The sequence below is a fragment of the Salvia miltiorrhiza genome, chromosome 4 (genome assembly GCF_028751815.1).
Source record: "Salvia miltiorrhiza cultivar Shanhuang (shh) chromosome 4, IMPLAD_Smil_shh, whole genome shotgun sequence".
NCBI lineage: Eukaryota > Viridiplantae > Streptophyta > Magnoliopsida > Lamiales > Lamiaceae > Salvia > Salvia miltiorrhiza.
This window is the reverse complement of record NC_080390.1, coordinates 29837215-29909303: the sequence shown is the minus strand read 5'-3', so window position 1 is coordinate 29909303 and position 72089 is coordinate 29837215. Positions and strand designations below refer to the sequence as shown.

Sequence of the window (72089 nt, the reverse complement as noted above, 5' to 3'; positions counted from 1 at the left end):
CGACGTTAAAAATAGCGCTTATTGGGAGGCAACCCAATTTCTGGTTAGTTTGTTCCTTTTCGTTGGTTTGTTTAGTTGTTTTTTTGTGCCCCACAAATCCTTTTCAAACTTATTCTCCTTAGTGGTGAATAAGTTTGGAGGGATGTGTCTTTGTGGGTGCACTTTTCTTTTTGTTTTTCTTGTTTGTTTTGTCGTTGAGTTCCGTAGTCTTGCTTTGGTGGTTTCTTCGCGATGTACCTTGATGATGATGCGAGTTGTGTAGAGTTTTGTTGGATAACTGGCTTATGATGATTTCTGTTTAAAACTTGTGAAAGTGCATGCGTTTGTGTTGATATCGTTGTGATTGAGCATGAATGATGAATGATAAGCATGGTTTCTATGTGTTTGCAATCAATGAAATAAGCTGTGAGTTTTGAGCCTTGACTGTCATTATTCTTACAGTCTTATTTCTTATTCTTGAGTGTTTGTTTGAGTATGCTTGTGTCTCACTAGAACTTGTCTTGGTTTCTCCCTCGAGGTCACATAGTGTGCTTAATAACTTTGAGATGATAGAAGGCCATCTTTGCTAGCCTATTTATCCCATATTTGTCCTATATCTTTATATGATCCTAGTTCACCCCCTTTGAGCCTTATTTTTCCATATTCTTTTATTTAGCTATGGGTGGGAAATTGTTAATATGGAATAGTTGGTTTGTGGAGATGAATGATCATGAGTTATGTTTTGTGGTTTCAAATTGAAAATCCTAGTACCCTACAAGTTGTTGAAAAAAAAAAAAGAATGGTGGAAAAAAGAAAAAAAGAAAAGAAAAGAGAGAGCAAAAGAATTGAAAAAATGGGTACATAGGATGCATTAGAGAGACATAATGTTATGAGAAATAATTGTTGAGTTGTGATGATTTCTCGCATTGAAAAATCTGGTTTTGTGAGAGGTGGAAGATGGTATGGTTTAAGAATGTTATAAGGTTGGTGATCGAGCTACATTGAGGAGTATCTTTTAGTCACTCAGCCAAATTTATCCTACCTTACCAAAGAGCCTACATTACAACCTTCAATAAAGACCTTTTTGATCTTGGTTATAGGAGCACACATTTAGTGGTGGAGAGGTGAGACGATTGACAAGCTTATGGATGAGTACTTGTTTAGCTTGAACTGAGCGTATACACGTCCTTTTTGAATTGATACACTTGAGAGTTGAGAGTTCTTATATTCTTTATCTTTTTGGTGAGGATTGCAATTCATTGAGACCATAATTTGAGTTTGTCATGATTGTGATATTGTGATGATAGGAGATACAAATGCATGTTGATATTTTGTTGACAAATCTGAAGCCATAATGTTATCCACTTTTCTCGGCGCTCTTGTTGATTCATTCTTGGTTCATCTTTGTTTTGTCCGAGGACGGACAATAGTTCAAGTTTGGGGGGTTGATAAACATGCATTTTTACCTCTTAGTGTGTCATATTTGATGGTTAGTTATGAGGTTTTTGTGTGTTTGATGGTTTATTTTGAGCTTATATTGGTTTTTGGTCAAGAACTTGTCACTCGCTTGTGTTTGAACGTATTTTCAGAAATAAAGAAGAAGAATTTGGAAGATTTGGCTGAAATACAAGTTGTAGTTCATCTCGAGAGGAGTTCGTGAGCACAAACGGTTCGTAAATCGGAGTTCGGACGAGGGAGAACGAGCCAAAACAAAATCACTGCGCAAGACCGCGTGAGGTCGCGCGGTCCAGGCGCGCGGCCGCGCGACCCGACCGCGCGACGATGGCAGAAGTTGCTGGACTGCTCACGCGGGCACAGCGCGCGGGCGCGCGAGAAGGCCGCGCGAGCTCGCGCGGTCCAGCCATGCGGCCGCGCTACCCGGCCGCGCGAAACGCCGAGTTCCGCCCAGTTTTTCCGATTTTTCACTAAAAGCACGTTTTTGGAGTATTTTCGGGCTTAGACGACCTAGGGCTCATAAATTCCATCTTTTAGCTTATCCCAGACACTTTTTATCACCTTTTATCATATTCTGACTTTTCCTGAGAGCTGTGAGACACGGAGAACACCATTGGAGCAAGAACTGAAGACTCTCGAATTCTACTACGGTTTCATTGTTGAATGTTTATTTGTGTATTTGAGATATTGATTTTTAGTCATATGTCTATGTGTGGCTAGAATCCTTTTTCCCAGGGTTTAGGGAGTAGACATGATTTGAATTTCTGACTGTTTGATTCAATTAATTGAGATTGTTTTTCCTTTTTATGTTCTTGTTACAATTGTTTGCTTTATTGATTGGCCACCAATTTAGCATAATCATAGGTTTTAATTTGAGATCGGGAGATGATAATTATTACCTGAACTAAGAACATAGAACACATATATTTAATTCTAAAGGGAATTGATATTTGTGAGGGCGTTAATCCTATGAGCTTTTAGGAGTTGCATGTTAGAAGTGCGATCCGGGGACGGTAGCCTTGCATGTAATCAACGGTTTGTATGCCACGGGAGTGGGTATAGACTAGTTTTGAGATTGCCTTAGGAATCATCTTATTAATTGAACTGAACATGTTAGTTAGGAGAATCTGTTGCAACCTTTGCCTTGGGAAATCTTCTCTTATCTGTTTATCTGTTTCGCAGCTTGATTTATTTTCTTTCCTGCTGTTTATTTATTTTGTTCTTTACAACAAAAACTCTTAATTTCGTTTGTCCAGATAGAGTAGAATAATTTAGGATAGGAATTGATTAAATCAGTCTCTGTGGAATACGACCTTGCTTGCTACTGTACACAATTGCACCCGTACACTTGCGGCGTGTTAAATAAAATAGCGAACAACCCTAATCCCTAATTTGCTCTTCCTGGTTTGCTGATATATGGCCGATTGACCACTGATTGTGGTGATATTGATATGTGGTCGATTGATTTGTTGGATTAATGACCTTGTTGGCTATTGCATGTGGGATTTGCAGTGTTTATTGGTGTGGCATGGGTGTTATGTGGGTCTGAAATGATGAATTACTTGTCAAATGTTAGGTCCCTGTTGGTTTTTAAAACTATGATCTTTTTAACTTTCAATGAGTTTAAAGTTGCTTGATCTTTATTGGTTCCCTTGTGCTTAATGGTTTGGTTTCCTTATTGTAAGCCTATGTGATTGGGGGTTGTTGCTGTTTGATGTTGTTGGCTGGTGTTTGAATGTTTGGTTAACCACTGATTGTGGTGTTGGTGGCTGCTGTGATGTGTGTTTGAGTGTTGGTGGGTGCTGCTGTTTGATTCAATGGGACTTGGAGATTCAATGGGAGCATATCCTGCCTAATTAGTGCATCCTTCCTCATATGAGGAATTTTGTAGCTATTCCTCCCTTTAACCTTCAGAATTTCAATCATGCAAGATTGTAAGCTCAAAAACACTTTGTTCAAAGTGTTTGGGCTTAATTCATTGAATGAATTAATCATAGCATTCACAAGATCTGATACACTGTTACAAACAAGCAGCTGCCATCATCATCAAACACTGGCCGACACACAGCACACTCGAACATGACTTTTTGGATGAATTTTTTGCTCTTGCATGTCCTATGCGGTTCTGTCTCTTCAGGGGTGAGGTAGAACCTTTGTGATGTTTTTGTGATGTAAAATCACTTTTCATCAATGTGGACTGTGTTGTGCATGCTTTTAAATGACAAACTCCTAACAATCCTATCCCATTCTAGAGCTTCTAAGGAAAACTGTAGCCTAAGTAACTTGTTTGGAGCCGTAAGATCAGGCTTGATTGCATTTGTATGTGCTCTGATCAGCCCGGATTGAATCCACCTGCCAACTGTTGTTTTACTGCATCCAATCCCACATGCTAGCCTTCTAATTGTAGATCTTTTTGTCAAGTCTATGCTAGCAATCAATCCTAAATCAATTTCTACCCTTTTTCTTCTTGGATTTGAAGGTTTTTTACTCAAACAACTAATTACCTCACCACGATCTTTTTGCTTTTTTGCAGCTGCCCAAAGTCGACTAATGGTCCGGCGGGAACTCTTCCACTTTTGCACCGCTGCAGTGAGCTTTCCTCTGCCCGGTTTGCCGTTTTTGCTCCCTTCAAGAAGGAATTGAAGTATAGCTGCCCTTTCAAATGAAGAAAGATCCTTTCTTCTAGCCATGTTGCTGCTACTTTTTCAACGTTAGGTGTTAGATTTTGAATGTTTTTTAGACTGAATGTATGGCCTATTTATAAAGGCTCAACTCAAAAATTGTGGGAAATTTGAAGTATTCTGAAATTTTTAATGAAAGTGCAGATTCTGAAATTTGTGGCGCCATTTCTAAAATTTCATTTTTCATTTCAGCTGGTGGCACTGATCAGTTTTTCATTTTGTAGAATTTCAGTCTTTTATTGTGGCGCCATTTTAGATGGTTTGCTTATTTAATTTTTCAGATCAGTTTTAAAAAAATATGAGGAATTTAATTAATGGTTATTAAAAATTAAATTAATAAAAAAAATAAATTCACTAAATTAATAAAGAAAAAAATAAAGTCTTTATTTATATTGATAAAATAGAAATATCCCTTAATCATAAACTTAAACATGTGGACCAACACTCTTTATTCTACTTAATTCCTTCTCCTTAATCTCCGTGCCGAAAAGAAACGTGCCATTAATAACGGGACGGAGGGAGTACAATTTATTCATGCGTGTTATACATAAAATTCATGCATTTTTGCTGGTTCGTAATTCTTAAAATAAGGGTGGTTTATTGAATAACCGCCCCTTATATATATATATATATATATATATATATATATTATATTTTATACACTTAAGAGTGTTTTTATTTTAGCCCACCCCTATATATATATATATATATATATATATATATATATATATATATAGAGAGAGAGAGAGAGAGAGAGAGAGTGAGAGAGAGAAGGGTTCAACAGAGAAGCTAAATATTGTGGAGAATAGAGAATTCGTAAAATAAAAACGAATAGATCTATAATTTTAATGAACAGATCAATGTACTATATGAACAGCAATTTGCTAAGGGTTCGAATCCTGCTGGTGGCGAGTTTTTCTGTATTTTTACTAAATACGACTGTTCATTACTTATGTTGATCTGTTCGTAAAATGAATAGATTTGTGCATAATGAATAAAAAAATAATTCTCTATTGAACTCAACCCTATATATATATATATATATATATATATATATATATATATATATAGGGAGAGGTTCAGGAAAGAACCATAAATAAAAGAAGACCGGAGAACCATTTTCAGCCATTCGATCATCAAGATCTACGGTGGATGCATCATCTTGTTGGATGAATGCAGATCCTGGGTTCGAATCCTGAAGGGAGCATTTTTTTTTTTTTTTAGTGCATTAATTTTAACAGCGGATGCATTAATTTTTACACTGAATGCATTAGATTTGATGGTTCTCCCGTTCTCACAAATAATGTAGTTCTCTCTAGAACCACACCCTATATATATATATATATATATATATATATATATATATATATTTTTTCAAAAACATTGAAAAAACCCAGAAAAATGAAGACAATAAAGCAACAAATGTTGGCCCATTAGCTATCTACATGGGCATTGAATTGAGATGAGTAGAAAAGAGAAGCAAAGCGAAGGAGGCATAGATGAGATCGATGAATCGCAGCTTCACTATTTCTCTATGGTATTTAACTAAAAACAAATCAAAAATCTTAAGCAGCATTCCCATGATTCAATCGTCGCCAATGGCATAACTCAACTAAAATTCAAGTATGCATCAAATGTTCGTGAAGTTTTATGGCAGAACTCAACTGAAACCCAAGTATGACATAATAAAAATATGGGGCTATAGGCTATAGGATATTTAATTTGGGGGCTATGGGCTATATATAGGGTGAAATAGTGAATTTATACTCCCTCCGTCCACCAAATAACTTCCTAGTAGGGGACGACACGGGTTTAAAGGAAAAGTTGTCAACTGTATTGTTAGTGGAGAAAAAATGTTATAATTAGTATTGAAAGTGGTACAAAGAAAAAGTTATAATTAGTATTAAGAATGATGAAAAGTTGAAAAATAAGTATAAATAAAGCATTATTAGTGGTGAGGTAATGTACTAAAATGGATATGAAGCCATTTGGGGAAAGTCCCAAAAAAGAAAGGGTTAATTGCCGTAAAATTAAAAAGCTTTTCGAAATTTCGCGATAATCTCACCAATTTAAAAATCGGTGTATGAATACATGAATGTTCCCAAAATTAAAAAAAAATCCCCAAATTTAAAGCTAACATGGACACCGGAATGTCCAGCGTGGCGATGTCGGCCGGTCAACTAAACGACGCCGTTTAGTTTTAATCAAAACGACATCGTTTTGATTTCCAACTACAATCAAAACGACAAGCGAGCTCTGGACCAGACCACCGCCGCCGCCGAGCTCTGGACTTCCAGCCACCAAACCACCACCGCCGCCGAGCTCTAGACTCCCACCAACCCCTCTTTCTTTTCAGGCGAAATCTGCCACTTCCTGGTCACCCTCTGAAACTCCGACGACACGCTGCCTCCCTCCTTGGTCTCTCTGCTCTCTTTCCCTTCTTCCTTCTCTCTACTCTTTCTCCCGATTTCTCTCTCTTCGGCTGGAAACAGTCGTCCCTCTCTTCCTTTCGATTAGTAGGCCGCCAATTCCACCTCAATTCAACCACCGCCGCAATTTCCACCGATCGTCTCCCAATTCCACCTCAATTTCCACCACCGCCTCAATTTCCACCAACCATCTCCCGATTCCACCTCAATTTCCACCACCGCCGCCGCCGCCGCCGCCATTGCTCCTCCCACAACCAGCCTTGGTCATCACCACCACAACCCTCACCTCTACCGACCTCCATCTCTTCGCGCCCTAGGATACCCAAATCGCGGCCTCCGAAAATGTGCAGAGAGAGAGAGATCGAGAAAAAGGGGGGAGCGGCTGTTGTGAGGAAGAAGAAAGAGGGGTAGGGGTAGCACGGCCGCCTTCTTCTCGTCACGGTCGCCTTCTTCTCACCAGGGGAAGTTGGGGGGGAGGAGGGGTTTGGCCGGAGGAGGTTTGGGGGATGTGGTGGTCGGGGGGGTTGGGGAAGGGGGAAGGTTTGGGGGGTGTTTGGGGATGGGGGTAGGTTTTTTCTATTTTTTTATAAATTAATTTATTAATAAATTATTATATTTTATTGAAATAAAATTATTAAAAAAAATTAAAAATGACATGTCATATCTAGTTGGCATATAATTGACAAGTCAGGTGTTTGCCATGTCATCTCGCCGGATTTTTTAATTTTGGGAACATTAAGAACAAATTCTTGATTCATGTATTCATACGCCGATTTTTAAATTGGTGAGAATATCGCGAAATTTCAAAAAGCTTTTGAATTTTACGGTAATTAACCCAAAAAGAAATATAAAAAGTTATTTGGGGACAGAGTAAATATTTATATATTATAAGTATTTTAACGGGGGATTATACTAAGCAAAATGGAGACTATGAATAAAATTGCGCTTTTGAGCTCCTGGTCTCTGGTTTGTAATAAAATTGCAATAGGCTTATTATCTCTGGTTTGTATGGTTTGATTGTTTTTGAGCTCCTGGTCTCTGCTCCTCTGATGGTCTCCTCATTATGAGCATGGGAAACCTCGCGGGAAGTCTTTGGTTACCTCCAACTATTTCATCCCGTGAAGATGGCCTTCAAAGCTAAGCTTCTAATCATTTTAATTTAAGAAATGAGATTCATAAAAGTAATTGCATTAGAAGATTCACTGCTAGAGAAGAATTGAGTCTGATCGGATTGTTTGTATTATCTTGATGTTGTTTCTCAATGCCTTAGCTCTGCACACTCCTCGAGGATGGTGGTTCTTGAGGGCATAGGTCCGGTTGGAGGCTGTTTGGTTGTTGAGCCTCTTGGGTCCCCTCGCTGTCCTGAAGGTGGTGTTGGAGTTTGTTTGACCTGGTTGGAAGGGTGGTCTCCCCTTGGCTGGCGGCCCTGGGTGGTGGTTGTTTCGGCTGCCTTTTTCCTTTTTTTCTTTGTTTGTTTGGTCTGCTCTCTACCGTGTTTCCTTAGTTTGCAGGTTCTTGTGTCCCTCCGTTCTGGTCTGCTCTCGTTCTTCCGAGCTGTTGTTGGTCTGCTTTGGATATGTCGAGCTTATCTGCTCTGGCTCTGGCGATCTGGTGTTGGCTGCTCTGGTGTATGCTGCTCTGGTGATGTCTGCTCTGGCGTTGTCTGCTCTGGCTATGTCAACTCTGGTGTTTGTCTGCTCTGGCTCTGCAGCTCTGGTGTTTGTCTGCTCTGGCTCTTTTGCTCTGCAGCAGGTCTTTGTGTCCCTCCGTTCTGGTCTGCTCTGGATCTTTAGAGCTGATGCTGGTTTGCTCTGGATCAGCTGAGCTGATGCTGATCTGCTATGGTTCTAGGGAACTGGTGTTGGCTGTTCAGTGTTTTCTGCTCTGGCGAGGACTGCTCTGGCGTTGTCTGCTCTGGTTTTGTCTGCTCTGGCTCTGCAGCTCTGGTGTTTGTCCGCTCTGGTTCCTTTGCTCTGGAGTAGTCTGCTCTAGCTCTTCTACTCTGCTCTGCTGCTCAGCTCTGCGCATACTTGCCGGAAGGGTGGCTTGCTCTTCCTTGGGTTGTTTTGGTTGCTGCTTTCCTTTTGCGTTGTTGCTCCTTTTTAGCGAGGTAGGGTTTTATTGTTTTTTTTTTCGTTTTTTTTGGGCTTTCTTTTTTTAGGCTCATCTCCTTGTTTGCGTCTGTGCTTTCAAAGTTTTTTCCAAACTTCTTTTTTTCAATAAAATTTTTATTTCAGCAGAATAAAATTGCGCTTTTAATTCAGATTCGACCTATATATGACCACGTTGGTAGGATTTTGGAAATATATTCGACTAATTCTATCATCATTATTATTCTTTTCGATTTGTAAATTTTCCGAACAAGAATGAAGAATCCTTACTTTATTGGAACCACGTAATGCTCTTTGTTCGTCTGTTTCATGATATCCAATGATGATTACTATATTGAAGAAATTAATTACGACAAGAATCTTAATTATGTTGTGCGATCAAAATGATGTAGTATTGGCATCAATAAAAGAATATTAACATAAAAAAAGATATGGAAACAATGTCGTAAATCTGGCTTACAGTCCAGGTACGTGTTGCTCGAGGGCCGCTAATTAAACATTATGATTAATTTTAATTAATCTCAATTAGTTCCAATTATTCTCTTTAATTGATTCCTGGCACATTAACTCATTCATTTTGCACCATATCGCAATCAGTTTTTTAATTAGTGGCTTGGTTGGTCGGATCAATTACAGTATTTAATTTACTCGATGCATAAATAGCACTAAATAATACTTTATCTGTCTCACTCTAATAGACGATCACTTCTTTTAGACAATACGGAGATTAAGAAACTTACTTTTTATGAAGAAAATTGTGTGGTCCACACCAACTAAGTACATTATTTTTTATTGAAAATAGACAACGAGTGTATTTTAGTGGGACATTCAAAATGAAAAACGAGTTTATTAGAGTGGAACAGATGAAGTATAGATTTGTGTGCATATACAAAATCAAGCAGAAAAACCAAACCACAGAAAGATGTATGCAAATTCAGTGCGTGTGTTGCTTTTCCTCCCCTCTTGCTTACAGTGCAAAATGAGCCTGTAAAAGTACCACATTACTTAGGATTTTTTTATTGGTACTTTTGGCACTAATATTATCATTTGCGCCAAAAGTACAAATTTACTTGGTTTTTCTGAATTTATATTGGTACTTTTGGCACTAATATTCTCATTTGTGCTAAAAGTACCAATTTACTTGAGTTTTTTTTTTTTTTTTTCTTGTTGGTACTTTTGGCACTAATATTACCATTTATGCCAAAAGTACCAATTTTTTTTTTTCGAAATCTGTTGGTATTGGGCACTAATATTACTATTTGTGCTAAAAGTACCAATGTACTTAATTTTTTTGTATTCATGTTGGTACTTTTGGCACTAATATTACCATTTGTGCCAAAAGTACCAATTTACTCAAAAAAAAATTGTTGGTACTTTTGGCTCTAATATTATTATATATATCAAAAGTTTCAAATTATTATGATATATACATAATAAAAGAATGAGATTATTAATCATTTTTACCTCTTTGTCTATAACTAGTCTGGTGCGATTGTTTGGATACAAGAACCTCAGTATACGGGGGAATGTTTTTTGTCGCTTTCTTCCTCTAATAGTCTTTCCTAACTATGGCAAAGCACAATATATCCAAGCTTGGCAACACAGAATTAAACGAGTTAATTTAGTTTTATTTGGAAAAACTAAAACAGTAAGAATAGAACAATATTTAATGATACTTACCAAGAAAGCAACAGAGTTCTCGATTAGATGGTATACCTTTTTTGATGCGTCTGCCACATAGCATCTGATGCTGTTGATCGCATATATTGTCATCTAATATGACATGCTCCCCCATGAGAATTCCTCCCATGTTGTTTTGTCCTCTACAAGCACCCACAACCAATCTGAAATACTAAAATTCGTACGAACCCTTATACCCAAATATCAAATCTGTAACTATCAACATCTTTGTCGCCTTAACGTAGTCATCTATAATATCACCAAATTTTCTGGTCATAAACATCTCCCTCAAGGTGTTGGGGGTAGTTTCTTTACTTCACAGAATTCTATGATAAAAAGAGTCTTTAGATATGGTGTGATCTGCATATGGGTCAAACTCGCTTGGTCCGAATTTCAATCATATCATTAAAAAGAACTCTACCCTAAAAAACCTCACTATATACTCATTTACGAAGAAATACAGAGCAGTCTCGTCTGGTTGCGGTACTCCTAATACCTGTCTTGATATCACGCAATGCAGACATTGGCCTGATCATGATATGTGGGACGACAGTTTCAGGAAATCACTGAAAGTTGACTCTTTTAGCTTCTCGAATTCATCTGTACCATCAATACAATGTGTATGATTTCAACTATGTTCTCATTTCCCTTCACGTTCACCTTGTGGGGTATGTCAAGCATTGCATCGCTTTTGTAGGTTCATTGTACCTTCATTCAGAAAATAGAAAGCATATGTCAAAATGAATGAAATGTTCAGTTTGTAATAGGTACTAATTTACCCATTTGTACCAACTGTACCATCTTTTCAACTAATATCATCAACCCAAAAAATAAACACAAAGTATTATAATGAGAACTTCAATATTCACACATTTGACATAAAATGGCCATAATAGTGCCAATTGTGCCCAAATGAATGGCATAATTGGCACGAATTTGCCCATTTGTGCCAATTGTACCATCATTCTAGCATTCAAACTCAAGTAATTTTTCAAAACAATAATGATGAATCAAAATTTAATCTCAATCATAACATTCAAAATTTAGTCACATTTGGCACAAATGGGCATAATAGTGTCAATTGTGCCTAATGAATGGCACAATTGGCACAAATTTGCCCATTTATGCCAATTGTACCATCATTCCAACATTCAAACTCAAGTAATTTTTCGGAAAAATAATGATGAATCGAATTTAACCTCAACTATAACATTCAAAACTCAGTCAAGTGTACCTAATTAATGGCACAATTGGTACAAATATGCCCATTTGCATATTTGTACCAACTGTACCATCATTCCAACATTTAAACTTCAAGTAATTTCCCAGAAAAATAATGATGAATCAAAAATTAACCTCAACCATAACATTCAATCTTAATGCTAAGAATCCATATCTAAATGTAATTTCACATTTACAAACGAGAAAAATATAATACTACAATTAATTTAGGGTTTTGAGATATTACCTTAGCTGACAAATCTTCCTCATCTTCACCGTTAAACTCTTCATTTCTTGACTCTTCATTGCCGGACTCTTTCTCGCCGGCTTCTTCATCGGACTTCTGAGAGTTGGATTGTTCGGCGGTGGATGGAAGAGTCACTACCCTATTTGGGGATTCCATACTCTCATCATCCTCAGATTCGTTGCCGGAATACTCAGATCCCGACCTTTCTTTTGCGGCTTCATTCTCGTCTCTATTTATTTCGTTGCATATATCCATTACATTTTCAAGAACTGCAAATCCAGAATCTGCAGCGCACTTGCGCTTGGATGTGGTGGTTTTACGAGATTTAGTCATTTTGGTGTAATGAATAGAGAAGACGAAGGTGGAGAAGATGAAAGTGGTTTACGGCGGTTGAACGCCAAGATTTCCGGTGGCGGTTGAACGACGATTTTAGGGTAAAAACGCCGAGAGAGAAGGGTGAAACGCGTGTGAAATTTGGGGGAAAAACTATAACAAAAAAATGTTTTGTTCACACCCCCATAACCCGCATGCATAACCCTAACGGTTCGCCTAATTAAGGTGTTTTTTAGATGATTGACAAAATATTGAGTTTCATTGCTCAATATGGGGCTATCTCAAAAGTTGAGTCTATAAATACGGTGAAAATCAAATGAAAATGGACAAATGTGATGAGAAATGAGAATGAATTTGTAACATTAGATATGATTTTCAAATTCTATAACTGATAATTTATTTAGAGGGGGCAGATTTTCTTCTGGATTCGAATCTTGGAGGGAGCAAAATTTTTATCAATTAATTGAATTTTTTTATGTAGTCATTACAAGCAACTTATGCAACAATATATACTAACTCATGCAGTATTCTTATTTCTTACGAAAGATAACATTCTTAGTATAACTCATCCCGATACATATATATAGTGTTATACTAAGAATACTTTTTCGTAAGAAATAAAAATAATGCATAAGTTGTTTATAATGACTGCATAGCGAAATTCAATTAATTGGTAAAATTTTCGTTCCCTCCAAGATTCGAACCCAGGTAAAAATTCGCCTTCTCTAGATAAATATCAATCATAGGATTTGAAAATCCAATATTACAGATTCATTCTCATTTCTTCATCACATTTGTCCATTCTCACTTGATCTTCTCCCTATAGAAAGAGATTAGGCTACAAATCCTTTTAAAATATATAAATTACAAATCATGAATTCGCTTTGAAAACAATTAAAATTTTCGCTCCATTTGATATTCGAACCTAGGACTGTGAATTCATCCAACAAAGTTATGAATCTATCATAATTAAATCTTCATGATCTAAAGACTTAAAACAATTCATTATTTATATTTTAAAATAAATTTTTATTGTAGCTCATTTCTCTCTATATATATTGAAAATAATCTATAAGTCAAACTCAATTATTTCCATGCCCATAGTATGTAATTTGGAACATTCGAATGAATATTTGATCGGTGAGAATTAAGATTCTGATTTTTTTTCTTTATAATTCATAAATTTAATGGGAATAAGCTTAATATTTTTCGAACGAAAATAAATACACACATATTCAATGGAATATGGAGAGACTCTCCAAACAGAAACCTTGAGGAATAGGTTTGCGGATAAAACTGAGGCTATCAAACATCACATTATTTTGTTTGTGTGCAATGCTGACAAAAAACTGATGACTGCTTTGTTATCTACACTTAGATAAGAATTGAAAATTGCATTTGCAACATGTTAAATCCTCGGTAGACATCCCACCAAGTCACAGCCATATCAGATAATCGGATAGCCTTCACGGATAAAAATATATTTAAATTCAATTAACTAGTTATTAAAAAAGAACACAAATTTTTTGGGTGACATATTTATTAAATAAAAAACAGTAAATCACATCCCCACAACTCCCATTATTAAACTCTTAGAGCTTCGTGGATGATATAAATAACCAGAAATAGATGATGGGAGGTTCGATACATTTTTCTTAGACTTCAAGAATGATTGTACTTAATTTAAATTGGAGTGTGCTACTTTATCAGGAAATCAGAACAAGATCCAAGTACGACATTCAAGTGATTGCGGCTTGAAAACTAGCGAAACCATGAACAACTTTATTGATTTCTTTTGTGCGTGTGTATTGGCCAAACGATAAGAGATTAATGTCTAAGGCTGAAGGTTTTGGGTTCGAGTTTTTTGTGACGTGGTTTGTAAAATTTGAAAATCACATGCTTCTTAGCATGTACAAAGGGGTAATTAGTGGTAAAATTGCAATTTGAATTTTTTCACATGAATCCTATTAGAATGAGGTAAAAAAAATTTTTAAGACGAACTTAATTATATTTACTTGAGAAATAAAATGGTATTCAATATCTTATTTGTATCTTAGAGATTTAAAATATGATTCTACCAACTGAATCAAATATGTCAACTAATTATATTTTCTCAATCATAACCTCATTCGGAATATTTTTCCGTTTAGTTTGTAATTTGGGGGAGGCTCCATGCCTCCATCACCTGGCCTAAGGAATAACCTTTTAATAATACTTATTTAATTTCTAAATATCAACCAATAATACCGGTGACCAACATGAAATAAGAATGTGGTGATTGGTAACATATATAACGATCATCTCTTAAAAAGAAAACAAGAACATAATATAAAACAATCATGTCGTTTTGGGACTCATACATATTGTTACAATACGTTTATTTTGACATTAATTAAATTAAATAACCGATTGCTGGCTTGCAGCTCCATTAATAATGTTGGACGTTATTATTGTTATTATTATTATTTAATTAAAATGAGAATGAGTGGTTTTGAATTTTCTTTTTTCGTTTTTGTTAAAATAAAATTAGTTAGTGAGGGGAATGACGACAAACGAACGTTGGGCCCAGCTCGCAATTCCCATAAAACGCTGACCTTAAAAAATGGAAAAGGGCGAAGGCGGTTAGTTGTGTCGAAATATGAATGGGTTTGGCGTGAACCGGCAGCAGACAATCATAACCCGGCGCGATACCCGCCAAACCTAACGCCACGTGTCGCTTCTATTGGGGGCGCGAATTTCCGAGCCTTTGTAACGACTCCACCTCACTGCTGCCACTAATCTCTCCCCCAATGGACCATCGCTCTCTCTCTCCCTCCCTTTTATAACGCGTTAGTTATTTGAGTAAATTCTAATAAATTGTATATTAAATAATCGCAATTTATTTGATTAGATATTTTCTTTATATTAAAAAATTGAAATTTTGAATTGTTGTATGAGTAAATATGGATGTATGCAGGGACGGAGTCAAGAATTAAGTTCGGGGGGCTGAACTTGTACGGGGTCGGGGGCGGTATCCCCCGAGATTTTTTTTTTGGGCATTCTGTATATTTAAGTATTTTTTTATTAAAATACGAGCATAATACTAATAATAACGAACAATATTTTCATAGATTATATCGTTTCAATATATCACAAAACTTTTTTTGGACATTCCGTATATTTAAGACATTTTTTATTAAAAGGCAAGCATAATAATAATAATAATAACAAACAACATGTTCATAGATTATATATTTTCTATATATTACAAATTAGTTTCAATACATTATAATTTTTTTTAGCATTTCATACATATTAGGCATTTTTTATTAAAAGACAAGTATAATAGTAATAATAACAAACAATATTTCATAGATTATATAGTTTTAAATAACAAAATTATCCTTAAACTAAGTATATATGAGAGAATATAATAACCAAATACTCTTTTATAAAATAAAATTATTTTATAATAGGTATAAACATATATCTATATATATTTTTAAAAAAACTTAAAATTTGGGAGGGGGCTCTAGCCCCCCTAGCCCACTGGCTCCGTCCCTGGATGTATGTCAGTTATAACTAAGAAAGGATATGGTAAATTACATGGTGTTTTTCTTGGAACAATGATATAAGTTCAATGCCGAAAATAGTAAAATACGTTACTTTTCATGGATTGTAATACCTATATATGTGATGGTGTGAAAATAAAAAATAAATTTTAAATATATAATCTCATTTATTCTCTTTATAAAATATTACGATTCAATTTGATAGCCTTGTTATGGCTGCATTAGCTCCTTTACTGGGCTGATATTTTTGGTTTGATAGCCATGTAAAATAAAGTAGGAAGCCCTTTAAAAACGTCTGACCCGATCCCGAATCACTGTTCCAACGAGAAAACATAACCAAGGGTACCCCTGGTTAGCTAAGTTGGAGTTGCAAGTTTAATTTTCTTTCACAAAATTGTCCCCAATTCATCTCTTTCTCTCTCTATAATTCCTCGTTTTTTTAAAAACTATTTTAATTAAAGATTAAAATAGTAATTTTAGTATTTAATCTAAACTATGAAACAACTAATTTATGTTATCTAGATTTTAATCTTGATCTAACAAACATTGAAATACATTACTAATCTCACCCAATTCATATTATTTTAACTAGGTTTTATTTATCACTCTTGATCTCAATTAGACTATCAAATTGGGCCTACGAGTAAATATTTAAATTTGTTATTAAATTTTGGGTTATTGGCGTTTAAATACACCAATTTTGGGGGTAGTTTGATTTTGCACATGAACTTTAAAAGGTGTAAAAAAAATACATAAACTTAATGTTGTAGCAATTTTATCACAAATTCAAATATTAGATATTCAAACTCCATAAAAATCATATGATGCACGGGTTTAGAGATGTCCTATACGATATTTTTTAGAGATGTCAAATATGATGTCATTTTTTAAAACATCCGATGAATATACTTCGATATTTCGACTTGCCACGTCAGCTTTAATTTGAGCAAAAATTGAATTTGTGACATCATATATGACATCTCTAAAAGATCTCGTGTAAGAAATCTCTAAACCTGTAAATCATAAGATTTTTTATGAAATTTGAATATCTAATATTTGCAATTTTTCTTTAAAAATAAAGAATGCGGTCAAATTATTGAAATCCTTCATAATTTATGAAAATAGATTATCTAATTTGCATTTTCTAATAATTATAACTATAATATAATTTGAATCGTATATAATACTGATATTTTTCAAAAGTAAACTATAGTTCTGATACTTATTCCTTTCCCACGTTTATTTTTTCCAATATTTTTCTATTACTAATTTTATTCCCTCGCGCTTAAAATTATGTCACTCAACAATTAATTTTACTTTTCTTAAGAGTACCACAATTATTTTCAGAAGTAAATTTATAATTTCTATACTTTCCTTTCCCATATTTTGTAATACTAATTAATTATATTCCCACGTATAAACTTATTTAACTCAACCGTTGAATTATACTCCTACTTTTCTTAAGAGAATCCCTAAATTAATTAAGTTCGGAAAAATAGCCAAAAACGAATATCCGAATAATCTAAGTGTGAGTCGGTCATCCTTGGGCAACAAATCCTTCACCGTGTTGAATTTCAATTAACGAATAATTAGAATTGTATTATATTAGGGCTCTCCCAATCTGAACTCTATAAATACGCCTCCCGCTCTCATTCTCTGTTTCTTGAAAGGTGCAACCAAAGTCCTCTAGACTTCTTCCGCAGCTTTCTCTCTCTTCAACCCTCCAGCCGTTTTTTGGGTTCTCCTCTAAAACCTTTTCCTCTCAAACCATGACTCAAAAGGAAAACGCAACCCCAACACTCAAATTCCTCTACAGTTATGGTGGCAAAATCGTTCCCCGCCCATCGGACGGCAAACTCCGCTATGCCGGCGGCTCCACTCGCGTTCTCGCCGTCGATCGTTCCGTTACATATGCAGGTATTTAATGTGTTCCCGTTTTCTTCTTTGATCATGATTTCCATTCCTTAAATCGTTGAGTTAATTACACATTGCTTGTGTTTTGTATTCGCGAGAAATTCAATTTTGTTTACCCCAATTTTTTGTCTCAGAACTGTTGGTAAAATTCGGTGAATCGTGTGGATCTTCAATGATTTTGAAGTGCAAACTACCGACGGAGGATCTCGACGTGTTAGTTTCAATCAAATCCGATGAAGAATTGCGTATCGTGATCGAAGAGTACGAAAGAGTGTCGCCGGAGTCGAAGATCAGAGCCGTTTTATTCCCGATTAAATCGGTGAAGAAAATCTCGCCGCCGTCGTCTCCGGTGTCGTGTTTCGATTTCCCTTCTATTTCAAAGCCCTACGTGGCGGCCGCGGGGGCCCCACACTATCAGAGAAAATCGGCTGCGATCGCCCCGCAGTATCAGAAATCCACTGCGGCGTACCGGTATACATCTCCAGTCGTTGGATATCCCGTCGCCGCGGCGGCGAGAAACTACTGCTACGATGCGAGGAGTTCGAGGCATCTGTACAATGCGGCGCGAAGGATTCACACTCAATAGTTGTTGGAACCAAGAGAGGGGGAAAAAGAAGAAGTTGTTTCTATTTTTTTCTTGATGTGCTTCCTTTTTTTTTTTCCTTCAATGAACATAAACGGGGAAGAAAGAGTGATTTACAAGACATGAAAATACATACGATTTTTTTTTCGTCTGTCTGAATTATTCAGACTCGGATTTTTTTCAAATTGTTTGTTTCATTCTGATTGGGAGAGAAAACAAGAACCGTTGATAACCGGAAAACTAGAATATATTCCTTGACAATATGACCCTCGCCGTTAATTGTTGTTCCGTGTCGTCGCCTTCATCTACGTCTAACCCTCGCGGCGGCGCGTGTTGTGACATCGCCGCTTCTCCATCGTCACGGGGTGTGTAACGGCATTCCGTTTGCAGGTAAGCGCGTGTAATTCACGAATAAGCTTTTTCCTCGAAAGGGCGAAACTAACGGGCAAAATACGGGACTAAAGATCATATTATTATTTATTACGTATATCAATAATCAATATTGACTGCAACTGTTGTAAATATATCTTCTAGATATATCTTATGTGTGTTGACCAAGAAACCTAGAGGGAGAATAACACTTGACATCTTCAAGCCACCGGAGTTGACTGTCCTCCGTTCACACCGGACGTGTGTGAACGTTCACACCGGACGTGTGTGAACGTTCACACCGGACGTTCACACTTGGTTTAACACCTATAAATATGGGTGTGTTGTGAACTTCATAATAACGATATTTGTATTCTCTACTATATTCTCTCGCTTCTCTCTAGTTTATAACACGTTATCAGCACGATAGTTCTAGTTCTCCGATCGATCGTAGAAAGATTGGAGGTATGCCCTAGAAAAGAATCGTGTCTTTTCATGGAGGTACTATTCGATATTTTAATAAATTTATGTTCTTTTATTTCTGAAATTGTTGGATTCGATTGATACAATATTCGAATGAATATTTGATTGTTCAACTTTTGAATTTAATTGTTCACACAATTAATTATGGCTTTAAAAACAATACTGTTTCGTTATATTAGTGATTTTTTTTAATCGCCTTAATAAATGCTCTGTGCGAACAAATTTTTACTATTTAAAATATATATATATATGATTGCCACTGCTTCTATGGCTACATGGTTTCACCAAATTAATGAAGATTGTTTTTTTTGAGATTCTCGACTCATTTGATTTTTTTATTTTGTGTGTTATGAGTTGGTTACTTCCCTATGCATACATCTATATTGTTTTAATGATTTCGTGAGATTTGAATCTTTCTTTGTAATATTGAATAAAAATGTCCAGCGATCTCACATATAAGTATATATGATTAAGTGGATCAATATTTATTTATCATCATGTGTCAATCACTTCAATATCTGTGCATCTTATATCATGTTGTGCGTTCCATCGAAAGTAAATTTTTTTTCTTTTATAATCAGCCAATATAGATCGTGATTTATAAATCAAATCTTTTTATTTATTGTGAAATTTATTGTCCATGCCAAATAATATGATTTTTGTGCTCTTATTTCAAAATTTGTCATGTTAGAAATGATCTTGAAAAATAATTGATGCTATTTAAATAGCACAAGTAGTATTACTGAAGAATATTACATTCAAGATCTTAAACTGATGAACAAGTAATATTCCTAAAGAATATTACATGCTTTTGAAGAGCAATTCATATTACATGCTCCCGAAAATTAGACCTTGAGCACAAGTAGTGTTCCTGAATAATCAAGATCTTAAATTGATGCTATTAAAGTAGCACAAGTAATATTCCTGAAGAATATTACATGATCTCGAAGAGAAATATATATTACATGATCTTGAAAATTAGACCTTGAAGGTCAAACGGCCCTAAAGGCCGAATGGTTGTACTCTTTTTCCCTTACTAAGTTTTTTTCCTACGAGGTTTTCTTAGTTAAGGTTTTTAACGAGGCAACTAGTGTAATATATGAGTAAATATATATATCTTGTACTCTTTTCCTCTACCGAATTTTTCCCATAGGGTTTTTGCGGAGAGGTTTTTAACAAGGCATGAATATATATATATATTAATATCATATGAAATCTTGTGATATTTGTCTTGGTAAATAAATACACATATTATTCTTCAAAAGAAGAAGTATTTCCTTAAGTTGACATTAGATGAGAATAATGTTAACATAATATCAGGTGCATCAAAAATCATTGAAGGCTCCGGAAGAGCTTGTATCATTTTGCCAAATGATACTAAATTAGATATTGAAAATGCCCTGCACTTTAGTAAGTAACTTACTAAGTTTCAAGGATATCCGCAATAATGGATACCACATAGAGACAATTGCAGAAGGTAGCAATGAATATCTTTACATAAATTCTTTTGTTTCAGGCTATAAGCTGACAAAAGAAAAATTAGCAACACTACCTTCTGGAATGTATTACACATTCATAAAAGCAATTGAGACAAACCATGTCATGAACATAAAGTTCAATGATACAAAAAGCTTTAAGCTTTGGCATGATAGGTTTGGACATCCTGGAGCGACTATGATGCGCCGAATAATCAATAATTCATATGGGCACAATATAAAGAATCAAAAGATTCTTTCTACAAAGGAATTCCCATGTGATGCTTGTGCGCAAGGCAAGTTAGTTATTAGACCTTCATATACGAAGGATAATACTGAATCTCCATATTTCTTAGAAAGAATTGAAGGAGACATTTATGGACCTATACATCCACCTTGTGGACCTTTTCGATAATTTATGGTATTAATTAATGCCTTTTATAGATGGTCCCATGTATGCTTGCTTTCTACTAGAAATGCAACATTTGCTAGACTACTTGCTCAAATCATAAAATTAAGAGCTCAATTCCCAGACAATTCAATTAAAAGAATTCGTCTTGATAATGCTGGTGAGTTTACATCTCAGGCATTTGATAACTATTGTATGGCTATTGGAATTGAGATTGAACATCCAGTAGCTCATGTCCATACTCAAAATGGTTTAGCGGAATCATTTATTAAACGTCTTCAAATTATTGCTAGACCATTACTTATGAAATCAAAACTACCAACTACTGTTTGGGGTCATGCCATATTACATGCTGCAACATTAGTTCGACTAAGGCCATCAGCAAATCATGAATACTCCCCAATGCAAATTATATTTGGCCGAGAACCTGATGTTTCTCACTTACGAACTTTTGGTTGCGCGGTTCAAGTCACAATTGCACCCCCACAACGAACAAAAATGGGTCCCCAACGAAGACTTGGGATATATGTTGGATTTGATTCACCATCGATTATAAGGTATCTAGAACCTTTAACAGGTGATTTATTTACTGCACGTTTTGCAGATTGTCATTTAGATGAAATGACATTTCCAACATTAGGATGAATAAATCTACATCCAGAAAAGCACAAGGAAATCTCTTGGAATGAGAAAAACTTATCACATTTTGATTCTAGAACAAATCAATGTGAACAAGAAATTGAAAAGATCATTCATTTGCAAAAGATTGCAAATCAAATTCCTGATGCTTTTGTAGATACAAGAAAAGTGACACAATCTCACATACATGCTGCAAATACTCCAGCTAAAATTGATGTCCCTGAAGGACAAATAGCTTTGGCAGCAAATGAGTCCAAAATTCGTCAAAAACGTGGTCGACCAGTTGGTTCCAAAGATTCTATGCCTAGAAGAATAAAGGGGCAAGATGGAAACCAAACAATGACGAAAACGACTAATCAATCAAATGAAAGTGATGTAATTCCTGAAGAATTACAAGTATCTGAAAATCATGAGATCTCAATAAATTATTTACATTCAAATCAGATACTAGAGAGAGAAAATATCATCGTTGATGATATATTTGCCTTTCATATAGCTCTTCAAGTTTTAAATGAGGATCCTGTACCAAAATCTGTTGCACAATGCAAACAGAGACTTGATTGGCCAAAGTGGAAAGAAGCTATAGAAAGGGAATTAAATTCCTGTGATAACCGAAAAGTATTTGGGCCTATAGCCTTAACTCCGGAATCTAAAATCCCTGTTGGATATAGATGGATTTTTGTTAGAAAGAGAAACGAGAAAAATGAAGTTACGAGATATAGAGCAAGACTCGTAGCACAAGGTTTCTCACAAAAACCAGGAATTGATTATGAGGAAACATACTCTCCAGTAATGGACGCTATTACTTTTAGATTTTTGATTAGTCTGTCTGTGTCACAAAGGCTTGATATGCGCCTTATGGATGTAGTGACTGCTTATCTATATGGGTCATTAGATACTGACATATATATGAAAATTCCTGAAGGATTTAAAATGCCTGAAGGATTTCAGTCACAACCCAAAAGCATGTATTTAATTAAACTGCAAAAATCGTTGTATGGGTTAAAACAGTCTGGTCGTATGTGGTACAATAGACTGAGCGAGTATCTTTTGAAAGAAGGATACAAGAATGATGATATCTGCCCTTGTGTTTTCATTAAGAAAACCGAAAGTGGATTTGCAATCATAGCAGTTTATGTTGATGATTTAAATTTAATTGGGACTCCTGAAGAGCTCAATAAAACTGCTGAATATTTGAAGAAAGAATTTGAGATGAAAGATTTGGGAAAGACAAAGTTTTGTCTTGGTTTGCAAATGGAACGTATCCGTGGAGGTACGTTTATCCATCAATCCACATATACAGAAAAAGTGTTAAAACGCTTCTATATGGATAATGCACATCCATTAGCATCACCAATGGTCGTTAGATCTCTTGATACTAAGAAAGATCCATTTCGACCAATTGAAGAGGGTGAAACGATACTTGGTCCTGAAGTACCATATCTAAGTGCAATTGGAGCATTGACTTATCTGGCTAATAATACTAGACCAAATATAGCTTTTTCTGTTAATCTTCTAGCAAGATTTAGCTCTGCACCCACTTTGAGACATTGGAATGGTGTTAAGCACATTCTACGTTATCTAAAGGGTACCATTGACCTTGGATTATATTATCAAGAAAATTCTGATAATACTCTAGTGGGGTATTCGGATGCAGGATTTTTATCCGATCCACATAAAGCTAAGTCACAAACTGGATATATTTTCACATATGGTGGAACTGCTATATCATGGAAGTCTGTGAAAACAAACATTGACTGCAACATCCTCAAATCATTCTGAAATCATTGCAATCCACGAAACAAGTCGAGAATGTGTATGGTTGAGAAATGTGACGAGTCATATCCAAGAGTCATGCGGGTTAGCTTTATCAAAGGCCAAACCAACTGTTTTATATGAAGATAATGCTGCTTGCATCGCGCAACTCAAGGAAGGATACATCAAAGGAGATAGGACGAAGCATATTTCTCCCAAATTCTTCTACACACACGACCTTCAAAAGGGTGACGATATCGACGTGCAACAAATTCGCTCAAGTGAAAATCTGGCGGACTTATTCACCAAGGCATTACCAGCATCGACATTCAGAAAGTTGGTACACGAGATCGGCATACGTCGACTCAAAGATATTCAATGATCTCAAGTTCAGGGGAAGCAGTTGTACTCTTTTTCCTTCGACTAGGTTTTGTCCCATTGGGTTTTCCTAGCAAGGTTTTAATGAGGCAACATTTTTTAGGGATTGGTCAATCAAGGGGAAGTGTTGTAAATATATCTTCTAGATATATCTTATGTGTGTTGACCAAGAAACCTAGAGGGAGAATAACACTTGACATCTTCAAGCCACCGGAGTTGACTGTCCTCCGTTCACACCGGACGTGTGTGAACGTTCACACCGGACGTGTGTGAACGTTCACACCGGACGTTCACACTTGGTTTAACACCTATAAATATGGGTGTGTTGTGAACTTCATAATAACGATATTTGTATTCTCTACTATATTCTCTCGCTTCTCTCTAGTTTATAACAGCAACTTATTTTTGTTTCAATTTTTGTATTTAATTATTGACTGGTTTATTCATTATTTGCTATTTGCAGGTTTTCTCGAAGGAGTTTTTATGAGCCCATATATGATGACTTAACCATAAAAGCAACGGATTTGATATATTCTTTTGGACCTATTTAGGTGATGTGACCCGCAGTACCATGTTTAAATTTTTAATCCAAAACGATAAATTTAGTGGTATTTACAACTATAATATTTTAATAAATAAATACAATTAGGTTGGAGAATCCTATAATTAGTGGGTTTGATTTTGAATAGGGACTTGGAGATTAAGGCAACTTGGCCAACTAATAATTTGAAGGACATAATTATTGTGAAATTTTCATTTCCGTGTATGTAAATCACGTGTGTACAAGTTGGAAGCCAATAGAGCCACACAAAGAATAAACCTTGTTGATGCCTTAGAGAGGAAGTGAAGGGACATTTTGAAGGTTGACTCATCCTATGAATGATAATGATTAAATGGCTCATTTTATATATGATTAAATTAATTAAAAGTGATATTTATTTATTTAATTTCGTACCTAAAAAATAGTCATTAATAATATAACAAAGTCACTAACAAAAAAGTGACCTAATATATATATATATATATATATATATATATATATATAAGTCGAATCACATACATAAATTGTAAATTATATTTTTTTCATCAAAATCATCTTTTTGTTTGTTCCTAATTTTGTCTACTTCAAATTAAATAAATATATTTTATAATGCCCAATTAAAGTACTCCTCCTTCGTCTCAATATTGTTGGCTCGTATTCCTCGTTGGGTTGTCTCATATAACATGACTCATTTTTTTTTGTAGAAATAATCAGAGAAATATTAATAACTTAATTAATTACACTATAAAAGGTTATTAGCCCTAATTTTCACCTTCTCTTATTTGAATCGTCCTAGTCTCTTTCTCTACTCCTCTTCTTTCTTTTGCAGCCTCTCATCCCTCCACCACCTCCACCGACTCCACCACCGTCAACCATCACGCCTCCACTGTAGATTCTCTCATGCGCCACCTCCACGACCTCTACTGCAAATCCCCTCATGTGCAAACCCTAGTATGCTAAAAGTGACGCCGGTTTCAGAGGGGTGTGGAGCAAAATTTGTCTACGACGACAAGACAATAGACAAAGATGAGGGGACCGTTGCATGGTGCGGTAGGGGATGAGGTTTCATGGTGGCAGAAGGAGAAGACGAGACATGAGGGGTGGATTTCATAGGGTGAGTCGACACTGGTGATGGTGCAGAGGTTGGAGAGTGCGCCGCCGCGGAGGCTAGGATACACACAGCCATGAGGAGTGCAACTATTCTAGAAACTGCCATTACAACTTCTGAAAGGTAGTTAGAGAGAGACGATGAATGAATTGAGTACCCACATTTTTCTTGATTTTCCTTTCTAGATTTTCGTGTTTCTTTTTCCTTTGTAGATTTTTCTTGATTGCCCTTGGCGCTGGAAATTTTGATGAAGAAAATTATTTTTGCCTCTTTGATTAACAATTACTAAAAGTAATTAAAAATAACACTAAACATGTGGACCACACATCTTTACTCCTAATTTTTAGTCTCCTAAATACATGTGCCCTAAAGAAATGAGCCATTGATATTGGGACAGAGGGAGTATTAGTTAATTTTTTTTATCTTTTAGATATTTTATAGGTGTTTTTTTAGAGAGAGAGATAAAACTTCCATTAATCAAAATGAGAGTTTAACAAAGCAGGAAGCACCTCTGAAACAGTAGGAAAGAAACGACCACTAAGGGCAAACTTAGCTAATCTATTCGCCAAGGCATTACCTTCACGAGGAGTCCAACTAAACGAGCACCGGATGAAACACGTAGAAATCTCGAAAATAGCAGATAAAGTATCACCAATGTAGGATAAATCCTCGCTACGACGAAGCAGTTTCCAGTATAGGGGTTGGCAATTCGTCTCCAAAATAATATCTCTATCACCGCGACATTTGCAGCAAAGAGCCCCCTCTCGGATAGCCACCGTCTCACCTTCTTCAGCTGTATATGCTCCCTCAAGAAACCCGAAACTACAGCCTGCAATATTGCCTTGGAAATTAGTGAGGACCGTCCCATATCCCATTCCACCATTGTTGTCGATAGCAGCATCACAAGAGATCAAGATCTGATTATCTCGAGAGCAAATCACACAACGAGGGCCACCAGACATGGGAGGAGAGGAAAAAGGAGGAGACCAAGTCGCTCGAAGAGAGATCGCCAGACATTCCTCATGAGAAATGGTTTTCCCCTGAAATAAAAATACGTTTCGAGCATACCATATGGACCACGTCAAAGTAGCAAAAGAATTATGAACCTCCGCATGGGGAATTTTCCTAATACGATCAAACCAAACGTCCACTGAGCATTGATCACTAACCGAGACCGGAGGGAGCCGAAGAGGAGAACATTCCCACAGAAAAGATGCCCAATGACAGTCACGAATTGCATGCTCCAAGGTTTCCTCATGCTCACCACATCTTCGACACATCAAATCCACATCCATCGCCCGACGAGAAAGAGCATAAGTCGTAGGAAGGGCCCCAACTAAGCACTTCCACATGAACAATTTAACCTTTGAGATAACCTCCAGTCCCCAAACCCACTGCCAAAGATCAGCCTTCAGGGAAGACGACGAGGCCTCATTTCTTTGCTTGATAGAATTAGCCAAAATATAACCCGATTTGACCGAATAGGAGTTAAGTTTGCCAATTGGCCAAAAAGGCCTATCAACGACCGAATGCTTAAGTTTGGCTACAAACTTCGACATATCAGTGGCTAAAAATATATTACTCATGTTGGGAACTTAATGAAATATCCTAGCCCTTGTTTTGATGATACCAAAATCCTTAAGTTTTCTTTGTAACAGACTAGAACCTTTCGAACTCAAGTGTTGGAGTTTATCTTCTAGTTGTTTAGTGTTCTAAAGACCAAAGATCGGAGGAATGAAGAATGAAGAACGAAGGACTGAAGACTGAAGACTGAAGAACTCGATTGCTGCTTGTGATTAATGCAGAGTCAAATACTGATATTTGACTAGAACGAGTTTCTCAACTGAAGAATCAGTTATGACTGATTCACCTAATGCTGGCTAAGTGGAATCAGCGAACTGATACTAAAGTCAAGTATCAGTTGACATTCTTCCTCGGACTGAAACTCCAACGTTAAAAGGAAGCCACGCAATCAAAGTACAACCGTATTAAATGCAGCGATACAGAGGATCGTCATTTCTCTGCGGAGCATTCCTTTTTGGTGATTACCTTTTCAGAAGTGCCTTTCCTCCTGTACTTGAGTAGCCGTTTCTCACCAAATAAGAAACTTCGAAGATTGAAGCCTCAACAAAATTTGAATTACTCTCCAATGGATGAATTCTTGAAGACCATTTCCGCCAACGGATCTATTCAAGACCTCTCCTATAAATAGAGCTCGAGGATCACTTCAATCTTCATCGATTCAAATACACAAGCTGAAACGTTGCCGAAATTGCAACTCAGCCAATCAAAGCCTTCCAAAGTTTGAATCGAAGAAGAGAATCGCAAAGCCAAAATCAGTCCATTGCTGATTATATATATTCTCTTAGAACCTTAGGCAAATATTATTTATCCAAAACCTAAGTTACTGATTACAGAGAGCATGTTCTATGTGATCAAGTTGGTAGTTTTCGAACCTCCTTTCAACTGAGCGAAAAGAGTGTCTGAGTTGTGTGGAGTTCAGACCAGTGTTCTGACTTCAAGAGATCTTAGTGCCCAGTGCGCGCTAAGTGTGTATGAGAAATCCAACCAGTGTGTTGGTGCTGAAACGTGTGTTTTCAGTTCAAGGTTTGTTGTGCACCTGTAAGAATAAGCCCAGAGTGTTTGTCAGTGTGATCAACTGACCGTGGACGTAGGAATTGGATTCCGAATCACGTAAAAATCCCTTTGTCGTTTATCGCTTTCAGTTTTACTTTCTTATCTGTGCACAAATGTTTTTAACTGAAACTGACTAATCGCAAAGTGAAACTTTAACCTGATAACGTATTTCTAAAAGGCTTTTCCAAAAGATAAAGTTTTTCGCTGCGTGTGTTATTAGTCTAACTGATAATTCTTCAGATTGTCAGTAAGATTCATAACATTTCTCTGTTCAATCCAAGACTGAAGCTCTACAAGTGTACCGGATAAAGTCTTGACTTTAACTGATATATTTACTGAAGTGTTTTTCAGTATCAGTCTTCAATCTTTCGTTAACTGGTTCATCAGTCATACTTTTCAGTATCAGTTAACTGTTAAAGGTTGTATTGTGTTTGATTTTGAAAAACTGCCTTTAGGTGTATTCCCCCTCCCATACACCTATTCTAGACCTTTCGGGACCTAACAACTCATATTATCAAAGTCCCAAGATCCATCCTCTTCATTAATAAAAACTTTAAGCTGCGAGTGCTGCCAACAATCATTCACCCATGCCACAGAAAACTTACCCGAACCATCCAAAATCCACGCATCAAGCCCAATGCGAATTCTATCCTCCTTCCCAACTTTCCAAGCTATACCTTCAACCAAGAGATTACGTCCTACTCCTACCAATAAGTTTTGCCATGTGAAAGATGGGTTGTGAGCTTTACCGGCTAGGAGAACATCCGATCGAGGAAAATAACGAGCTTTGAGACTTCGAGCCAAGAGAGATTCTAGATTTTGAAGAAGACGCCATGACTGTTTGGCAAGCATAGCTTGGAAATATTTTATAGGTGTTAGTCATATGGATAAAATGTAAAATAAAATGTTCAAAAAATATTTATAGTATTATTAAAATATTTATATTGATAAAATTTATGATTAAATTTTAACTTTTAACTTTCTTGAACAACATATGTAAAAATTTAAAAATTAAGATAAGTGTATCCATTATAATCTCAATAAATTAATTATAACATAATCATATCACTATAATTTATTACATTAGTTATTCTTAAGCACTTGATTATCTAGAGTGGACAGTAAACTCATGAACTCCCTATTTGTCCGAGAAGAATAGTCGTGACATATATTCCACAACAATTCTTTTAGGGGGTGTACAAGAAAGATATGTTAAGAGTTTATATACACCTCTAGAGGAGTGTATATTTATTTATTTATTTACATTTTATTGAATATTTATTGGGGTGTGGTTGTGGGGCGATGACACAAGGAATTGGGGAGGGAGGGAGGGAGGGGGGGCTAAGGTGTGTTCTGCCAACAACTTCTTGGGAGTGATGGTGGGCATCAAGACCACTGGGCGAGAAGGCGGGAGGGGGGAGGGTGTCAAGAATTTTGGACAGCGACAACGCCTGTGCAAGAATTGGGTTGGGGGTAGGGGGTGTGAGGCAGAGTGTAAGAATTTGGGGAGAGGGCCACCAATCTCTTGCGGTGCCGAGGGGCAAGGATTCTTTGTAGGGAAGAGGGGGTGCGGTCCAGAAATACTTTTCTTTAGGGAGGGAGGGGGGTGATTCATTCGGCAATAATTTTTTTGTTGGAGGGGCGGCGGGGATGGGGAGCGACTTCTGTTGTTGGAGGCGGTGGTTCCCTAAGGCCTTGCACGGTGTGGAGGTGGGGAGCGACAATGTTTTGGTAGGGAGAGTGGGGTCATTTTCAGGCAACAACAGCTGCATCAGTGTCGATCGAGGGTTAAACATAAAAAAAAAATTAGTATATCGTTTGTTAGAATATATTGCTCAAACTAATGAGGTTGGAAATTGCAATGAATTGAGAATTTTGGCTAATGAAAAGAGATTCTATTACGCGAGTAAAGAATGAAGTTGATATTTTTGTTTGTTTTCTTTGGAGGCATTGGGTGGTAATAACCGGTTAACTGAATTAATCGGCGGTTCTGATTGATCTGCACAACCATGTAATTAATCAATTAACCGAATCGAAAATTGATTTGGTTTTCGGTTAGCATTTTCGCTGTTAACTGGTTCCAGCTAACCGAAAGATCGGTATAACCGAACCGAACTATCGAAGAGAACTAAATCGTTGCCAAATCCATGTTTCCAATTTTTCTTTCTCAAAGAAGACGCCTCCTTCAAACCTTAGAACATAAAATGAGCTAGGTAAATGTTGTTTTGTTAAAAAAATTGAAACAAAATAAAGGCAATTGGGTAAATTTGAATTAATGATAAGTATTGTGCAAACACGTGACTGAACACAAATTGCCAAAGCAACCGTAATCGAGGGGGATCGTCGAATAGATTTGCCTGTTGAAACTATGAAATTGGCCCGGGCCGCGCCTAATCTTTGGGCCCTGAGTATTGTGCGACAAAGCTACCAAACACGGAGTAGAGTCCGTATACCTTTACTTAACAGGCTTATACTAGTGCATCAAACAGTGCCTTAGAGTTTTATTCCACTCTCTAAAACTAGCATTCTCGTTCATAATATTAAGCACCTCCCTATAATTCACCGATTTCTCCCCAAAAATTTTAATAGAAGAAAGGCGGATAACCATCAGGTCCTGGTGCTTTGTGGGGATACATGTGGCATACAACCTTTCGGATATCCCTAGTTGTGAACTCGGAGTTGAACACCTCCCGAGCTCCTTCACCCATGAAAGTCGTGAATCGTGATAGTGTTAGTCACCTCGGTCATATCCATATCCGACGGATTGGCTTATTGGAACAGCAAAGTAAAGAAGTCTTGGATAACACCAGCCATCTCATCGTCTTTATTAACCTCAACACCATGCTTATTCAGAAGTTTAGCAATAGTATTATTTCTTTCGTTCACTGGCGAATAAATGGAGATACTTCGTGTTTCAATCCCCCCAGAACCTACCAATTAGCATGTGATCTCTATTTCCAATAAATATCCTTGGTCTCATTAAGTTTCTCAATCTCTTTATTAATCAGCTTCAAATTGTTTGAGAAGTTCTTATTATCCACATGAGAAAGCAGCCTAGCATGATTCTTCCGCAGATTAATCAACCCACACGTGGGTGCTTCAAACTTACCTTTAGACCATGTCTTTGGAGAAAGTTCTTGCACCTATCCAACTTCTCATCCAAAGGCAGAACCCGGACAGACCCCCATCGGGTAAGGAAGTTAGTTGTGAGTAGGGGTGTCTAAACGGGATGCGGGTATCGGGTTATCCGTCCCGAACCCGATAACCGACCGGGTACCGGGTACCCGATACCCGCCTAAGACGGGATGCGGGACGGGACCGGGTAGCAGTATTTAAAATTCCGCGGGTATCGGGTATACCCGTCGGGTAACGGGTATACCCGAATACCCGCACCTATATTAATATAATATAAATTTTATATTTTTATTAATTTTTAATAATAGTAATAAATTAGTAATTAGTAAAAAAACTAAACTTTCTACCCTAATTCCTAAATCACTGTAGCGTAAAAATTGAAACCTTCCCCAAGTCCCATCCACCCGCCGCGGCCCCTCTGCCTCCCACCCACCCGCCGTCTGAGCCGCGCCGCTGTCCGCCGTCCGAGCCGCGCCCCTCTGCTCAGTGCTCACCCGCGTCGTCGACGCCTTCTCATCCGGGCCGCGCGGTTTCTGTCTCAGGCGGAGCTCTATCTCCGGCGTCGACACCAGCCTCAGCCTGCCTCGTTTCCGGCGTCCGACGGCCTGAATCTAACAGCATCCGGCGGTCAGAAGGTAAGTGTTTTATTTTTCCAGATTTCTTCCAGATTTTTACCACCTCCGCTGCACTTACTTTTCCCTTTTGCTTTAGTTATTTTCTTTCTGCTTTTGTTTCATCGTTTGTTTGATTTTGGTGTGGATAACATGTAATGTGGAATGCCTATAGAACTAGTGTGAGGATTAGTGATACTTCTTGCAATGTGTGGATGCAGAGAATGTGTGGAATATGCTGTTTCTTAGAACAGTAGAACTAGATAAATGGAGGTTGAATTTTGTGGTGCTAAAATGTGATTGATAATTTTGTGGTGCTAAAATTTTGTGGACATTGATCGAAAAAAAAAATTTGAAAAATCGCAAAAACAGACGAGTATGCGGGTACCCTAATACCCGCGTCGGGTACCCGTGTCGGGTATTAGGGTACCCGACGGTGCTGGCGGGACGGGTATCGGGTGGGGGTTTTGGCGAAATGTCGGGGTTGGGTACCCGCAATTTTCGGGTAGGGTACCCGACCCGACCCGATTAGACACCCCTAGTTGTGAGTAATGGCGGAGCTATTCAAGGGCCCACCCCCAATTAAAAAAAATATTTTTATTTTTATTAATCATAAATAATAAATATAAATAGAAATTGGAAAAATCTAAAAATACTCTCAAGTTCTTCCACATCCCCTTCAAAATCGAAACCAAATTAGTAAATACAATTAAAACCAAATTAGCAAATACAATTAGGGCACGAGCACCACACCTATTGCTTTTTTTGCGCCGCACCACCACGCCACGCCGCTCCGCCACATTGTCGCAACTCACACACTTGGTTTGGTTAGTCCTCTCATCTATTGAAAAGTGAAATAAAGATTTGAGAATTGAAATTCATAAAAATGGCTACTACTAATAGCTTAGAAATTAGAATAATTTTAGTCAATATATTTAGTGTCTTTGTCGGTTAGTAGCTATATTCTTGAAAGAATATTTTTTTTATTTATTTTTAGTTTGTGGTTGTTGGCTTTTGCTAATAGCTTAGAAATTAGAATAATTTTGGTCTATTTATCTAGTGCCTTTGTTGGTCAGTAGCTATGTTCTTGAAAGATTTTTTTTTTTTTTTTCAGTTTGTGGTACAAAATCACGTAGAGGTGGCTCTTCCATTGCTTCTAATGTCCCTATTGTTGAAGCGCAAGAGGAAGTTGAATTAAAAATAAATGAAATTGTTCGTGATCCTGGATTAAGAAAACCAATTGAGGAGATTGTTATTCAAGATCAAGTACGGAGAGAGTACTTAACTATGGGACCTTGTCAACTAGTTGGACATATATATATCCGAAAACAAAGTATGGCAATCAACAAAGGAGTTTTCAAGATGCTTGGTATCAAAAGTTTGTATGGCTAGAGTATAGCGTATCAAAGGATGCTTGCTTTTATTTTTGGTGTTATATGTTCAAGCACCCGGATATGGAGCAGATGCATTTACGAAAACAGGTTTTTTCAATTGGAAAATGACATTAGAAAAGTTTGTAGAGCATGTTGGAGATGCCAATAGCTGTAACAATAATGCTAGAATACAATTTGAAGCATTTAAAGATCAAAGACATAGTGTGGCAAATATGTTTAGATCAAATGCTCGTGAGGTGGATGTTGCTTATCGCTTCCATTTGACGGCTTCATTGGTTGTGACTCGTTTTCTATTGAAGCAAAGATTGCCTTTTCGTGGACATGATGAGTCAACTAGTTCTTCAAATCGAGGTAATTTTCTTGAGTTGCTTCAATGGTATAGTGATCATAATGATGTTGTTTCCAAAGTTTTGGGTTCAAATGCTCCTGCTAACAATCAAATGACTTCCCCACAAATTCAAAAAGATTTAGCACGTGCTTGTGCTTCAGAGGTTACACTTGCTATAATTAATGATATTGGGGATAAAGTGTTTACTATAATGATTGACGAGGCTCGAGATGTTTTATTGAAAGAGCAAATGGGAGTAGTTTTTAGATATGTGAATGGTGAAGGATGTGTGATTGAAAGATTTATTGGAATTGCACATGTTGTTGATATTTGTTCACATTCTCTGAAAGATGCTATTAGTGATTTATTTGAGAAACATGGTTTATATCTCTCAAAATTGAGAGGTCAAGGATATGATGGAGCTACAAACATAAGAGGTGAGTTCAATGGGTATATTCATTGTATATTCATGTATATTGGAAGAAAATCTTTATGTCATGTATATTCATTGTTTTGCACATCAGCTTCAATTATAATTGCCAAGAATATTATGTCGGTGAAGGACTTTTGTAGCTATGTTTCCATGATAGTGCATACGACTGGAGCATCTTGCAAAAGAAAAGATCAACTTAGAATGTTACAACATGAGAGATTAATGAAGGAACTAAATGATGAAGTAAGGATAAGTGGAAGAGGTCAAAATCAGGAAACTAGTTTGGCAAAACCTGGAGATACTCGATGGGCCTCACATTATTTTACATTGCTTCGTTTATGTGCTATGTGGCCTTCAGTTGAGAGAGTGTTGGAAAATGTACGTGATGATACCATAAGCTCTGAAGTTAGAAGTACTGCAAGAGGTTTGCTTGGAAAGATGAACAACTACGAGTTTGTGTTTGTGATGCACTTGATGAAATATTTGTTAGGAATCAAAAATGAGTTGTCATTTGCCTTACAGAAAAAGGATCAAAAATATTGTGCAAGCCATGTCATTGATTGATACAAGTGAAATTTCAATTACATGACTTCAGAATGACTGGATGAGAAATAATTTGTGATGAAGTAAATAGATTTTGTGAGGTGCATGCTATTTCTTCAATTCATATGGAAGACACTATAACTCGATCTGGTTATAAAAGGCAGAGTATTATTTCCGTGTGAAGATTTTAATTGAGGTATTTATTTTTATTTCTAAATAATTGATTAATTTTATGTATTAATTTTTCGTTTCTTTACAATAAGTTGTTATTGTTGCAATGTTAGGTTGTTGATTTAATCATACAAGAGATGAATAATCATTTTTTGGAAGCGAGCACTGATCTACTTAGGTGCATGGCATGTCTTGATCCGATAAATTCTTTCACTCAGTTCGACATTGATCAACTCATGCATTTTACTACTTGGTATCCTAAAGACTTCTTAACAAGTAATTATTTATATTTTTCACAATAATTTTGTAATACCATTATTAATATGCACTATTTAACAAGTGATTGTTTATGTCTTCCACAACTCTGTAATTTTATAGCATTTGTACGACATGATCCTTGATTTTCTACAATTACCAATTTGGGAAGTCGATCTTGCTTGGGAAATGGTTAAACGTGACAATCATTTTATTTTTCAATTGGTTTATCGGATGATTGGGTTTACATTGGTTTTACCCGTAGCCACTGCTTCTGTTGAGAGAGCATTTTCTGCAATGAAGATTGTCAAGAGTGATTTACGAAATCGTATGAATGATGAGTAAATGAAGGATATTTTCTCAACAATTGATAACGAGAAGATATTGCAACGTTTTCAATCGATGAGTACACGTCGTAGTCAATTGTCATTGCTTATCAAACAGAAACAACTAGTTCACCAAGTATTTATTCCTAACTTATTTGTAATGCACTGGAACTATATAATTTATGAAAATATTATTTATCATTGTTGTAACAGAATACCTAAAAAATTAAATCTGGGGGCGGAACCCCAGTTAAAGTTCAGCCCCCCTCCCCCCAATATAAATTCCTGGCTCCGCCACTGGCTGCGAGCGAAGTGTCAATGAGCCACTTTTGCTCAAAAGTGAAACATACCCTGGCCATTTCCTGAAATGAGAAATTCATCTCTCATATCAAAGCTTTATAAAGACAGCCTGGTGATCTAATCCGTAAGTATCCAGAGCAACGGTGGATAGGCCGCCAAAGAAGTCAACTGCATCTCTGTTGCTCAAGAATCTACCCAGCTGAAGATAAGTGGCACCCTCACCTTGCCATTGGTTATACAATGTGTATTTTGAATTACATGGTAAGGATTTTAGACCACAAAAGGTGAGGGCTGCATTGAAGCATCGCATTTGGTTCCATGGTCTTCGTCTCCTCCGTTATACTCCTCTTGACTAAGAATTTCATTGAAGTCCCCACCCATAATCCATAGGAGGATATCCATATCACAACAAGAAAGTCGGGACATTAGTTCCCAAGAGTGAACCCTCTGAGATGTATCCGGGTTCCCTAGAAACTAGTAAAATGCCAAGAAAAATTATTCGATTGTGTATCACACAATCTATGTGCCCAAAAGAATAGCTCTTAACTGTCATCGAGCAAGGTGCCTTCAAAACAACATCAGGCCGCCGCTCGCCCCTTTCGAATAAACAACAAAATGCCCATCAAAACCCATATTTGTACGCCACCATTTGTATCGACTGACAGGAAGTTTAGTCTCACAAACAAACAATAACGTCGGTGAGTGATCAGTAATTAATTGGCGTAGCTCATGGAACACAAGGGAGCTACCCAGCCCTGTGCATTCCAAATGGTGCAATTCATAATGTTCAGCGGGACTGCGATGCAGCCTCTGGCGATTCATAATCCAACTGGTCATTTTCGTCAATAAGTTTCAAGGGTTTAAACTTTGATTTCCTCTGTTCCATCTCCTCAAGACCTTCCCCCAAATGTTTCTTGCCCACTTTATTATTATCGTTGTTCCATGCTTTCTCCTTAGATGAGCCAATGGTGTGGCTTCTTGCGCGTCTTTTCTAGCCCTTTCCTTTCAGATTTAACTTAGATTTTGCTGGAGATATGATATTCACATATTTGAGTATAGAGTTATGTGGGATTTCAGTATCAGCTCCTGCCTCATCTTGGCGAATTTCTTCCATCTTATAGAGATAATGTTCACAATGACGTCAGTCAGAGCATTATTTGTTTCTTCATTGTTGCCCAACTGTGGGTACCTTGTACCAGAGCTATGTGAAGTTTCGATGATGCCCTCCATGCTATCAATTATTTCATCTGACTCCTCATTGTCTGTAGTCTCTTCACTCCCAGAATTCGTGGTGGCTCCCGAGGATATACCATGTTCCCTCGACGGGGGTTGTGGTCCTTTATCACGACCTCGCGGGACCAACTCGTGGTGTAGACCTTTGTCGTCCAGTACGTCGGTAATCAATTCCTCTCTCGGCTTTGAGTCAATTCCCAAATGGTGGGTTGGCTTTAGTTCCCTCGACTGTCTCACAATTCTTGATGTGGTGACTGAGTTTACAACATGCAAAATAAAAATAATCCGAAAGTCTCTCATATATGACAAGAACCTTAACCTCCTTCATGGACCTTTCAGCAGTTACGGGTACACATTGAACTAAAGGATCATTAGTAGATCAATAGACTCTCACTCTTGTAGATCTTCCCAAGCACAACCCGCCTCCTCCGCTGTCCATCTCAACCGCACGTCCAATTTTCTCCCCAATACAGGGTTCCATGCAAGAAATCGGCATGTTATGGAGTTTTACCCATATAATGGTAGTACTGAATTCAACAGTTGTCGTCGTCTACATAATATCCGTACGTTGAATCACCATAAGTTCATTTAAAGAACTGTGTAGTAGAATAAAGTGAAACATATATAATTCTTTTTTTAATTAAATAAGATTTTATTAAAAGAAAGAAAGAAAAAACGCACCTAAAAAAACCCTTGAGAGCACAAAGAAGCAAACTAAGGGCCGAGCTTCATTAAAACCCCTTTAAGACAAACCCGAGAGGGAAAATTCTTAAAAGGGAAAAAGAGTACTCGTCTAGACAACTGTGAGAAAGCGGAAGTGAGACAACTTCAGAGACTCTGGCCTAACCATCGTCCCTAAGTTGCTCGGCTTCCAAACACAGTAACACCGAATCAAAATAACAAAAAGAACCAACAAGAAACAAAAACCAAAAAACAAGAAACCGCAAACAAAGCAAAGTAAACAATTGAGAAAAAAGACGGAGATATGACTCCAAGAATCAGTGCGTCGACGACAAAAGCTGCTGATTCCCAAAGGAGGCTCACTGCGAGAAAGCCCAAAAAACCAAACGCAGAAATCCAAAGAGGTCCGACCAGCGACACCCCAGCGCCGAGCGCACCCGGACACTGAAAGAGCACCGCCGACACCCCATCCCAACACGACATCATTCTCAAACGAACTGCTCACCCACCAACTTTGGTACATCACCCAACCCCTGTTTCGAACAGCTCGATGCCAGCAAGCAACAACCCAAGAAGTGTCGACCGAAACTAAACTCCCCCAGAGATGGCTATACCAAGCCATCTGCTGCCCCACAAGAAGAACGCCCAACAGATGTTTGTAAAAATTCCCAATCCAGTAATGCCCATTGGCGTGGAGCTGCCAGCTTAACATAAGAAATCTTTGAAGAAACCAATGAACTGGAGGTAAAACTCCGAGAATCAGCACGTCAATGACTGGAGCAACTAATTCACAAGTAAACTCAACGCGAGACTTCCTCGGGAGCCAGACGCGGAGATCCAACGAGATCCGACCGACGACGCCCCAGCTCCAAGCGCACCCGGACACTAAAAGAGCATCGCCGACACCCCAACCCAACATTACACCCGAACTGCTCACCCACCAACAGCAGCGCTTCATCCATCTCCTGTTTCGCCTGTTTATCTGCTGCTCGCCCAGCAGGTGCTTGTGAAAATTCCTGAACCAAAACCAATTGACAGGTGGTTGCCAATTGAACGTAAGAAAACTTTGAATAAACCAAACTAGCGGAGATGAAACTCCAAAAATCAGTTCGTCGATGACATAAACAACTGATTCACTAAGAGACTCCACACGATACATGATCTGACACCAACCGCAGAGCCAATCGGCGATAAACCAGCACCGAACTCCCTCGAACACAGCAAAATTATCGCCAACACTCCAGCTCAAAAAACGCCAAACCCAAAACAAGCGGCGCCCAATTCTTCCAACCAAAAAACGTGCCTTACAGGTGTTTGCAAAAAAACCAAAGCCAACACCAGAGAATTCCTGTAAATCATTTGCCATGAATAATACGTGTGTGGCTGTGAGATCCCATATCCAGCCGAACAGCCTTTTTGATGTCCTCGACCTCATAAGGCCACCAACCTTCTAACATACTTGGATTCGCCATGATGTCCACAGGTTTATTACCTTCCCGGTAGATATGAGAGATCCTGATCTGAAAATCATGAAGTAACTCAAGAGTGTGGTGCCAAGAGGCATAAAACCTCCAAGGAACCGTAGTGGAGCGCGATTCTAAAGTATGAATCACATAAGCAGAATCCGCTTCGATCCAAAGATGACGCCATCCCTTGCTATGAGCGATTTGAACGGCGATAATGACCGCGAGAAGCTCGGCCTCAAAGGCGTAACCAACACCCGCCTTATAGTGAAAACACCCTCGAACCCAAGCAAAATGATCTCTAAAAACTCCGCCCGCAGCGATGTTGCCAGGACTGCCCTGTGCCGACCCATCGGTGTTAACTTTAATCCAAGGGGAAACCGGCGGCCACCAATGTACGGACTTGAACAAAGGCGGGGCCGCAGCTCTAGACTTAACTCCAATGTGACGCAGAGTTAAATAGTCACTCCAGGAATTGTGCATGTGCCCAAGATTCTGAAACATATCCATCTCTTTAAAAGCCACCTTAACCATCCTGAGCAAACGAAATTTGGAGAAAGTATGATTCTCGAACACACAATCATTACGGATAACCCAAATCATCCAAATAAACGTGATAATGCCAGCCTTCCAAAAAGAATTCACTTGCGAGCTATGTTTGAGATTCCAGGCGATGGCCAAAAAATTGTGAATACCAGGTATGTGATCACTCCGACCAAAATTAAACCAATCTAAGAAATCAATCCAAGTCTCACGAACCAGCATGCAGCTCCAAAATATGTGATCAATGGATTCGTTATTGCGGAAGCAAAAGGGGCAGTGATTAGGCTTAATTAGGCCATGCTTAATTAAGCTGTCATAAGTAGGCAGGCGATTGTGCAGAACCCGCCACACAACCAGCGATCTACGCATAGGAATAAATCTTTCCCATATCCAAGTACCCCAGTTGACGTGTGGGAAACGGTGACAGTTATTCGCAAAGGCATGAGCAGAGGTGACCTGTCCATGTATCGAATGCTTCCAAAACCTAGTGTCCGAATCCGTCCCAATTGGCAGAAGAAGAATATCGCAGACTACTTCAGGAAAGTTGTTGACGAAATTCTGGGTGAAGTGCCAGACACCGTCATAAAAATAATCAGCCACAGTGAAGTTGAGCGACTCAAGAAGGAAAAAAGGAACGGAGCACCGTTCAGCAAGTTTATAGCCAATCCAATCGTCTCTCCAAAAATTGGTGCTTTCCCCATTGCCAATAAAACTGTACGAGTCCTCCACAAGGGATAAAATCTCATCGTGAATTCCAAGCCAAATAGAAGAGCTGACATTTGGCCTAGCGTGAGAGAAGTTATCCAGGTAACGCGCTTTGAGTAACGAGTAACCAAAATCCTTGCCATGTATGATGTTCCACGCCATTTTCATAAGATAGCACTTATTCATCAAAGCAAAAGACCTTAATCCAAGCCCGCCTTCCTCTTTGATTGAACAAACTCTTTCCCAGTTAACAGGACAGCTGCCCCGTTTATTAACATCACCTGACCAAAGGAAGTTCCTGCAAAGCTTATCAAGATTGTAAATGAGCGATCTTGGCCATCTGTAAACAAGCATGGAGTGAGTCGCCGAGCTCTGAATAACAGATTTGATGAGACACAACCTGCCAGCCATAGAAAGTTGCAAACCTTTCCATCTCAAAAATTTAGCCGCAATGCGGTCATGAATCGCTCTTAAGTACGAGGCTTTGGCTCTACCAACAAAGATAGGAACACCAAGATAGGTGAAGGGCATCGTGCCAACAGCAAAACCCAGTTGACGATTTATTTTTCTCCGAAGCCTTAGATCCACTTTATTCGCATAGAAAACATGAGATTTGGCCAACGAAACCTGTTGCCCAGATATGGAACTATAGTAATCCAGGATTTTCTTCAAAGTCTTAGCGTTTTGCACAGAAGCCTTGCAGAAAACTAATATGTCATCAGCATAGAGAAGATGAGTGGGAAAGCTCTGCTGTCGATTGTATCTCATGGGATGCAAATGATCAGAAGAAACACAATTGTGGAATAAAGCGCTGAGAACATCCTCTGCAATCCCAAATAAAATGGGGGAGAGGGGATCACCCTGTCTGACCCCTCTCGAGCAACTGAAAAACCCAAAAAGTTTCCCATTAACAAGGATGGATAACTTGGCCGAGTGCAGGATCACTTCAATCCATCTAATGAATTTACTATCATAACCACCGACTCTCAGAACATCCAACAAAAAATCCCAACGAAGAGTATCAAAGGCTTTCGAGATATCAATTTTGCAAGTCATATTCTTTCCGCCATTGGAACGATTCATACAATTGACGCCCTCCGAGCCAAGCATAATGCAGTCATGGATAGCACGGCCACTAATGAAACCAAACTGGTTCGGAGAAACACACTTTTCTGCTACGACATTGAGTCTCTTGGCAAGAATTTTGGATATTATCTTGAAGAAAAAAAATTCGACAAGACAATAGGACGAAGATCAGTAACCGAGGTCACGTCCTCTTTCTTTGGAATCATGATGAGAGTGTTAGAATTACAACCATTCGGTAGATAAGAACGCGTGAAGAAAGTGCGAACAGCTTTCCAGATGTCGACCTTGATCGTTTGCCAGCAAATGTGAAAAAATTTGCCAGTAAAGCCATCAGGCCCCGCAGCGCTATTAGCATCAAGGTCAAAAACAGCCGCAGTAATTTCCTCCTCATCTGGAATTCTAACAAGCATCAAATTTTGATCATCAGAGACCATATGATCAATAACCGCCTCAATCGCCGTGATATCTCCCACATCAGAAACAGGCGCATTAAAAAGATTGGAGAAGAAATCCACAATGTGATCTTCAATCATCTGTTGATCATAACTCATATTGCCGTTGACCTCTAAATGCAAGATCGCCTGCCGCCTCTGCTTGTACCAAAGCATGTTATGAAAGAAAGCAGTATTACGGTCTCCGTCATGCAGCCATTTGACGCGACTCTTTTGTTGCAGGAGAGAACTTTTTCTAGAAAGATTCACATTAACCGTAGCTTGAGCCGCCACCTCTCTGTTGAACAGCTCCTCCGTATAACCTTCTTGAGCAATTTGCTCTTGAATAAGCAGAAGCTCCTGCTGCGTTTCCATCACCAATCTATCCACATTGCCAAAAACCGTTCTATTCCAAGCCGTAATGTCTTTCCGAAGGCGCTTAAGCTTAGACATGACATTGTAAATGGGGCACGAAACAACTGTCATCCCCGTCCAGGAGTTCGTCACCAGATCGCTGAACTCCGGATGCTCTGTCCACATGTTCAGAAATTTGAAAAACCGTCTTTGATTAGTGTTTGTTTGCTGGCACATCAGAAGAATCGGAGAATGATCCGATGTGATCCTGGGGAAGACATGAGTATGAACACTTTGCCAATGATCCGCAAAAGAAGCCGTATAAAAGGCCCGATCTAAAATCGATTCAACATGTGACGGCATAAAACGTCTTCCAGACCAAGTGAATCTAAGACCCGTAGTTGGCGATTCCACAAGACCAGAGTAGTCAATGAAATCACAGAAGTCTTTGCAAGCTGCAGCAGCAGGCATGCAGGTACTTATGCGTTCATGCGCCCCTTTAACAGCATTAAAGTCACCAACGATGACATAGTAATCATTCAAGTAGCCGAGGAGATCAACCCACATTTGACGTCTCATCTGATGAGAATTAGATCCGTGAACGACGCCACCCTATAATCAAAACCCTGCCAGATGCAATCGATGATAACAGTTTGATCAGAGGAAAAAATGATTTGAAAAGAGAGATTAGGATGTGCAAAAATCCAGATGTTAGAGCACATATCTGTTCTTTGATTTTGATGAATTGGAACCAAGTTAATGGCCCTCCAGTAAGGAACCGAAGCACGATTGAAAGTAGCCTTAGGCTCAATAATACCAACCATCACCGGATTAAAGGAACAGCAATGTTCCTTGAGAACTCGTTTGGTTTCGTCCGTTAGGCCACGGACATTCCAAGCGAGTATATTCATGGGAGAATTACTTGTGTTGGGTGGGACGGCGAACATCTCTCGCCTCCACCTCTTTCGCCCAGTTGCCAGCAGCCACATTATCCATGAAACGCCCACTTGAAGAAGAGGTTTTATCGATGGTGTAATCCCGTGGTTTGTGACCAGCTTCCACTGCAACAGTCATCCTGTTATTAATAAATTCCTCAGCTTTTGCATCCGGCGCCGCGCGTGTGTAATCCGATTTTCGGAGGCGCGATTTGATGCTGTCGTCATGAATGATCAAGTTCTTTCGGGCAACAGACCCAGGCGGCCTTTCCCTCCGTTTAGCAGCTGCATCTTTTTGAGTAATGGCCTCAACCACGCGCTGATCTGTCATCCGATTTTGTAACACTTGTTCTGTCTCCTGTGGCTGGGCCGTCGGAGCTTGGGTCTCCACTTCTTCCTGCTCTTTTCCTTGTTCCGCAACAGCCTCTGTAGCAGCAACTTCAGCCTCGTCAGACGTTTTGAGAACATCTTCCAGAAGATCAGAACCATCGAACTCCTCCTCGCTGTCAACATCTTCTTCCACCAATCCATCTTTAGCAGGAGAAACATTCTGTTCCGTGGAGGCTAGGGCTTCAAAGGTGTTAGCCATGACGCCATTATTCGTTTTTTGTCCCAAACCCGAAGCTTTACCTTCATGTCTCGGTTTCCAAGACTTTTTGTTCTTAACTGTAGTGAACCCATCTCCCACTGTCGCATCATTATCCACTTGTTTCCCTTTAGCTTCTTCCGCAATCTTATTTTCTTGACGTGCTAAAAGTTTCTTACACTTATCAACAGTGTGACCTGTGAGCCTGCATTGAGAACAATAAAGAGGGAGACGTTCATACACGAACTCCACATAGAAAGAGGCAATACCACAATCGATGGTAACCGATTCCTGGAGCGGAATCGCAAGATCTAATTCGACAAGGATACGAGCAAAATTCCCTTTTTCCCCATGTGCCGAGAGACTATCAATTCTGATCGGCGATCCAAGAGTTCTACCGATGGCTGAAATCACCTCTGCATGCCAATATTCCACCGGTAAATTATAGATTCTCACCCAGACTTGACAGAGCGAAGAAACTTCTTTGTAAGGGTCGAAGTTTCTAATCCATTCACGAATGCGGATTGAACCACGAGATAAATCCCAAACAGCATGACGTTTTGCCGAAACCTTGTCTTCCGCTGTAGAGAACTTGAGCGTGAAGAAACCTTTCCCCATGGGAATTAGAGTCCACTGCCCCTTCACATTCCAAAGTAATTGGAGCTCCTGTTTAAGATCATCCGTAGATCTTGGTTTATCTCCCTTTCGCAAAAGGAGACGACCAATGACAGCATGTTTGAAATTTTGAACTTGTTGTTCGTAAAAATCCATTGGAATAGTGATGGTATAGGTATCCCCCGTACGCTCTGGTTGGAACCGATTATACCTGTGAGCAATAATATCCGGTTTCCTGACATATTTTGGCGCCGTAACCGCCGCAAAAGAGGGTTTGGTGGCCGCCCCTCCCACTTCTTTTAGAGGAGTTTCTTTACTAGGATTTGACAGCCTGTTACCAGGCGTCGGAGAGTCCATGTTCGCTGTGGAGCTGTTGTTTGGGACGTCATCTTTCTCAAAGATTTGAAGGTTGTTGAGGGTAGGGTTTACCATTCGTGTTGTTGTCGAGGGATTCAGAGTGGTCTGCTGCACTGTAGACTTGGGTGGGGCACTCATAGAGATTGTGGTCCGAGGGCTGTTACCAGCCGGAGAACGGACGGACGGCGGCGCAGACATCGGAAAACTAGGGCGCAGACGAAACCCTAGCGAGAGACATTACGCTTCCTTTTCGGAGTAATATATTATATCCATATATAATTCTTAATAACTAATAAAATGAAACATATAAAATCTAATTTGGACGAATAATTTAAAAAGGAAATTAGAAAAATATGGTTTTAAATCTCTTCGAAAATATCCAAATAATAAAAATGAAAGAGATTTAGGTTCAATCCCCACTGTCCTCATTCTTCTAACTTCAATAGAAAAATAATTTGGATGATAATGGTCTATTATTCTCTCCTTTTCCTTTTACCTTTTCTTTTTTGTTTTTCCTTTAGAACAAAAACTCCTGTGAAACCGATTTTTTAAAAAAATCACATTCACAATGACACTACTTCAACATACAAATAATACTTTATCATTATAAAGTATCATTGTGAAGGTGGTTTTTTTAAAAAAATCGGTTTCACATGAGACTACATCTTCCTTTAGATGGAAAAATCACAACTACCCTCGAAATCATGATATTGCAAATTTTACTTAGTAGTATAAGATTGCATGAAAAAAATATATATGGAAATATTCGATCTTATTAAATATATTACTAAGTGTGTCTTAATGTTTCCTATTTAAATATTATTGTAAATATACTTTGTTTGACATAACTCTCGTGAAATAACTTACTTACTATTGTTCTTGGTCTCTAAAATTTTCTAAATTTTGTAAACTTAGAGAGTGTTTATTTTTTAGGAATAGTCTTGATAGAGAAAAAATGATAAGATTTCTCTTGTTTATGTAGATGGGTGAAATTTTACAATATCCAATTTTTTTTATTATTTATATCATTTAAACTAGTTTTATTTGATTTATATATCATTAAAAAAAAAATTTGAGACATTTCATCCTTAAAAATAAAAAATACTCAATCATGCAACATAAACCTCCCCTTATATTAAATCTTTGATACTCAGCATGCATCTATTGCAAAAAGGTGTTACATAACCATGTTGCACATTTGTGACAACTTGATAGTTGAAATTTAATTGATTTTTTTTTTATTCGATTGCTATTAATGCATGTCAAATTAAATGAAATTAACCCCTTTCTAGTGTTCCCTCAATTGTTTTAATCGTGATTCGAATTCGCCATATTCCTTAAAAGGGTATAATTTGTATAAACTGAGAAGCAAATTATAAACGTCAAAATAGAGAGAATTAGAGCAGCTACAGAATCGCAGTAATTTCAACGCTACTAGCCTAAAAGCAGGGGTGTAATCGAACCGAATAGTAGTGTGTTCAAGTTTGGTTTATTAAGTATCGAATCAAATCCCAAACTTTGTTTGTCGAATACATTGAGGCTCACGAACTTAATTGAGCCTACACGAACTTTCTAAATTTATGTTTAAAATATTGATTATTTTCTTTTAAAAATAGATTATTTCATTCAAAATAATAAATGTATTAATTAATTTCTTATAACAAACAAAGTTTATTGAAGATTTAATACAGTTATTATTATTTTTAGTAGATAAATATAAGTTGTACCTACTAATAATTTATATTTTTCAAGCTGAATAACTTAATGAACGTGTTCACGAGCTAACGACCCGAATACTACCAAGCTCAAGTTTGGTTTGTTTATTTATCGAACTTCTCTAAACGAATTTAAACGAACTTTTTTTGAGCCGAGCTCCAAATAGTTCGCGAGCGGTTTGGCCTGTCTATAGCCCTACCTAGAAGAATGGGGAAAAGTACTCCAAAATTTTGGGGTTGTAAAATCAAAGGATAGAGACAGATATTGAACAAGTCTTCAACTTCAAGTATACAAATTATGCTCAACGCATAATATCAGCAGCAATAAAGAATAATATAAGTCATATTTTGTGTGTGTGTGTGTATTTCAAGACGAAAGTTTAAGAATCATTCACTTTTGCTTTTCTTGAAAGAAAATTGAAAGTGGAACCGACGATAATGAGAGAAAGAAAGTAAGGAAATCCAAATTCAACTAAATTATTAAAAGGAAGATGAATTGCATTTTCCTATCGCCGGCCAGCTACAATGTATCGTTGTATATGTTAATGTATCTCAACTAAATCAATTTTGTCGATCGAGCATAAAACATTTGTCACCTATTTATTAATGGATCTACCATAGTTAATGTCTCTAATTTATAATGGTTTCCAAAAAAAAAAAAATTGTCACCACCGTTATAGAATCCGACTGACGGAACGAGTCACCGTAAGAATTCACCTAAGAATCCAACAACATTATTCATCATTTCGTCGACGAATTATGTAAGACAGAAGCATAAATTAATTTTTTCCAAAGTTGAGAATCGTTTAAGTGAAAGCATAAGTTGATGACATTTTTTGTAATATGATGAAAGTTGGGAACACAAACTCTGATGAACCCTTTAATTAATTGGAGAGAAACATTTGAATCATTTGAGATTATGATAAATGTGTGCAACCTTTTCTATGTGAGGCGAAACTATCAATCAATGTTGAGTCTTCAATTGACAATCTCAAATCCTACAAATCTTGTATGGGTGGCACATATAAAAGTTTGGTGGTTCATTGCAACACAAATAAACTCTCTCTCAACCAGTCTCCTGCTCAAATTCATCACCTTCAGACTCTTCTGCATTGTCAGCATCATCATCATCCGCATCATTGTCAAAATCTTCTTTATCATGATCAACTGTTGTTTTCCCAATTATGGTTAAGTTGCTATTTGCCTTCCTAATTTCATTGCACTGCAAAATTTGAGACAAACAACCATTACTTATCTCCGAATATATGCTTGATTTGAGAAAAAGAAAATGAGATCAAGATGCAGTAATCGTTAAACTTCAAGGTCATAACATATACACTCAACTAAGATTTAACCATGAACTCAGATAATATCATGGCATTAATCACAAGTATGCCAATCAATCAAGCAGTTCAAATCTTCTCTAACCCCAACACTAAACATAATCTAGCTAATATACCAATTAGTCACAAATTCAAGAGCTACTGTAATACTTCTTCTTCATGTTACGACTGATTCTGCAACCATTAGGAGGGGAGTGAATGTCCAAGGCATCCAAGCTACGATACAGATCTTAAGGCCAAGAATACTAACTTCTACCATTTAGTTACAAATTCTAGAACTGCTATAATGCTTCGTCTGCAAATGTTACACTGATTCGGCAACCATTAGGAGGACAGTGAATGTCAAAGGCTTCCAAACTACGATAAAGATCTTAAGGTCAAGAATACCCTAACATCTACAATTTAGTCATAGAGCTGCTATATAATGCTTCTTCTACAAATGTTACCATAGATTCTGCAACCATTAGGAGGGGATTGAATGTCGAAGGCTTCCAAACTACGATTAAAATATTAAGGTCAATAATAATCTAACATCTACCATTTAGTCGCATTCTAGAGCCGCAATAATGCTTCTTCAACAAATGTTACGACTGATTTTGCATCTGTTAGGAGGACCGTGTGTTAAAGGCTTCCAAACTACGATAAGATCTTAAGGCCAAGAATACTAGCATCTACCATTTAGTCACAAATTCTACAGATGCTATAATGCTTCTTCTACGAATGTTACAACTGATTCTGCAACCATTAGGAGAGTGGATGTTAAAGGCTTCCAAACTACGATAAAGATCTTAAGGTCAAGAATACCCTAACATCTACAATTTAGTCATACCCTAACATTGATTCTGCAACCATTAGGAGGGCAGTGAATGTCGAAGGCTTCCAAACTACGATTAAAATTTTAACGTCAACAATACTCTGACATCTACCATTTAGTCACATTCTAGAGCCGCAATAATGCTTCTTCTACAATTGTTGCGACTGATTCTGCATCTGTTAGGAGGTGAGTGAATGTCAAAGGCTTCCAAACTACGATAAAAATCTTAAGGTCAAGAATGCTCTAACATCTACCATTTAGCCCTAGAGCTGCTAAAAATGCTTCTACGACGATTGTTACAACCGATTCTGCAACTATTTGGAGCTTAAATGCCAACGGCTTCCATAAATTATCCTAAAAATTATACAAAAAAAATTCATCCTTTTAGTTCAGAGTTCATCACTCATCCACTATGAATCAGAGCCACATTTTTCCAATCTACTTTGGAATAAACCTCTGAAGCTCATGGCCATGGGCCCCTAATGTAAATATTTGATATAATGAGTAAAATCGCACTAAAATTTGTAAAATTGTAAAGATCAACCAACTCAGAGCCAAAAAGAAAGAATGAGAAAAAACAAAACAAAAAAAGTGGATCCATTTACCCATTTTTAACTCTCAAAATCATATACCCAAAAATTCTACAAAAAAAAAAAAAAATCGACTTTTGGAGCCGCACAAAACAAGCAATCATCGCGGAAAAACTTTCTCCAGTATCAATTAGGGATCATAAATTGCCCAAAAATTAAAAAAATCAGAGCTCGTAAGTATGAATTAGTTATGCGTGCAGAAGAGTTATTGAGGGAAGGACCTTATCTTCGTACTCGGACTCTTCCATGGCGAGAAGGAGCTCGTCGTTGTGGGGCTGGGGCCACTGAGCCGGCAACAGATACGACGTCGGAATAACCCGCGTCGACCATGGGTACTGAGTCATGAACGCAGGGTATTGCAGCATTTTCTTTTTTTCTCTCTTGCGGTGAAGGCTTCTCTCACAATTTGAAATCGATGCATATAAAAGGGGGAAAAAATACTCCTTCCCTCGTGTAAAAATAATCCTATTAAAAACTGAGACGAGGTTTAATAAAAATAGTTAAGTATGGAACGAAGAAAGGATACCACCATAAAAATATTAGGGTAAATATCAATTTTTGGTCTATTATTTGGACGTTGTCTCAAAAATATCTCACCCTAAATATAATTATAAAATAATACACATCGTTTCATTTTTTTTCTTAATTATGACCCGCAAATTTTTTTCGGTTATCGATAAATGACGTGTTCCGGCCAAGTGTCATCTCAGTAGTACACCTGAAATTAAAAATAAAAGAAAAATAATTATTGCACGTCATTTAAAACATAATGGTTCATCTTCAGATCATCTTTCAAATTTGAGCCTTCTTCATCGCACGAAGAAAAGAATACCGTCTTCAACCCTACCTCCGATCAACACAGCAGCGGGACTCCTCCGTCGCTTCCCCCTCCACTGTCGATTCCTCCCTCCCCACCATCTCCTCCGCCGATTATTCCCTCCGCAACCATCTCTCTCGCCCCGCTAGAAAAAGAATCTTTGTCTGCCACTCCCTGCTTGAAAAAGAATCTCGCCAGTGAATGCTTTTTTGATATCCAGTTAGTAAGTGATTGGTTACCTTTCATGTTGAATCCCTTGGTTTTATTATAGAACATAATTTAAATTCATCACATGGAGGCCAAAATGAATTGTAAAAGTAAGAGTTTTTTACACATGGGAGTAGCTAAGGACTTCCTTTTAGGTTGTTAACCTTTTATTTTTATATTGATTGCTTGGAGATTTGTTAATGAAATATGCGTAAATCTCATTCTCTATAAAAATATTCTCTTGGATTTGGATACACCGATTCATCACTGTTAATCATGACGACACCCAAGAAGAATTGACGAAAGAGATGGCAGGAAAGGGAGGAATCGGAGGTGGAGGGAGGAAATGGCGAAGGAGGAATCGCACGCAAAATGATTAAAAAAGGTGATGGGTTTAAAATCAACACCTAAACTAAAAACGATAAAACGAATAAACAACACAGGGATTTACGTGGTTCGATCGCGAGGATCTACATCCACGGACGGGCATTCAAGTGTTTTTCACTAGTTGGAGAATTTATATTTTACAACGTGAGCTAAGAGTAAAAATGAAAGAGTCCCCTCTCCCTAATCTAATAAGCAAGTTTCTATTTATATGCACTAAGGTAAACCTAAGGCCCTTAGGCCCATTAACACAAGTAGTTGGGCCTAAGCCCCTATTACAGTGATCTTCGTCTTTGGGATGAATAAATAGCACTGGGAGCTAAAGCCTAATATCTGCGCTGGAAGCCAAAGTTAGGATACTATCAGAGATGGGAGCCAAATTTACTTCTCGGTTGATAAAGTCGAACCTGTCAAGTCAGCGCAGTACCAAATATGCAAAATAATAATAATAGCATTAAATACTAATAATGATAAAGAGATATTCCAGCACTGTTAAGCACAGCGCTGGTGCACAATTCAGCCCTCATTAAGAGGCGCGAGGAAGATTGGAAGAAGAGGCGCGATTTAGGGTTCATTCCTGAGGCAGATCGGAAGAAGATAACCTGTTATGTTTTAAATGACGTGTTCTCAATAATGATTTTTGTTTGATTTTTTAATTTTAGGTGTACTACTAATAGGGAACTTGGCCGGAACACGTCATTTACCGATGACCGAAATTTTTTTGCGGGCCATAAATAAGAAAAAATTAAACGATGGGTATTGTTTTGTAATTATGCTTAGGGTGAGATTTTTTTGAGAAAACGCTCAAACGATGGGTCAAAAACTGATATTTACCCAAGATATTATTAATAATGATAATTAATTGTATTATGAATGAAGAGTGGATCTCACCAAAATAGAGAAATGAATTATATATTAAGGGTAATTTATTGTGAAGTAGTGTCCTTAAATAGATTAGGACTATTTGTTGTGGACACTTCAAAAAAAAAAATACGACTATTTTTACGAAACGAAGGAAGTAGTACTTTTTATAATGAGTTCTAAAATATTTTTTATTTTATAATCCTCCATCATATAACAAGTAATTAGTATAATTTTTTATTTGAAAACTATTCATCAAAAATAATCTTATTAAATTTAAAATAATATTCCACAACAAGTACATATTTTTTTTAATATATCAATTTATTTGTTTGTTTTACTACGCATGATCCATCATTTTAATTAATATTTCCTTCGTCCATAAAATGAGTACCCATTTCGTGACGACACAAATTTTAAAAAATGTATTGAGTGTGGTGTAAGTGGAATAAGAGTCTCACTTTTTGATGGTATTAATTAAAGGATTGTGTAGGGTACACTTGCCAAAAAGAAAAATAAATACTTATTTCATGAACGGACTAAAAAGAAAATATGGGTGCATATGATCTTTAATGTGAATCCTTTTTCAACTCATATGACACTTAGTAATAATTTAAAATATCAGTATCACCCCTCCTAAAACTATTTTTATATGAGTGAGTATTTTTTTTTATCACATGGTTAAAGTTTTCGAACAAAGGCTTAAAACAACACAAGAATTAGAAATTTGATTCAAAAAAAAAAATACTCCCTCCATCCCATTACAAATGTCCCATTACTTTTGGACACAGAGATTAAAAAATAAATAGAAAGTAGATAAAGTGGGTTGGTGAAAATGTTAGGTCCGGAGGGTCTCGAATAGGTGTATGGGGGGGGGAATACACCTATAGGCTATTTTTCGATCTTAACACAGAGATCAAAACGAAACTTTGAACACAAACTCAGACACCTGTTTACTGAAAAGAGTTTTGACCAAAACAGGGTTGACGACTGATATTGAATGCTCTTCAGTAAGGAGTTATCAGTTAAGTCAAAAGAACTTGACTGATGCACGTAAAGCTTCAGTCGAGTTTGATAAACAGAGATGTTATAAATTTTACTGACTATCAGAAGATAGATCAGTCAGACTGATAACACACGCAGCGGAAAACTTTTATTTCGCAATAGCCTGTGAGTTGAGCACGTTGTTAGTTTTAAGTTTCTCTTTGCAATTAATCAGTTTTCAGTTTACAAGAGGAAGAACACAAATAAGAGCGTAAGTACTGAAAGCTGTAAATAACACAAAGATATTTACGTGGTTCGGAAAACACTTCCTACATCCACGGTCGGTTGATCAAACTAACAACTTCACTCTGCAAGTGCTTACTGGTGCACTGCAAACCTGAACATGTGCTTACAGGTGCACACAACCGAAACAACTGAAGATCCAATCTTCAGTACCAACACACCTTGTTGGATTTCTCACTCCTAGCATGCTCTAGTCACTAGGATCTCACGGAGACAGAATATCTTCCTGAACTCCTTTGCAACTCAAACACTCGATTCTGTCGGTCGAAGAGAGGTTTGAAAACTTGCCAACTAAACTTCAAAGAACAAGTTCTTTGCAGTTAGTTTGACCTAGGCTTTGGGTAAACAAGGTTTGCCTAAGGTCTAAGAGAATTTATGTAATCAGCAGTGACTGATTTTTGGCTTTGGGATTCTCTTCTTCGATTCAAACTTTGGAGATTCTGGGCTTTAGCTGAGAAACATTTTGGCAGAGTTTCAGTTTATGTTGTTGAATCGGTGAAGATTGAAGTGATCCTCGAGCGCTATTTATAGGAGAAGTCTTGAATAGATCCGTTGGCGGAGAGGGTCTTCAAGATTTCTTCCGTTAGAGAGTAATTTGAACTTGGGTTGAGGCTTCAATCTTCGAGGTTCCTTGTTTGGTGAGAACAACTATCTTGAAGAGCAGGAGATGCGACATCTCTGAAAAGGTAATCACCAAAGAGGAGTGTCCTCTGCAGAGAAATGACGATCCTGAGATCTCTGCATTTAATGCGGCTGTACTTCTGGAATACGTGGCTTCCTTTGAACATTGGAGGTTCAGTCCGAGGAAGAATGTTTAACTGATACTTGACTTTAGTATCAGTCCGCTGAATCCACGTGGCACGCATTAAGTAATCAGTTCAAAACTGATTCTTCGACTGTTGCTTCAGTCGGCTACTTCAGTCTTCAGTCTTCAGAACAGCAAGCTAAACTAGAAAAAGAACTCTAACACTTGAGTTCGAGAGCTCTAGTCTATTACAAAAGAAACCTATTGATTTTGGTATCATCAAAACAAGGAATATGATATTTCATTAAGTTCCCAACAGAAAATTATTTAAATTGTATTAGTTATAGAGAGTGAATATATTGCCAAAAAAAGAATAAGACATCTCATTATGAAAAGTGGGACATTTGTAATGGAATGGAGGAAGTACTTTATACCAAAAGAAACATTTTGCCGATTATATTTCCTAAGAATGGGCCGATGACTGATGGGCTCAGAGCCTAAGTTCGAGTATATTATGATAGCTAGTATGCTGCATCCACTACAAGAAAATGCGGCTCTAACGACCGAAAATTCGGTCGTTAAAATCCATAAATCGGTCGTTAATATTGTTAACGACCGATTTAACGATCGCTTTTTTCGGTCGTTGTTTGCATCGTCGTTCCGAGTCTTAACGACCGTTTTTTCGATCGTTAAATTTAACCACTGAATTTTTATTTTTAACGACCGAATTTTCAGTCGTTAAAAAGAGAAAAAAAATATTTTTATTTTTATAAAATAAAGGGCAAATTGCATGGAAATACCCCACTTTAATCCAAATTTAATTTTTTGACAATCTTTTTAATTGTTGCAAAAATTTCAACGAGCTTTCAATTTGTTGCAATGTACGTTCGGATAAATTTTTCGGCCAAATTAAATCCATGTTGGCAGCCGGAATGCCAAATCACACCCCCCACGTCACCCTCTCTCTCTCTCTTTTCCCCCCTCCCCCCTCGCACGTCGCCCTCTCTCTCTCTCTTCCCCATCCCCCTTTTCCCGTTGGCTCTCACCATCTCTCTCACTTCCTCCACCACCGCCACAGCCGCCCAGAATCTCAACCTCCGTCGGCTCTCCCCCTTTCTCCACCTCCATCGGACGCTTCCCCTTCCCCAATCTCCCACCGTCACTACTTCCTCCGCCCATGTGTGTGTGTGTGTGTGTGTGTGTGTGTGTGTGTGTGTGCACTGTGAGATGGTGAGACGTGGAGAGAGATGAGGCGAGGGGAAGATGGTGGCGGTGGCGTGGCGGTTCGACGCACCAGACGGGGCGTTTGGTATAATTGGAGAAGATTTCCAACTCTAGCGGCTCGATCTCCGCCGCGGTGGCGCACAGCCACTCGAAGGAGCTGAGCGACTGCGTGATTTGGGGCTGAAGGAATCTCGACCACTCATTGGGGAATCTCATAGACGCGGAAGGGGGGCTAGAGGACAGCCGGCGGCCGTTCATCTGGGCGGTCAGGTGGCATTTCATTTGGGAGGGGGAAGAGTGACGTGGGAGGGGGAGGCTGACGTGTGAGGGGGGTTTGTGAGTGTGATTTGGCATTTTTGATGCCACGTTGGCATTCCGACTGCCAACTCGGATTTAATTTGGCCGGAAAATTTATCCGGACGTACATTGCAACAAATTGAAAGCTCGTTGAAATTTTTGCAACAATTAAAAAGATTGCCAAAAAATCAAATTTGGATTAAAGTGGGGTATTTTCATGCAATTTGTCCTTTTTTTAATAACGACCGAATTTTTTATTATTAACGACCGAATTTTCGGTCGTTAAAAATAAATAAAAAATATAGGGATGTCAATCGGGCCAGCCCACCGGGTTTCGGGTTAATAGGGTGCGGGCTAATCGGGTTGGAGGTTTTGTAGGGTTATAAATTTTCAACCCTATCCCTAAATATTCGGGTTTGGGTTAGACCATTGGGCTAGTCGGCTTAAATGCGTAAAAATAAAATAATCATTTGTATTTTATTATTTTTAATGATCTAATGTATAATGTATAAAATATACATAGAAATCAAAGATATAAATTATATAGCAAGCATGAAATGCAAAAATATAAGATATTGAAAAAATATATAAAGATTACATAACATATAAAATAAGTTGGTAACAATAAAATGTTCAACTTTGTTATCGAAAAAGCAATAAAATATTCAACAATAGTTTGAATACATAGAATCAAAACATCTAAAAAATACAGAAAAGTGAAATGATGAGACTTTATAATAATTTGTCATTTTTTTATTTGTATATCTAAATATTTAATATTAAGTATTTGGGTTTCAGGCTAGCCCATCGGGTTAGTTGGGTTGACCCAATCGGGTGCCAGTTTATTCGGTTACGGGCAAATCGGGTTGTAATTTTTATCGGGTTGAAAATATTCAACCCTAACCCTCTCGGATGGCGGGTTAATCGGGCCAGCCCACGAGTTTCATTATTTTTCTCTCTCTTCTCCTATCAATTTTCTCTCTCTCTTTTTTTTTTAAATTTTAATTATTTTCTAAATATCTTCAAATTTGATTCATGAAAAAATATTGGGTAAATATCATATTAAACCCTTAACTATATCCGTTTTTGTCAAAAATACCCTGAACTGTAAGAAATGTTCTCTAAACCTTCAAACTATCAGGTTTGTATCAAATATATCCGCGTCCATTTTTCGATCACCAGAAACGTAACGTGGCTCGGCGGATGCCACAATGTAATTTATATTTTATTTTTTTAAATGACATGGCATAAAACGACGTCGTTTTCCTCCCCCGCCGGAGCTATCAGCCTTCGACTGCCACCCCAAGATCGGCGTTGGGTTAAGGGAGATTACGATCAGCACTGATACGAGAGTAATGAGAATGACGTCGTTTTATGCCATGTCATTTTAAAAATAAAATATAAATAATAATGTGGCATCCGGCGAGCCACGTCACGTTTCTGGTGACCGAAAAATGGATGTTGGATATATTTGATACAAAACTGATAGTTTGAGGGTTTAGAGAATATTTTTTATAATTCAAGGTATTTTCGATAAAAATGGGTATAATTCAGGGTTTAATATGATATTTACCAAAAATATTTAATATACATTTTAAATTTAAGTTCGTGAAGAGATCTTTAATATAGTATAAAAATCATCAAAAATGAATAAATTTTAAAAAATTTAAAATTTAAAATATTTTATTTTCTCCCTTCATTAAAATGTTATAACTTTTTATTTATTTTGTGTATGAAAAAATTTATTTATTTATTTATTTATTATGGCGTGTACTACTCTATAATACCCCCTCCATCCCACGAATCTTGACACGTTTGATTTCGGCACGGGAATTAAGAAGTTGTAGATTAGTATTTTAAGTGTGTAGTTAATAAAGTATAAAAGTGATAAAGTAGGAGAGAGAAGGTAATAAAAGTGATAAAGTAGAAGAGAGAATGTAATAATTATTACCTTATTTGGAAATGTGTCAAGATTCGTGGGACGACCCAAAAAGGAATACATGTCAAGATTTGTGGGACGGAGGGAGTAATAATGTGTAATGCTAATTTTTATTATCAAATAATTTAAAATTATTTAATAACTATAATTATCTTCGGCAATGGCAGCCACCGCGGCCTCCCTCGTCTCTAAATCAGATGGCGACGATAGGATCTCTGTCGACCACTTCTGCTTTCTTCTCTCTCTCACCTCTCACCTTCTTCCCCTCATCTACCTTTGAATATCTAGATCTCTAAATTCCGGCCTCCACCCCCCTCGATTTTTGGCGAGCAATGGCGACCAACAAGTCACTGCCGCCGACGATCGCTTTCACCTCTCCTCTTACTTAGTTAGACGGTAGCAACACCTCGCCTTCACCATATACAGCCTACTCAAACACACAACAAGCGGATACCTGATTTACTTGCCAAAGAAATCTCAGCAATTTGGCTGCGTCCAAAAACCCTAGCCGTCGTGCTCAGAAACTCTAGTTGTTGCGCCCAGAAGCCCTAATCTGTATGGACCTGGCCCAAGGTCCACTACCACTCTCTATATAAGGATGCACTCTCATATGCCCAAAACAACAAGAAATCGAATTTTTGAGGCTAGACACACCTTATCACTATGTAGTCATTACAGTAGTTTGGGAGCTTAGTTTAGTTTGTACTTTCTTGTTTTTATTTGCTCTGCCCAAAGTTGGTTTTGGGCAGAGATGCTTTTTGTATTGAGCTTCAATGATAAATCCAAGTATGTTATTTTATGTTATTTCCTTTGCATTTATTTATTTCGTTATGTCTAGTTAATTTTTCCTTCTTGGTTTGGGCATAATCAAGTTGTGTATGAGCATATGAAATTGTGAGGTTGTATCTGGGCAAAGCAGATGTGCATGTGTGTTCTCGAAGCATTTGGCCTGATTCAAATACAACTTGGGCAAACCTGGTGCTTTATCCGGCCGGTACTGTTCTGGGCAAGACCAAGTTACAAGCAGTAGGTGGGCTCAAGTTAGGAGAAATTCGGTTCCACACAGTGCGGCAAATGTGGGAGGTGGTAGTATGTCTTCGGACATGCCTGTGACCATTTAGGTGCGCTAAGCTAATGCGTTCTGGGCATATTCACACAACTCAAGCTTGATGTGGGGAATTTACCAGGGCAGAGGGAGGAGGGGAGTACACCTCCACCCAACATGAAGGGCGTGGATGATGGCTGGGTAGGCATGTGCACGTGACACGGTGACAATGGGGGCACAACCTATTGATCAACGGCCCATAACCAATGATACATGGGCACAACGAATTTCCTTGAACCTATGAGCGATGACTTTGCCCAAATTTAATGAGATTGTGCCCAGACCATGTTATCTTTGCTTTTAATGTTTTTATTTGTTTTATTTCAGTTTCTCCTTTTCTGGGCAAAGCCGTTTGTCCCCAACACTCTGACCATAGTGATTAATTGTAATCGTGACAACGGAGAAGAATACACCAACTCCTCGTGAGATCGATCATGTACTTACCGCTAGCGGAACCTAGCTGTGGGCATAGGAAACTTATAAATTTATTTGCACGGAGAGTCTTTCCACAACGACAAGGCTATCTCTTCGTCAATGGAAAAATATCACCGCACGCAGACGAAACTAAACTCAAAATCTCTCATAAAAAAGAGTCTTTGGGTGCCTTAATTTTGCCATTAGATCAAAGTCTCATTGGCAATTCTTAATTACTATTTATTAAATCAGATTTATATTAAAAGAAAAAAGAAAAAACCTAAAGAACCCAAAGAAGCACAAGAGAGCAAACAAAGGGCCGAGCCTCATTAAAACCCCTTTAAAGAAAACCCAATGGGAAAAACTTTAAAGGGGAAAAAGAGTACTCGTCTAAGTACAAAGCACCAACGTGAAAAAAGAACAGAAACAGACACCCGCCAGAGAGGGGAGGGGAAACTTCGGAAGCTCCGGCCTAACCATCGCCTCCAAGAAACCCCGGACCCCTTCCTGACTTAAACAAAGAGCCAGAAAAAACCAAACCCCAAGCAAAGAAAAAACAAGAAAGCTCGTTTCCGCTTGTAAAAGCTAAACAAGAGAGCGCATCTACGACCCAAGCTACCCTCCGCAAAATAATGAATGTTATTAAAAAATACTCCCTCCGTCCACGAAAAAGTGCCCCATTTGGGTGCCGACACGGATACTAAGAAAGCTGAAAAAGTTGTTTTGAGTGGGGTAAAAATTACAATAGGGGTAGTTCTAATGACATTGATTAGTTTGTTAATATTTTCTTGTCTTTTAGTTGTTGAGAGTTTAAACAATCCTACTCTTTATTGAATTCGATTTTAATGTTAAAGACTAGTATTTAATTTTTATGCCTATTTTAATTGTTGTGTTTTTTTTAACATATTCATTCTTATTTTTTTTATGCCTATTTTAATGTTAAAGACTATTTAATTTTTATTTTATTGTACAATTGTAGAGAAATCAATTGATTAGTTGGCACTAATATATAAAAATAAAATTAAATTTACTTTAATTTGTCAAAATATAAATATAAAAATTATTATCCACACATATATTATGTGTGGTTTAAAAAAATTAATAGAGGGTGCACACCAAATATAAAAATAAACTTCATTAAATAAAATAAAACTTAAAAAGGAATTACCGCCATATAATAAATGTTACAAATAAATTTTCTACTACACATTTTAAATGTCAATAATAATTGAAAGTTTCAAATTGTTTCACCTACACATTTTTCAAAATATGTGTGAATAATTATGTGTGGGTAAAACATCAATTAAGATTTGCATAAATAATTAATTAAAGCCAAAATATAAATGTAGCTAAAAATATTTTCCCACGTTTCTTACATGTCAAGAATAAATAATGATAAAAATTCATTACCCACACATAGATAATTTTGAATTATGTGTGATTAATAACTTTTATTAGTTTGCCACGTTGGCGCAACAAATTTAAAAATAAATTTTATTATCCATAAATAAAACTTAAAAATAACCGTAAAATAATAAATATCACGAAGATATTTTTGTCACACATTTTAAAAGTCAATAACTAATGAATTTTTTTTGTGTGAATTACCTACACATTTTGAAACTATGTGTGGCTAAACTACCACACATTATTATGTGTGGGTAATTATGTGTGGGTAAAAACTCAATTTCTTGTAGTGCGGAATTCACACGTGAAGTCGAGTTAATTTTCAGAACATATTTATTATTCCATTGAGCTAATCAACAAACACACATAGCCCAAAAGCCATTAAATCGGGTTGTAGATACAATTTGGAGGGTTTGTGTGTATTTCTTCCACTTGTTTGAGTTTAGAGAAAGAGTAATTTAATTTTGGGGGAAATGAGATTGATTAGGCGTGGGGGAGTTGGTTTCGTAGTTTTAATTAACGAGTTAATTGTGTGAGTTAATTGCATAGATTAAATAAAAGTGTGGATTTATTAGTTAGTTAATTGTGAGGGTTAATTGCATAGATTAAATAAAAGTGTGGATTTATTAATGACATAAGTTGTAAATAAATTGAAAAGTAAAGAGTATGAATGTACAAAAAGGTAAACATGACACTTTTTCGTGGACAAAAAAAAGGGGTAAGTATGGCACTTTTTCGTGGACAGATGGAGTATTAAACTATTAAACTAATGGAACCAGAATAATAATTAATTTTGATTACCAACTATAGAAAATATTGCTTAAAAAAACTATAGAGAATATTGAAACGTTTCTTTGTTTTGTTCTTATCATCTTAATTTTGACTAATTAACAATTGGAAAACCACAGCATAATGACACCTATTGGACTATACAAAACAGAAGGTGGATTCTCATTTATTCGAGGCTTATAAGAAGTATATCGAAAATTTTCTAATAGATACATCATTCATAAAGTAAGAAAAGGAAATAACTTCCTAGGTGGCGCTATAGAGTATAGACCAACCCATCTTTTAATATCTAAACCTCGTAGATCCATGTCTAGATATATCTACAAATCTTTATAAATTCCAGTAACACATTTTTTGATTCCAATATTTTGTTTGATGTTTAATTTTTCTTAATCATTGCTTGACAATAAGCATTGACATAGGATAATATTCTTTTACATATTTATTTTAATTTCAATACTTCAAAATTTGTTATTAACATATTAATTTTATAAAGGGTAATTGGCAAGAAAATACACAACCTTTGAACCAATTCTCATATTTCCCATGAACTTTCAAGATTCTCAAAATAATTCATCACCTTTTCAAATTGTAGCAAACTTCCCCAACCAATTTTCTCATTATTAGAAAACAACCCCTCCAATATTATTATTTGCAGAAAAACCCCATAAAAATCCAAACCAAGACAAAATACCCTTATAATGAATATTAAAACAGTTTAGCACATAATCAGGCCCAACATGCTTCCGTAACACTTCAAAATAAATCTTAAATTAAACCAACATTATACCTTTGTCGACTGGTCTTCTTCAGGAGTCAGTCTCGTTGCGTTTTACGGCTCGTCTGCCACCCCGGCACGCACCAACCACACACTCGCAAGAGATGGTTGCAACCCTTCTCCTTCACTAAGTGCCGACTAAATACTTTGTTGGAAAATTTAAAGAAAATATTCTTACTCAACCCGGAATAGTTGGGAAAAAACAAAGCGTTTATAGAGGATTTATATAATAATTAATTTATTTCATAAAATTCTCCCCAAGGGAGGAGACAACTTGTTTAGCTACTCATAGTAGCCAAATACTTGTGTACATAAAAAGAAACTAAAACTATTTAAAAAAAACTTTTAAAACAAAAATTAAAATTACAAAGATAATTTTCTAGAGAGAGGAAGTGGTGTGTGAAAATGCTTGTGAATTTTCGGATGATTTCTTCTCCCCAGCACTTGTGGTTTTATAGGGGTTTGATACCCTCTATTATTGCTTGGTGGTTGGCCTCGGATGCTATCCTCGTGGCCAGCTTGCTTGAAATTGACAGCCACCTTATTTTGTTGGCCATTATTGCCGACACTTGTTGGTGTTGTCACATGTGCTGGGCCCCCGCTTTTATCGCCTTGTGATAATGCTGGTAGGGGCCGGTTGCTTTCTTTCCACTCACATTTGTCCTGGAGTGCTGAGTGGTCCTCCTGTCATTCCACCCACTTTTGTCGTTTCTTTTGTGGGTGCGATCCTTGCTGTGAATCACATGATTCACTCTGCTCTGTCGGCCACCTTACTTTTTTGGTGCCCGAGGGGTCCTCCCCTTTGGAGTCTGATGCTTGTCGTGTTCATCAGACCGGAACCTCCTTCTATCAGGTTTTGGGAAGAAACCTTTTCCGAATTCTGGCTCCTTCTGCGATGAGCATTGATCGCAGATTTTCTCGATCCACTGGCCCGAATGAGCCATGTTGCAGAATTTGCGACGAGTCTCTTTGCTCCCCGCAATCTTGTTGTCCCATATTGTTTGCCTCTTTTTCTCGAAAGATTTTTCGGCAAACTCGGTTGTTGTTCCTGTCATTGTGTTAACCAGGAACACTCCCAGATCAGAACTTTGAAAGAACTTAAATCTGGACTTCATTTTGTCCATCTCTGTGAGACAGACCCAAAGACCCCATGCTCGTCTCGTGGAGATTTGATCCTCTGTGAATGTTGAGGCGATTGGGACTTGAAAATCAGGAACTTTGATTCGGTTCAATGCTCCTGTATCTGGTCTCCGAAGCTTGATAAAATGGAAAGCTTCATAGACTCCTTTTCCGACAGGTTCTGGTGCTGCGCTGAAGAAGTACAATTCCAGAACGTCTCCCCGTTTTAGGGACTCGTTGTTCTCCCAGGCTTCAAACACCGTTTTCTGGATCCACTTGGGTAGACCCTTGATTTCGTTGAAGGCTGGAGCAGTGGTATAAACTGAGGCCAAGGCCCCAAATTCATACCATTCCTTGATGTGATCTGGATTAGCTCCCGGAGTTGTCCAGATCCTAGGGTATCTCCCTGCAACATCAACCCGGCAATTTCCCGGATTAATGCCCTTTCTCGTGATGAGTTTCTCCCATCTGTTTTGATAAATCTGCCAAGAAGGAGAAACATCAATAAAATTAGTATCAACCTTAAGTTGGCCAGTCATTGGCCTAAGATTGATCTCTCCCTCTTTTACCCCAGAGGTGGAGGGTTGACATGTTGATTCAGGGAGTAACCCCTTAACAACATCTTTTCCTCGAGCGTCCGGCTGTGAAGCCATTCTCTCAGGACTTGGGCTAGGGGTACTTGAATCCCCTGCTACAGGTAATCCGCCCTGTACGGAAAGCATTGCTTTAGCCCGATTTTCACGGACTGCGCGCAAGAGCGGCTTGTTGGTTGCTTCCTGAAGATTGAACATCTTCATGAAACAGACATCGATTTGGCTAGATACTTTGGCTTCGTCAGCCGCTTGTATCTTTCCCGCTTGTTTGGTATGTAGCACACATTTGTGCCACTCTTGTTGTAGCAGCTCTAGGCTTTCAAAGAGCTGCCCTTGTATTGCCTCGATGGCCTCCACTTCAGGGAGCTCCATCCCTTGTCAGGAAATCTGCAAGAACATTCTGATCAGATTTCAAAACGACAATATCATAATCATAATATTGGCATTCTGCTTGCCACCTAATCAATCTAGCCTTTTCAGGTTTAGATTCAATCTTTTTGGTTAAGAAAGCTTTAACATTAGTGTTATCAACTTTCAAAACAAATTTTTTAGCAAGTAAGAATAGCGGCCACTTTTTGAACGCCTTCCTGACTGCAAAAAATTCTTTCTCGTTTATGTGCCATCGCACAGCCTCGTTGTTGGAGAAAAGACCGCTACAGTATCTGCAAGGTTCTTCTCCATAAGGGGTGATCTTTGTAAGCACCGCCGCCCACCATGAATCACTCGCATCGGTATAGAGGACCAAGTCATCCTCGTCTTGTGGTATTGAAAGTTTTGGGAGATTTTTGCAAATCTCTTTCAACTTCTTTATACCCTCTCGATGTTCTTTCTTCCATATAAATGGAACATCTTTCTTCAGTAGTGGACTGAAGACCTTTCTGTGTTCTGCAAGGTTTTTGATAAACATCCCTGCAAAATTGACAACTCCGAGAAAACTTTGGAGCTGCTTCTTTTCTTTGAGATCCTCCGGAAAATTCTGGACCTTCTCCACAATATGATCTTGTAGAATGATTCCAGATTCATCGATCTCGATCCCCAGAAACTCCATCTTCTGGGTGGCTATGACTGCCTTCTTCTCAGACAGCACTAGTCCTTCTTGTTGACAAACATCCGCAAAGATCTCCAGATGCTTGACATGTTCATGAATGTTTTTTGATGCAATAAGAATGTCATCAATATAAACAAACATAAACGAAGAATAATCTTTGAAGAGATTATCCATCTTCCTTTGGAATATCTGAGGCGCGTTGGCTAACCCCATTGGCATGACATTCCAAACATAATGTCCTTGTGGAGTTGAGAAGGCTGTGAACTTCTTACTCCCTTCCTCCATGCGAATCTGGTAGAAACCTGATTTGCAATCGAACTTTGAGAAAACCCTTGCACTTCTGATGCAGTTGATAAGGTGTTCTCTGCTTGGGATATAATATCCATCGAACTCAAGAATGTCATTAATCCCTTTATAATTAATGACCAATCTTGGCTTTCCTCGCTTGATCTCCCCATGATTCCTTACCAGAAATCCAGGACTGCTATAGGGTGATCTTCCATCTTCGATCAACTTTAAATCAAGGTGTTCCTTGATTATACTCATCATATCCTGTTGATCTTGAGGGTTCATCAGGATAGGTTTGTACCTTACGAACTCATGCTCCTTTCCAGTTTTAACTTTCAAGGTTGCTCTGAGCTGGTTCTTATCCCACCATGCCAAAGGATCTTCGTGGTAACACTTCTGAATTCTCCTTTTGACGTCGGCAATGGACACCTGTTCTTCTTCCTTGATATCTTTGTGTGATATCAGGGATGCTTTGAGGATTTGAGTTTCTTCCTCGGAGAGATCTGGGAATCCCTCAGTTCTGCATTTGAGCAAAACTTCTCCGAATCTCCTTTGATCCTTCATCTGGGGTTTCCTGAGTCTGCCATCATCACCACGCTTGCTGCGAAATTTGATTGGCATTGAACGATGAAAAGCTCCATTGAGCCTTTGTACAATGATCTTGTGATCACAATTGGTTGTGAACACTAGCCTCCTAGCTTCATTGTCCTGTATATACCTCTTGAAGCTTTGCAGAAAATTATTTCCGAATAATATATCTGCTCCGGTATCATGGAAATATATCGGTAGAGTCTTGACCTTGTACCAAGGTGTCTGTCCTGCACCGCCGATCAGTATTTCCGTTTGTTTTACTCCCTTTGAGAGGAGCAAAATCTTTTTGGAGAAATCCCTTCCTGCAATTCGAGGTAGATCTTCTTCCACTTCTGCTGGAAAGACTCCTCGTTTTGCTGTACAGATTCCTGCTCCTGAATCCACATAAGCAGCAAAATATTCTGCTTTGTATTTCTCGTATAACATCCCCACCGAGATGTATATTGAGAAAGGGCTCGTCATTGGATCATCAATCTTTGACGCCCGATTGTGATCTCCATTCCTCCTGATTTCCATGACCATGGCTTATATTTATCAAGGAAATCTCGTCCTAAGATCAGGACGTCCGCTTCTTGTCCAGCTTGGCCTTCGACCTGGATTTCAAAGCCTCCAACTTCCAGAGTTCTGATGTATCGGTTGTCCCCTGGATTTGCCAGATAATACAACGAGCTACAAGGAAATTTGTTTTCCCTGCTTGTTGTATCAAATCTTGTGGAAACCTGTCTCCATCCTTCGGGACATTTGAGCTTAACTCTCATGTCCGGAGCTGGTGCTTCCTGGATCGCCCTTCTCTCATATGATTGAGAGAAACTCCTTGTTATAGGCCCTGAAGTTAGCCTATTTCCTTGGAATGATAGCCTTGGTGCTCCTAGTCTGAGACTTTGAGTATGGCTAAGCACCGTCTTGTCTCCAATATCGATGTTGATTTCTCCGATCTGGGGAATCTCCACTCGGTTTGGTTTGACTGCCTTGGCTACCTCCTTGAATATTTCTGGAATCTCAATGAACTCTTTTCCCAGAAATAATTCTGTGTGATGGGAATTTGATAAGGCATACGAGACTTGATAAGTCAGTGAGTATGGCCTATTCCCTTCTGTTATGAGCTCCTTCTTTTTGTAGTCCTGATAGAGAGTCAGGGCTCGGCTGAAGGATGAATCTTGTAGATTATAAGCGATCTGTGGATAGAACTCGGTTATAATCCTCTTGGCATAGAGATTGCCCGAAAAGGCTCCCAGAACTGATGCTCTAGTATCTCTGATTCTTTTGTCGCAAAGTGCGACATCAATTGGTTGGTCTGTCCCTGGGGAGAGGGATGAGTTGATTACCAACTGAATTGCTCCAATATGAATCCATTTCATCGTGCTTGCGACTTCTGGCTTCATTTTCTTAAGATCCTGCCTAATATCTTCAGCAGGAACCAGCTGGATCTCCACCTGATTACTTGTAATCTCCATTGGAAGCGCCATTTCTCGGTTTGTGACACCAAAATAGACATGATGCTTCCTCTTGGATGGAATCAAGCTATTAAAAACTCGATTCAATCTCCCATTGGAAAACCCTTGGTATGTTTGTACCTCTCCAGTTTCCCTGTTGAGTTTCTTCACGAGCTTTTTCACCACTTCTTCCTGTGGAATCAGAAAATGGCTAGTGAATCCATTCTGATCCTCCTTCTGAATGTGGTGGACCTCGTGTTCCTCTTTAGTCTGACTCGTCTCCGGTTGATCCATTGGACATCTCCGAATCTTCAGAACTCAAGACCTCTTCTTGCTCATATATACTCTCATCAGAGGATATATCTTCGAATTGATACACGGGTATCAATTTCTGGTAATAGAGGGCATCTTCGATATCCTGCGTGGATTCGAATTTCTTTATCCCTCTTTTCTCGTTGTCGGGGCAATTGGTAGAGATATGCCCTTTTGCACCGCACGTCCAGCAGTTGCAATCTTTGAAACTTTCATTAATTTTGGCCTGAGTGCGCCTGAAAGTTTTCCTCGCCGGGATTCTCTTTTGATTTGAGAATCGGTTTCTTGATGGTCCGCTCCGTTGGCCTGACTTGTAGGAGCGTGCCTTTTGTCTGGTCCACATAGTTCTTGGCTTCCAAGGACTCCTTCTGGACTTTCTTTCATAGGGTTGATACCTATGTTTCTTTCTGCTCCTTCGTTGATATAGCAACTCAGCACCAATCTCTGTTGGAAGATCAATGTTGTCGCACATCAATGGAGATTTCTTGTTGAGCCTCCTCAATTTCTTGAGATTCCTCATGTCCGCCGCCTTCTGGCACCATTCAGACATCTTTTTGTGGACATAAGACATCCTTCTTGAAGCACTATCAAGTGGATATTCTCCTGGTGACACGTACTCGTTGATGAGCATCTCCCTCCATGGACTTGGGAACTTTGTGAAAAAGAGGTCCTTGGCGGTTTGAGCATCAACAACCCCCATATGAACATATAGGGTATAAAGACGTAGAAATTCATCAAGAGCTTTTGGCTCTAGCACTATTAATCTTAGATTGTACAGTGCCTGATGATATTTCTTGCGTTTCTCCTCTGCAGATCCCTCGAAAAAACCCATTCCCAAGAAATGGATTTTAATCTGTTTAGTAGCCTCCTTAATGATATCATAAGGTTTTGTACTAGTAAACAGTTCTTCCCTTGCTGAGATGTCGATTTTATCCCAGTATTGTTTTGCCATTCCTGCCAGACTTGCTTCGAAGATTTTGGCAAACTCCTTTTTATCGTACTCTATTGTGGTGACTACGATATTTAATGATGAAGCCCATTCGTCGATCAGATCCTCCCAATCTTTGAAGCTGGCTTCGTCTATGTTGAGAATCAATCCATAGGGATGGATTGGTTCAAGTGTGGCCTTTCCTACAGGAGTATCCCGCATCTGTGGCCTCCGTCTTCTGGTTCGCTGGTAATGGCTGGCATCATCTGAAGCCCCACCCTTTTTTGACGAACTTTCTTCTTCGTGCTCGGTTTTGGGCACCTCATCTCCTTGGTTCATCTTTAGATCAACCATGTTGAGGTTAGCAAAGGATTCTGCTAACTCCTGTAGATCCTCTAATCCGATTCTGTCCAGGCTATTCATAATATTTGCCTTTCATGATTCGGATTATGTCCTTCGGTTGCAACTCCTTGGGGGCTGCATCAAATAGAGATGGATTCGTCGGGTCATTGGACCATTGTTTCCGGATTTTCCCGGAACATGGTTTTCGCCTTTCGGTCTCCTCCATTCTTTTCTGGATATCACGCAAAAGGGTTAATATTTCCTCTTGTTTGAGTGATATTCTGCTCAGCTCCATCGGTAGATCGTACAGCTTGACGCCATAATATTCCACCGTCTTTTGGATTTCCCGCAAGTTGACGTTGTCGGAAGAGCTTGGCTCGATCTTTTGGTAGCCTGGAAAAGCTACACTCGCCTTGTCTTTAGGTTCCATTAGTAGTGAGACCAATGGGCATCCTCCATGTTTTGTTCAATGGTCGCTCTGGCTGCGGCCATTCTCATGAGGTGTTCGTGGTAGAACTGGATACTCGCGATAATATCGCGAATAAGCTCGATATCTCCTCCTCGTCGTAGGTTGGTTACGAGGGCTCGATTGTTCCATCTGAGGTCACTAATAAAGTGACTGATTTCTATCTCCAAATTCTGGAGAGAGTTCCTGTAGTGTACACATCTCGGACACTCGTCCGGATCCATAAACTTTAAATGGAGTCTCCTCCCACATGGGTTAATAATAAAATAAATTAAAAATTACATAATTCCTCTATAAAAACCCGCTCTGATACCATTTTAAACAAGGATCCTTTAAACTGTTTTTTACTTGAAAGTACGTGGCATTGTCTCACAGTCCAGACCCAGATTATCAGATAATCTATCGGGCACGAGGAAAGTTTCCAGCCGATATACCATTCAAGTTTAACATGTTTGGGTATAAATTGTCTTTAATCAAAACTCAACAGTTTTAGGGGTCAAAGTGCAAAGAATTAAATAATGGGGTTATTTTTAAATATTCAAAACTTGGAAATGGGAAATTTGAGACAAATCTCAAAGTTGGTGTATTTTTTAACAACTTTGAAAATTGGTGGGAAAAATGAGAAAATGCTCAAAGGTTATGTATTTTGATGCTAAAAGCCCTTTTATAAATTACCTAAAGTTCAAAGGTCATTTTGTTCTTTTATTAATTTATTTGAAAGTTATGGGGAAAATGAAAAAAATCAGTTTTATTTTTTATGCTATTTGTAAAATTAATAATGTCAATAGAAAATTTTAAAGTATTAGAATCAAATTAAATGCATAAAATAAAAAATATAAACATGGATTAAACATGAGCGGTGCTCACCAATTATGCCCACAACTTAGTATACAACATATCATCTATTTACATTGATGATGAATGTTATGCTACATACCTTTTGTAAATACTATTTATGAGCATCACTTTCGTTTAGTCCATGTTACCATTATATTTTTTTTGTTATATATTTACTTTAATTATAATACCTCAAAATTTATTATTGATGTCATTAATTTTACAAATTATATAAAAATCAAGATACAATATGTTTATTTATTAGTTATAATAATTGCTTTACGGGACATCAGTGTGCACTGACATCTGATACTTATCGTACCATTACACGTTAACTTATTGTTTGTTGATAGTATTTTTTTTTTTGGGACAGTTTCGTATAATATCACCAACTATGACAATTTTCCATTTTTCCCACGAATTCTAAATTTTCCAAAATTTACCACGAAATGAATTTTCTGTCCAAATTTCCCACGATTTCAAATTGCTGAAATTCAAAATTGACCCCTTCAAAAAAATTTATTGCGCAAAACCCCAACTATTTTACAAAAGGTACCAAAAACCCCAGAAATGAAATTAAATTTTCTTATAATTATGCTTAAATGGTATATCGGCTGGAAACTTTCCTCGTGCCCGATAGGTTACTCCGGTAAACTGGGTCTGGACTGTGAGACAACGCCACGTACTTTTAAGCAAAAAACAGTTTAAAGATCCTTGTTGAAAATGGTATCAGAGCGGGTTTTTATAGAGGAATTATATAATTTTTAGTTTATTTTATTATTAACCCATGTGGGAGGAGACTCCATTTAAAGTTTATGGATCCGGACGAGTGTCCGAGATGTGTACACTACAGGAACTCTCTCCAAAATCTGGAGATAGAAACAAGTCGCTTCATAAGCGATCTCAAATGGAACAATCGAGTCCTCGTTACCAACCTACGACGAGGAGAAGATATCGAGCTGATTCGCGATATCATCGCGAGCATCCAAGGTTATCATGAGCAACTCATGAGAATGGCCGCTGCCAGAATGGCCATTGAACGAAGGAGAGACGAAGCCCATCAGTCACACGACTAATGGAACAAAAAGACAAAGCAGGAGTAGTCTACCCAGGCTACCAAAAGATCGAGCCAAGCTCTTCCGACAACGTCAACTTGCGGGAGATCCAAAAGACGGTGGAATATTATGGCGTCAAGCTGTACGATCTACCGATGGAACTAAGCAGAATATCACTCAAACAAGAGGAAATATTAACCCTCTTGCGTGATATCCAGAAAAGAATGGAGGAGATCGAAAGGCGAAAACCATGTTCCGGAAAAATTCGGAATCAATGGTCCAAAGACCCGACGTCTACATCTCTATTCGATGCAACACCCAAAGAGTTGCAGCCGGAGGACATAATCCGAATTATGAAAGGCAAATATCATGGATAGCCTTGACAGAATCGGATTAGAAGATCTACAGGAGTTAGCAGAATCTTTTGCTAACCTCAATATGGTGGATCTAAAGATGAACCAAGGAGATGAGGTTCCCAAAATAGAGCCTCAGGGAGAAGAATCGTCAAAGAAGGGGTCAGCTCAAGACGATGCAAGCCAGTTCCAACGAACCAGGCGACGGAGGCCTCAGATACAGGATACTCCTGTAGGAAAGGTCACCCTTGAACCAATCCATCCATACGGATTGATTCTCAACCTTGACGAAGCCAGTTTCAAAGAATGGGAGGGTCTCATCGACGAATGGGCTTCATCATTAAAAGTCGTGATTGCCACAATAGATTACGACAAAAAGGAGTTTGCCAGAGTCTTCGAAGCTAGCTTGGCAGGAATGGCAAAATTATACTGGGAAGGACTTAAAGTTCCAACCAGGGAGAAGATGTTTAGTAGCACGTCCTTATATGACATCATTAAGGAAATTACTAAACAAATTAAAATCCATTTCTTGGGAATGGGTTTTTTCGAAGGATCTGCAGAGGAGAAACGCAAGAAATATCAACAGGCACTTTACAATCTAAGGTTGATAGTGCTAGAGCCAAAAGCTCTCAATGAATTTCTGCGTCTTTACACCCTATATGTCCATATGGGGGAAGTAGAAGATCAGACGGCCATGGACCTTTTCTTTCCAAAACTTCCAAGTCCATGGAGGGAAATGCTCATCAATGAGTATGTTTCACCCGGAGGATATCCACTTGACAGTGCTTCAAGGAGGATGTCTTATGTTCACAAGAAGCTGTCCGAATGGTGCCAGAAGGCAGCGGACCAGAGGAATCTCAAGAGATTGAGAAGACTCAACAAGAAATCCCCATTGATGTGCGACAACATTGATCTCCCAACAGAGATTGGTGCAGAGTTGCTGTATCAAAAGAGGAGCCGAAAGAAACATAGGTACCAACCCTATGAAAGGAAGTCCAGAAGAAGTTCTTGGAAACCAAGAACTATGTGGACCAGACAGAAGGCACGCTCCTACAAATCAGGCCAACGGAGCGGACCATCAAGAACCCGATTCTCAAATCAAAAGAGAATCCCGGCAAGAAAAACTTTCAGGCGTACTCAGGCCAAAGCAAATGAAAGTTTCAAGGATTGCAACTGCTGGTCGTGTGGTGCAAAAGGGCATATATCTACCAATTGCCCAGACAACGAGAAAAAGATGATAAGGAGATTCGAATCCACACCGGATATCGAAGATGCCATTTATCATCAAGAATTGATACCCGTGTATCAGTTCGAAGATATATCCTCTGATGAGAGTATATATGAGCAAGAAGAGGTCTTTAGTTCTGATGATTCGGAGATGTCGGATGGATCAACCGGAGCCGAGTCAGACTAAAGAGGAGCACGAGGTCCACCACACCCAGAAGGAGGATCAGAATGGGTTTACCAGCCATTTTCTGATTCCACAAAAAGAAGTAGCCAAGGCAGCCCTTCCAAACCGAGTGGAAATTCCCCAAGTCAGGGAAA

The 72089-nt window shown here is 38.1% G+C and overlaps 5 protein-coding genes across 5 annotated transcripts in view; 3 read left to right on the top strand and 2 right to left on the bottom strand.

Moving 5' to 3' along the window:
* Positions 1 to 4141, top strand: part of LOC131019703 (uncharacterized) — an 8723-nt gene extending 4582 nt beyond the window's left edge. Inside the window, exon 2 of the mRNA XM_057948294.1 lies at positions 3968 to 4141. Within this exon, the coding sequence (XP_057804277.1) occupies positions 3968 to 3985 (18 nt within the window). The 3' untranslated portion in view covers positions 3986 to 4141. The remainder of the gene's footprint in view (positions 1 to 3967) is intronic.
* Positions 4142 to 17324: 13183 nt separating this feature from the next.
* Positions 17325 to 18335, top strand: LOC131019702 (protein PAL OF QUIRKY-like). The gene is made up of 2 exons (XM_057948293.1): positions 17325 to 17604; positions 17736 to 18335. The coding sequence occupies exons 1-2, from the start codon at positions 17457 to 17459 to the stop codon at positions 18185 to 18187; spliced, it is 600 nt and encodes a 199-aa protein (XP_057804276.1). The 5' UTR covers positions 17325 to 17456; the 3' UTR covers positions 18188 to 18335.
* A 7479-nt stretch (positions 18336 to 25814) lies between these two features.
* Positions 25815 to 26900, bottom strand: LOC131023263 (uncharacterized). Its single transcript, XM_057952808.1, has one exon. It carries the CDS (start codon positions 26898 to 26900, stop codon positions 25815 to 25817), a length of 1086 nt encoding a protein of 361 aa, XP_057808791.1.
* Positions 26901 to 33222: 6322 nt separating this feature from the next.
* LOC131023262 (uncharacterized) lies at positions 33223 to 34443 on the top strand. The gene is made up of 2 exons (XM_057952806.1): positions 33223 to 33883; positions 33971 to 34443. Exons 1-2 carry the CDS (start codon positions 33223 to 33225, stop codon positions 34441 to 34443), a joined length of 1134 nt encoding a protein of 377 aa, XP_057808789.1.
* A 12688-nt stretch (positions 34444 to 47131) lies between these two features.
* On the bottom strand, positions 47132 to 49387 carry LOC131019701 (uncharacterized). The gene is made up of 2 exons (XM_057948292.1): positions 49147 to 49387; positions 47132 to 47400 (listed from the first exon to the last, which is right to left on the bottom strand). Exons 1-2 carry the CDS (start codon positions 49288 to 49290, stop codon positions 47245 to 47247), a joined length of 300 nt encoding a protein of 99 aa, XP_057804275.1. The 5' UTR covers positions 49291 to 49387; the 3' UTR covers positions 47132 to 47244.
* Between the last annotated feature and the right edge of the window lie 22702 nt (positions 49388 to 72089).

Coding starts and splice junctions, on each gene's coding strand:
- LOC131019701 (XM_057948292.1), bottom strand. CDS start 49,290: ATGCTGCAATACCCTGCGTTCATGACTCAGTACCCATGGTCGACGCGG. Junction 47,401..49,146: donor AGTCCGAGTACGAAGATAAG/GTCCTTCCCTCA, acceptor CAAATTTTGCAG/TGCAATGAAATTAGGAAGGC.
- LOC131023263 (XM_057952808.1), bottom strand. CDS start 26,900: ATGTCGAAGTTTGTAGCCAAACTTAAGCATTCGGTCGTTGATAGGCCT.
- LOC131023262 (XM_057952806.1), top strand. CDS start 33,223: ATGACATTAGAAAAGTTTGTAGAGCATGTTGGAGATGCCAATAGCTGT. Junction 33,884..33,970: donor TGGAGCTACAAACATAAGAG/GTGAGTTCAATG, acceptor TTTGCACATCAG/CTTCAATTATAATTGCCAAG.
- LOC131019702 (XM_057948293.1), top strand. CDS start 17,457: ATGACTCAAAAGGAAAACGCAACCCCAACACTCAAATTCCTCTACAGT. Junction 17,605..17,735: donor TCGTTCCGTTACATATGCAG/GTATTTAATGTG, acceptor TTTTTGTCTCAG/AACTGTTGGTAAAATTCGGT.